Source organism: Nesoenas mayeri (genome assembly GCF_963082525.1).
Source record: "Nesoenas mayeri genome assembly, chromosome: 4".
In the NCBI taxonomy this organism is placed as follows: Eukaryota; Metazoa; Chordata; class Aves; order Columbiformes; family Columbidae; genus Nesoenas; species Nesoenas mayeri.
Genome location: NC_137540.1, coordinates 32,974,722 through 33,046,810, shown reverse-complemented (window position 1 = coordinate 33,046,810; position 72,089 = coordinate 32,974,722). Strand labels below are relative to the sequence as shown.

At 37.9% G+C, this 72,089-nt stretch overlaps 2 protein-coding genes across 3 annotated transcripts; both read right to left on the bottom strand.

Annotated features, from left to right (window-relative positions):
- Positions 1-12,845: 12,845 nt before the first annotated feature.
- On the bottom strand, positions 12,846-50,038 carry GUCY1B1 (guanylate cyclase 1 soluble subunit beta 1). 2 transcript variants are annotated; one of them, XM_080344003.1, is made up of 12 exons: positions 49,971-50,038; positions 33,511-33,611; positions 32,539-32,657; positions 27,582-27,779; positions 20,853-21,083; positions 19,319-19,435; positions 18,354-18,487; positions 17,346-17,543; positions 16,577-16,814; positions 15,608-15,748; positions 13,412-13,566; positions 12,846-13,100 (listed from the first exon to the last, which is right to left on the bottom strand). In XM_080344003.1, the coding sequence occupies exons 3-12, from the start codon at positions 32,629-32,631 to the stop codon at positions 12,968-12,970; spliced, it is 1,638 nt and encodes a 545-aa protein (XP_080200129.1). In that variant the 5' UTR covers positions 32,632-32,657; positions 33,511-33,611; positions 49,971-50,038; the 3' UTR covers positions 12,846-12,967. The 2 variants fall into 2 exon arrangements, with proteins under 2 accessions (XP_080200129.1, XP_080200130.1); XM_080344004.1 differs by having other exon boundaries at positions 16,577-16,715.
- Positions 50,039-58,097: 8,059 nt separating this feature from the next.
- GUCY1A1 (guanylate cyclase 1 soluble subunit alpha 1) lies at positions 58,098-71,583 on the bottom strand. Its single transcript, XM_080344374.1, has 8 exons — positions 71,332-71,583; positions 68,384-68,445; positions 66,715-66,773; positions 64,935-65,644; positions 62,955-63,440; positions 62,297-62,440; positions 60,128-60,282; positions 58,098-58,762 (listed from the first exon to the last, which is right to left on the bottom strand). The coding sequence occupies exons 1-8, from the start codon at positions 71,578-71,580 to the stop codon at positions 58,561-58,563; spliced, it is 2,067 nt and encodes a 688-aa protein (XP_080200500.1). The 5' UTR covers positions 71,581-71,583; the 3' UTR covers positions 58,098-58,560.
- Between the last annotated feature and the right edge of the window lie 506 nt (positions 71,584-72,089).

Here is a 72,089-nt window from a genome sequence, read left to right as displayed (position 1 = left end):
GTTCTTATCTGCATTATTGAGATGAATAGAAGGGGAATTGTTACAGAAACACATGAGGGAAAGAAGCAAAGACTCTTCAACATTAGTCCATCCAGTTTATTCACATCCTCGTAATTACAGACCGAGAAGTAGTTTGAAGATGGTGGAACTGTAGAACAGAAGCATCAGAATCAGGGGCTTTTGGCATACTCCAGGTATTAGCAACAGTCTGGAAATAACAGGACGTTAATTTTTTCTTTTTTTTGGAAGTATTTTCAGTCTTGTCACCAATTCAGAGACACCTTCAGTAATACTTGTATTAATAAAACTTTTTCTGTATATTCGCCAGAAAGTTGTGGTCAAAAAGAACATAAGGGACAGAAACATATGTGTAAAATGCACTATGTTGCATTGGGCGTGATGCTGTTGGTCAGTAGAACTGGAAACTGCTAGCAGGGAAGTGAGAGCACTCCATAACAGTAGCCACTCCTGAAATGCAGACCAGTTCTTTCAACCAACCAGTTCCATTAACAGACCAGAGAAACACATCATGGTAATGCCCTAATGTAGTATTGTATGCAGCAATGTTGTGGTTGCCACAAGTCTCCAGGTTCATGAAGGCAATAAAATCTTCTGCTTTGCAAGAGGAAATGACATAAAAATTCTTCTGTGAGAAACTATCCATGAAATATGAAATGAAATGCTGAGAAAGATGTTCTATCTTAAACAATGAAAACTAACATCCCTTAAAATAATATCTCCTTTGTAACAAGTTTTATTTGCTTCTAGGACACTTTTCTTCTAAGAGCTTCCTGTAAAGGCAGTTGTGGGAATACTGTGTGCTGCTCTGGAAAAGTTTAACTCATCTCGAATTGGGGTTGTTATGGAACACCGATGTTACATAATCCTTACCAAAAAAAGTGCCATAGATCAATGGCATTTTAACCATTTCTTATGTAGATACTGGAATATTTTATGCTCATTTAAAATGATAGGTTCTGTTACCTCCTTTCACATGACAGCTGTTACAATGCAAAATATCAACACATTCATCAGAGACAAAACATTTGGTTTGTGTATTCCTGAAGTAAAATGTAATGAACCACAAGCTGTATGGTTTTAAAGTAATATTAATACTCCCCATATTAGATGAACCAACCACAAATACCAAACTGACATCGTACCGTTCCGCTAGGATGGCAACAGCAGAGGAGGCTGACAAGACCGCGGGTGTGCACAGCCCTGCAGTCACAGTGAGCTCTTGGCCCCTTCCCTGCCTGGCAGCAGTGTCGCTGCCCCATGATCGCAGATCACACTTCTGGGTATCTAAGAGAAACATCTGAAGCCTTATGAACTACCTCCAGCTGTGATCCATCTGTGGAACTGAGTTATCCCCATGGTCTGTGTTTGTTTAATCCAGAATTTACTCGCTGCCTTCAATGAGGGTTTTCCCAGGGCATTAGTTGCAAACTCTTACATGCTGAAACACAGCTAATGGTACTGCGGGCCCCGCTCTCAGTAGAGGTGACAGCCGAAGACAACACTGATCAGCCAGAAGGATGCAGAAAGACAACCTTCACCCTGGAGGAATACTGTACAATGTGTTTGTGTTCATGTCATGGCCTAACAAACATAAAGTAACTCAGCACCAAACAAGGAGCCCCAGTCAATTAGCTTTTTTTCCAGGGAAAGCTTTCTCTTCTTATTGTGTATAAATAAACATTAAAACACATCAGGGCAAAACTATCCAGTTCACTGTACCTTCTTCTTCAGACTTCAATTTGAAAAAAACCCAAACAAAACAGAAACATTCTTCAGGCAGCTCTTGTTCCACCCTTAGATGACCTATTTGACTGTTAATGTCTTTTTTGCTGGGGTCAGGCCAAAGCAAGGCCCTACTGTTACTTTTCCCCAATGTTTTATAACACATGATACTTGCTCTTTAACCAGTTTTGAGCTGCTGCCCAAGAAAAATTACTCTTCCCGCTAAAAATTAACAAACAACTGAAAAGCAGCTCAAACTAGTTGAGCAAATGTTGTATAAAGACGTTTCTGACAATGTCGTGGTGCTTCAAGTAGATGGCGTCCAGCGGGATCCAGCAGAGCCAGCGCAGGTTCTGAGCAGCTGCAGGTCCTGGCTTTGGGGACAAAAGCCTCATACCGTTAGCAAGATTAACACGAGTTCAGCAACCTATCTCATTGCTTCCCTTAAAGTTTCAACCGAGAAAAGGCAGGATTTCCTTTTCTAAAGTGTGTTCCTCCACCCTGTTAAATTAAAATTTTACAAAGTGAATTGAAATTGTTTTTCAGATGGAGAGTATTTTACCCAGGCGGTATGAGAGTGGGACATGCAGGTACTTCTCAGGCATGATCATACACAAAGCAACCACTACAACTTTATCCTGTCAGCCTTGCAGAACTTTTAAAACCTGTCATAACAGTCTAATATGATATCCTTTTTGTTTTCTTCCAGACTGTTGTAATGTCCTTCATAGATTACCTGGTATTATTGCAGCAACAGGGGGAGAAAATACTAGCACCCTGCAGCATTCAATTAGAAAACATGGCATCATCTGACACAGAGTGAGCTCTTCCATTAGACAAGGAGGAAGATAAAACCTGGGGACTGGCAGCTGTGCCAGTGAAGAGCTCCCCCATCAGATTTATGGGCTGGTTGCTGTGATCTCCCATAGTGCAGCAGCTTGTCATTTTGCAGGTTCCTTCTTGAACAATTAATTGGACAGTTTTTAGCATGTTGAGACCAGAAATTAAGAAAATGTAATGAGAAAGGGAATCAGTGGCTTTTTTAGAAGCTCACTTTGCCTCCTTTTGACAGGCTATGGCAGCCAGAGATTAATGTTTCCTACTGCTGCAGTGCCATGGTGCCAGGAAAATCATGGTTGAAAGATAAGGAAGTATCATAGTTAAAATGTGACACACCTGGGAATGCTAAAGACAATGGAGATTGTCTCCAGCTGCAGTGCTGTGTTTTCCACCTGAAAATATAAGTCACCATTTACCCACAGATACCACAGCAGGAAAATGAATAATGCCCAATAATGAGAGTAAGCAAAAAACCTCTCCTAGCACAAGCATTTAATAAATAGATGTCGACTTTTTCTTGGCATCTGCCTGATAGAACAAGTAATTACAGCTTAAGAAAATACTGACATCTCCAGTTTAACAATGTATGTACATCAAACTTTGAATTTACACAGTATGAGCCGCAGATGAGAAAACAATGTTTTTTGCAATCTGAGACACCTATTGGTCGTTCTAGTTGGAGTTCAGGTGTTCCTCTCCTCTCCTGTCCATACCTGTACCCTTCCCCGCCAATAATTGTGCTCCTAAGATTGTTCATATGTTTTATGTTAAACTGAAAAGAAGCACAGGGAGTAGAAAGTAATTACACAGCCCCTGCATAGCGCCTTCATCAGGATTAATGCAGTACTATTGTACTTGTTTTCTAGGCCTCATGAGTATTGTCTTTATGCCTGCATACAGGCTCAAGCAGCAAGGAAAGACAAAAGGTGGCCTACACGGAAGTTAAAAGTGTGAGATATATATATATATATGTATGTATGTATTTATAAAACCTGAGGGGTAGGATGCTGAGAAAGGAAGGCTTTGTGCCAAGGCATGCATCCTCACTTTGTGGGCAAGTTTCTTATGCTCTAGATCATCACGTAACTGCCCACAAACACACCTATAATGTGACAGAAGGCAATGCTTTCGTTTCTTGAACACGCTGCTAAATCTCTGAATGATCCACTATGCTCTCTGTGGGAAAAATATACTTAACTCTTCAACGTCCTAATACGTTTTTTTTCTTTGAAAATCAGAGTGTTTCTGAATGCTTTGTGTATGAAAATTGCCATTTATTAAGTTGACTTGCATAAACGATCTCAAAATAACAGGACATAACCTGCTGTCTTTTCTTTCAAGGAATCTTACAAACAGTGATTTGATTTTTCACATTGTTTTTATAACACTATGCTCCTATTGACACAGGGACTGAATCCAGCAATACTGAACTCAAACAGAGTTTTGTTTTTCATCTGAAAACTATGGCCAAGTAGTTTTTGTGTGGGTTTTTTTGTCTATATTTTATTTTTAAACAAAGGCTCAAGGACTATTGGCTTAATCGGTCTCCAGTTCAGGATTAGGACTAGCACCAGCTAGGCACTACGAACACTTTCAGTCTTTTGTCTGTGCTCAGCTACGTTCTATCATTTTAATCACAAGTCAGTTGTTTGAGCACTAGACAGGATACCACACTTATCGAAGTGTAAAATCAATTTTGGAAGGCTAGAATGACCCTGAGATCCTGCAATATAAAATATCACACAGGCTTCATGCCAGAGGTGTCCAGCATATGAACAGATAAAAACAAATGTGTGCTAGAACTGGCTGACTGCTACAAGTTCGTAGACCCTCATCACACAAAATCGCTTCCCTTGAAAGTACAGTCGTACTGTAGCATAAAATTTCTAAGTGCTTAATATATATTGAAATCCCCATAATCATCTTTGAAAAAAAAAAAACCAACCCCAAACCAGTAACAAAGGCAATGTCAATCTGACTGCTGGATATGTGGAATAGTCTGGATCAAAACCTTTATAAAAGAGAACACACAGCTTCATCCCAGAATAATAATAATCACAATATTGTTCTTGCATTCCCTGGCAGTCATTATCTCCAAAACAGCTACATTGGCAGGAAGGGCCATGACCATTATGATGAAAATGTACGTTAGCATTTTCCTGCTAATAACAAAGAGTGAATTAGTAGAGACAGCATGTATTGTTGTAGTTTTTCCACAACTGTCACCCAAAGGCAGCCAGAAGTCTAAAGAACAATAGAAAAAAAAATGGTGCCATGTATGGGCAGCTATAAACTAGGGAATGAAACCACTTTTTTTTTTTTTCTCCTTACAGTTAGATTAGCACAGCTCTGTTTACTGGCTTACTACCCACTCCTCCTTCATTTGCAAGTAGGTGCATGAAATTACAAGCTTCAGACTCTCTCTCAGGAAAGAAAGGATCTTGTTAATTAAAAAATAATAACAGACTCTCTGTATGTCACTGGCACTCAAATAAAACAGGACTGTAAGTCCAGTAACAGCCCTTTAATTGGAGATCATAAGCCAACACAGTGACTGACGGAATCAATTCACAGTTGCCCATAAGCTCCTACTTGTAGCACTATGCTGACTGCCTGGGGACTGTCTGGAGAACATGACTACTGAAGTATCCACAAGTTCTCATGCTGCAAGAATGTGGTGACCCAACTTTTATTTTTCCCCAATATATCATGGTTCTGGAAATGCATTGAACAATAATTTTACAGTTTGTGGCAATATATGTATAGTGTTGACCTGCTTACATGGCCAATGAAAACCACATGAGGATGTGGATGCCTCAGGCCTTGCTCTGGCTCCATGGAAACAGGTGTTATTGGCAGGTGTTACTGACAAGGCTGCCAAAATTTCAGAGTACACCAGTGTATACTGCAGTGCACAGCTTGGCCGCAGCACACTCGGATGTTTATTAGCTTTACATTTTACTGGACTCTTGTTCAAAGAAAAGGCTCTGGTGCCTCAGACTCCGCCCAGCTCTTATTCATATCAGACGCTAACATGTTCCTTCCTATTTCCTTCTTATACATATGACTGTCCTTCAAATGTGAGCTTGCAACTACTCAGATATGTTTTGTACTACTAGCTGCACTAAACGCTGTCTCCAAGTCATGAAAAAGATCTCACATAACCTAATCAGTTTTTGCAGTTTTGCCTTCATGACTCCTTCCTGGAGGATGTTCTCCATATGTGTGTGTATATATATATATGTTTAAAACACATATATATCTTATATATGTATATAAGAGCTAAATTGACTTTTCTGGGTGCTAATAAACCATTGCTGCCAATGATGCCTTTGTGAGGTAAGAATAAAATCATGCAGTTCCTCTAAAATGAAATATAGCCTAATAGCAGCAGTGTGAATTAAGTGTCTTCTGGGCAACAGCTTTTACTGCTGTACCCAGGTCTAAGACCCATCCTGTTGTCTGCTGTTCCTGCAAACCTGCAGTGAAGGTGAACAAAAGGTCCCCAGATCCTGCAAAATCCAAGCGTGCATTCAGCTGGACCTAGTGGATAGTCTCAACAGAAATCACAGCAATACAGATAAAAGACACTATTTTCATGAATAATGCATCACTCTCTTATACCGTCAAAGTTTGCAAGCCCCCACTCTCCTAAAAAAAAATTGAGTTCTGCTTGTGTAGCTTGTTGTTTGGTCTGTCCTCACGTGTAACTTTTCAGAAACATATATGGAGTTAAAACCAGCAGTATCACACCCGTGCCCTTCCCATTTATTGAAGTTTCAGGACAGTTTTGAAGCTATTCTTATTTATAAAGCCTTTCTAGTTCCCTAACCACAGTAATACAACATTTTCATTTATTTTTGTAAGTAAAAAATGCAATAACAACTGTTGTGATAATACTGTGAATAGTTTATCCAAATGAGCATCTCATCCCTTCTTTATGATTCTGATTTTTTCCCCAAAAACTATCAAACATGAAATTACCTTCCCAGAGTTTGTTCACACTAAGGACTGGATTTACAGTTTTTACCTTATGGCACATAAACATAAATAAAAGTTGACTGCATAAGGCTCATAACTTGTAACATCCCAACAGAGCCTGTGAGAAGTGTATTAGTGATCAAAATGTAAACATAATATAATACAACCCTGTTACTATGGTAGAATTGATAATGCTTTTGCTAAAAAAGTTAACACATGTATTTTCTACCCATACGAATTTTACAAAATCAAGTTTTGATAGAATTCCACATGGGGAAGGTCAATGAAAAGATCAGCATTAAAAATATGTGCCGTAATATCAAATGGCCTTGTTGGTGCAAAATTCTTTAAAATTTAACTTCTAAAGATTGACAGTATGTGTTTAACAAGCTTGCCTCAAGATTTACTGAATCCAGTGAAAGTCCTTCTGCTGTCTTTCAAGACCTGCATTAGGAAAGGAAATAAAAGTATTATATCATCCAAGAAACATTAGCAGCAATCACACTGCTCAGCCTTGGCTTAGGGAAGTCAAGCACAGTGCCAAGTTCAGGACAGCAGTAGTGTAGCAGAGTCCCTGCAGGGCCACAGCCTTTGTTAATAATACCACAGAAACCCAAACTCTTTTGCATACCTGAATTCAAAGAAAAGCATATGAGCCAGAAGATTACAAGCAGCAAAGCATTTCATGATTTGCAATTTCATTGTTGCTTTCCCCTTTCTTGTTTCAAATTTTACAAAAAATGCAAAAATAAAAGACGTATTTGTAAATGCCTCTGAAACAGACTTCAGTAATTACTCCGCCTCATGTTCCAGCAAAAGAGTTTCTATTGAAAAAGTAAATCACTACAGTTAAAGAAGCAATAGAGCACGTGAAAGAACTAAATTCCCACAGAAGTTTTTAATTGTTAGATGGAAGTAACATTTAACCAAAGTATAACCTTAGTAGCTGAACACGGCATTTAAGTGAAGGCCAGTTTTAGTAATAAAAGTGGTTAAGTGCCTACATTGTATTGGTTTTCTTGAGATAAAGAGTTCTTACATGAGTACAATATATGGGCTATTATTCTAGTGCTTTAAGAACTTTGTTTTATTACAGAGTAGCTTAACAGGAGCTTTAATGCTCTGTAATGAGTAAGAAGGTAAAATATAAACTCAGATCATTATTTGAGTTTTCTGGCATGCCATATTCCCTCAGCTTGAAGTGTAATACAGAAACTTCATTTACTGCCCCTCCACTTGCATGAATTATGTCAATGCACAACCACAGCCACCACATCCCATGTCTTTGGGAGTCACCATTAAAGTTTTGGTAAACTTGACCAACTTCAAGTGCAAATTGCTGCTGTGTAGCTACTGAAACGAGGGCAACCTCTCCTGGAGCGCTGGGGTGCGTTGCTGTCCAACAAGATGATGGAAAGGAATGTCTGTGGCCTCCTCTCTTCGTTTGCCATTCCTAAAGCTTTGGTTGGCAATGTACGTCCTGCTCAAAGTGGATGGCTAATCATTGTTGATTGTTAAATATTTTCGAAGAGTTTCAAAGGAACCTATGCACTTTTGTGACCTCATCTACTATTTTTGGAGCGTTAATCTACACATATTGAACACCACTTTAACCTGACAATGTGATTCATTAACTTGAATATGGAAGACTCTTGGACATTTGCAAACATTGGAACAATGACTCCATAAATTATTTAAACTTGGACTTCAAATTATGGAATGAAGAACATACTTGCTTTGTATCAAACAATGAAATAAAGCCTTCACTGAAAAGAAAATCCCAACGTTTCTGTAAGTCAGTGGAAAAAATAATTTATTGCAATTTCTTTTGCACATTAACATGAAACATTTATACATATATATTCTGTGCTGATAAGGTATACTAGATACAGTTTTTATACACAAAGTAATTGCACTACCCTATTTTATAATGCAAATATTCAGAATTTATCAGTCAAATAAGAATGGATATTATTCACATAACATAACAATGCACTGTGTATTGAAGTTATGGCAAGTCTATGCATCTAAAACCTCGTCCACTTTTACTAACTGTATCAGCTGATAAACGACACTATGTTCCCTTACAAGCTTTACATCCTTTAATTATGCCATGATGCCTACAATATTATCAGGTCCTCCCAAGGAATAAAATATGGTTATTTCTGAAAATCAGAGAGACCAAACCAAAAGGGAACCACGAAAAACATGTCCTGGCAGCTCGCCTTTCCATTCTGGGGTCTCCATCAGGAAAGAATCAAAGCATTACAGGTGGTCTAAAATTGTTCAGCAATCTGTTATTAACATGACAACTTAATTCAGTTAATATAAATCAATGACAAATACACTGCAAGTGAACAGCATTTCAGTAGAAGTACATTGGCACATGCTTCAAAGGGCAGTATCAGACAAACAACTGCCCCTTTTCAATACAGAAAATGTTTACATAGTGTCTACAAAGGGAAAATGCAGGATGGTATCAAAAGAGAAACCTTTTTCTAACCAGGAATTTACAGTGCATCAAGTGTTATTCACAAAATGAATGGCAAGCATGGTAATAGCAGAACTAAATCTGATAAACAGCATTTATACAATGATTTTCATAATGCTGCTTTAGGTATTATTCTTTAAAATAGTTCTTCAGGTTCATTGTTCTGCCCAACAACTGAAATACCTAACTTTCCAGAAACATCACTGATTTACATAACCACTATACTTCAGAGATGAAGATGAACATGTGAAGTATCAGTTTGAAGTGGTTAATTGCGGTGTGCATACTACAAAACTATATTCAGTTTTATCTGGTGGTAGGAAGTGCCACATGAATGACATGCAAAAATGCATATCAAAAAAAAGAAAGCTTGAAATACATGCTCATAGCAGAGACATAACAATATCAAACATTAAGAAAAATAAAACAGCAAGCAAGCCTGGAGAAAAAATGGTGAGTATGATTTCAAGAGCAGGGCAAAGGACAATGGTACTGCATGTGGCAATGAGAGATATGATGTGAAGTAACATCCATAACTCAACCTTACTGCCTGCAACCTAAGTGGAGACAGTACTGCACCCTATCCAGCGTCTTCTTCCTCTTCCCTCAGCTCAGAAAGCATCTCTCTCTGTCTCCTTGAGTGCATGCAAGTAGAATTTGAGAAGTAAGGGATTTTCTTTGAAGCAACAACATGGTGAGTCAATGCAGCAATAGAATACTTTTTAGAACTTGCAACCAATATCAGTAAATAATCAAAATAAAACACAGCATAGGTAACACACATATTTCTTTTGTAGAAGTTGTATGTAGGAACGTAACAATTCCTACATGCCCTGATGAACTAACAGCTCTGACTGAGATACTTTAAACTTGATCCCGTCAGTGATGTGGGGACAGGGCAGAAGAGAAAGATAACTGAAAGGGAGGAATGATGGAAATCGCAGGTTCTCTGCAAGCTTTATTTTTTACAACAAATCCGTTTCTCAAGAGAGAAACTGCAGCTGAACCTCTGTTAAAATAATCATCACAGTAATAGTTAAACTTGTAACATGCAAACAAGCAGATGCGAAATGAGTAATTGATCACCATTGCTTTTGTTCTAGATATTTTTCTGATGCAATTCTAATTTTCTCTGTAATGGTATCATGGAAGAGACATCTTAAGTGGAAAAAAGTAAAGGAGCAGCACTCCAAAGCAACACTGATCCTTATAAATCAGGTCTTTCTCAGAAGTAACTAATGCTCATGGTGACTGGTAAACAGAGATGCCAACTAAGGAACCAAGATTGAGGTATGCTGAGCTGCTCCAATCTTGTCATTTCCTACAGGCCTCACAGAGAGACAGCATATTTTAAGCCTTGGTTTGACATCTCTATGCCAGCTCTAAGTATTTTGTCCTCTTTCCTCACCATATATTAATTATTGGGCTTCAGGATAAAATATGTTGATAGATTTGCAAATGCTGAGCTAATCACTCTATAAGAGATTTAACGAATAAAATCACTAATGTGAATGTATCCTATACGTAAAGATACTGGAGGTAGAAAACTTCACAGTAAAAGAATAATCAGCAGAAGAATCTTCAGGATGATTTAAGAAATATTTTCATGTTTACTTCTATAAGCCACCTCTTCCAGTATTCTGGAGTGACCTTTCAGGAAATTTGCCATATAGTTTCTGAATATACGTTAACATGCTATACTTATTGTTATGAACAGCCCTCCCGAAATTGATGGCACTGCACATAATACATTAACACATTTTTGTGTTTGAAAGGTCAGAGAGAATAAGATTCTGAAAAGAAAATCAAGACTACACCATTGCCTAAAGCAAAGTGATTACTCTGAGGTAATCAAACATAAAAAGTTGGTTATCTGATTTATGTTTTTGGATTACAATTATTATATACAGCCTATAAAGTGCCAGAGATAACATGAAAAGTACCTTCACAAGACAAACTGCAAACGGTTCAGAAAATATTAGAGTAAAAGTCAGTGCATCTTTTTGTGTATGGACAGATTAAATTGTGCAGAGAGTGGAAAGGAAGTAAGAGATTAGAGAATTATATTCTTTCACCTTTCAAATTCACCTCTGACAAAACGGTTATCAGTTCCACATCAATGGAACATCTAGTCTCCTCCCAAACTTACTACAATTTAGAAGAGATACCTATGACGAGAGAAGTCCTATCTATAAGAATTACATGTATATCTGAAGGTCAGAATTAACAAAAATAACAGAAGTCAGAGAGCCTTTGAGTGTGCTTAAACTGTGAGTCTTAAGTGCTGCTGAAAATCAGTCTGAGAGCATTTTTCTGTCAGGTTTATTCCTGCTCCCCTGTTCTCCTCTAAAAAGCTCTATTACTAGAAAACAGCATCAGCAAGTACCTCTCAGGACTGCTGTGAGAATTAAAAAACAACTGTTGTACAACAGATCTAAAATGAAATTGTAGTATTTAAAATTATAAACTATTTGAAATCTATATTCATGTTAAACACATATGAGGCTGAAACAAGGAAAATACCTGACTCAGTACCCCTCTGAAATTTTACATTTAAAATAAAAATGTGCCCTGCTACAAATGACAGAATATAATTTAAAATGCAGAAAAAAAGTGAAAGGTGTTTCATTTAAATATATTTTAAATACAAGTATAGATTTGAAAGAATGGTAGCCATGTGAAATTATTGTTAACCTTGACATAAAATAAAAATAGAAAAGTATTATCAAAAGTGGCACCCAAAACATTATTGTGAGTAATATATGCTAAAATACAGACTTCAGCAGAATTAAAGCACAAGTTCTCCCCTGAAGTTCAGCACTGGGGGTTAAAACTGGGAGTTTCCATTAAAAAGTCATTATTCATACACTTGAGTACCAGTGGTAATAAATCCAGATTAGATCTCCTAAAGACCCCAAACAGTTTAACAGCCTAAATTTAATTCTCAGAAGCACATGAGTATTCAGATGAGTAATTAATTTCCTGTGACTTAAAAGAATTATTTTAGCCAAGGTAACTGATGACTGTCACTATTTTAGCCAAGTGTTAGTTTAAAACTCTTTATATTATTTTAGGATAAAATTCAGGCTGTGTGAATCAATGTTTTTTTCTCCATGTGGCAATGGGTGGAATGTATGCACCTGCTCAGCTATCGCAAATCAGCTGGCATACTGTTACCTCATTGAGTGTCTAAGTTTGTAGCACACTTACGAGTCTAGATCTCATTGGCTTTTAATGAGATTTTGGTTAATACAGGCCCAGACTTCTGAAACTGAGGCATAAGCTTAAAGACCACTCAGTGCTTAAAGAGCTTTACCCTACATCATTTTTAGAAGAGGATTTAGGCTCATATGTCATTTAGAATAAATTGTTTTCACCACGGTAATTTCTAAAGCAAGACCTCTATCATGCAACAGCCTCTGAACAAGCAGATCTGGGGTTGCCAAACACCACACACATCAGGTGTGAACCTGCCTGCAAGCTGTTGCTAGACTGTTGTCTAAATATTTGAAGGCACATTTATTCACTCACTGTAAGGAAGCAAATGGTGAATTTTGAAGTGCTGATAACCAGATGTAAGCTAAACAGGAATGGACATTATATTGCAAAATCTAGTACCGTGGAGAAATCCATAAGAAGGAGATATAAATATTTAAAGACTTAGCATTCCTTCAAGGACTTTTTAAAACACAAAAGTATTCTTTTGGGGACTGCACAAACTGCAAAGACAAATAATCAAGGACTTTAATGTGCTGTCAAGACAGTAAACACATTAATGAAATAGTGTTGTACAAAACCCTTCCTTTTTTTTTTAGGGAACATTTAGTTTTGCAAATGCAAATGGATCTCAGTGGTTTAGATTAAATTTGTCATGTTTATGCCTTGCTTAAAAAAAAATTACACTCTGGTTAGTCATACCTCTGTCTCTGTACTCTTCCTGGACAAAAACCAAACCTGCATTGGTTCTTTTTTACCCTTCATAGAAACTGGACCCCTGTACTCCAGGTGGAACTGAGGATCTGAATTTTCTGGTGTCATGAGACACCTGAAATTGAAAAAGAAAACATGTAAATGTACGTACTGTGTCTCCATGCCACAAACTATATAAAATACTAAACATGCTACAGATAGGTGAGCAAATTAACAAAAGAGTCAAATATATCTCTAGATCATGATTATATTTGCATATCAATAACAGTATATCATAATGCAGTCTGCCATATGGTTTCAAGGGAACCCATGTACTTAAATAATGGGTTGGGGGAGTCCTGTCATTTTCAACTCCACAGATACTTTCATCTTATGCTCTTATTTCTTTTAAGATATCAACACTAATAAAAATACTGCACCACTCACCTGTAAGTATATTCAGAGACATTGATCTTTCCCTTTTCTCCAGTAGTTTCTGTTCTGCTTGTTAGATTGACGGTATTCCCAAAGAGACAGTAACGTGGCATCCTTTGGCCTATGACACCTGTGACTACCTCACCAGTATGGATTCCTATTGTTATCTTTAGAAAGAAAAAATAAAGTTTGAATATTCAAAATCAACGTAACTGATCTGATGCTTCTAACTAAACACAGGTATTATGCTATTTTTATCTACTAGAGTTCATTTTTTTCATTGTGCCCCTCTTACTCCTTCAAAGCCTTGCGTTTTGTGTCACTTTTTTATTGCAGTGCAGTGTCATGATCTGCCAATTGTGAAAGAACAAACTGCATATTTTTCGAACATGCACCATGCCATGCTGCTATTATGTACTGTGAAATTAAAGAAACTGGAAATAGAGGCATACTCTGCAGGTCTGTGTTTATTAGTGCTGAGAAGATGTAGAAATGGATGGTGTAGGTCAAGAGAAAAAGATGCTTCCCAGAGGAAACATCATGGTATTTTGCATTTAAAAGATCAAGAGATAGGAGGGGGGTATGGAGAAACTCACTCTTATAGAACATTACAGTTATTGTAATGCCCCACATCAAGCCTTCTCATTTCTTTACCCAATGACAAAGTGAAGTACACAGATCTAAGCTAGGTGCAGCACCAATAATATTCACATAAATAGAAATATGCATCACATTCATTTCCTGTTTTGCTCTCACAACACTCTGATGAGGACAGGTCAATGCAGTCTCCCCCAGTTATGTATTAATGCTGCAACATCTTCATAAAATTCTACAATAAGTGAACTTCCACTAATATCCATTGTTGTCAGCAACCATTGCCATAACTGCCTATGGAACTCTACTGTTCTTTTTGATGCAATATTTTCTCATGCTGACATGAGGATCTGAAGTATGATCAAAAACATCAGTAAGGGAATACTATTGTTCTGTTCATTGAGATGAAGACGACTCAATAAATTGTATTTGATGCACCATGGAAATTTGTTGAATAGATTGAAATGATTGGAAAAAAAGACATAAAGGATGCAGATCTAATTTGGTCATTTAAAAGGTTAAGCACAATAATTAGATTATAAGGTCTGGGAATTGCACATGTCACACCTATGTGTGACTCTTCATAATATTTATATAATAATATAATACAAAACAATATAATATAATGTATATCATTACATATATTATTGTATTGATATATTATATTACATTATATTATCTATATTGGGAGGAGTAACTGACATGCCAGAAGGCTGTGCTGCCATCCAGCGAGACCTGGACAGGCTGGACAGTTGGGCGGGGAAAAATGTAATGAAATATAACAAGGGCAAGTGTAGAGTCCTGCAGCTGGACAAGAACAACCACAGGTTCCAGTATAAGTTGGGGAATGACCTATTAGAGAGCAGTGTAGGGGAAAGGGACCTGGGGTCCTGGTGGACAGTAGGATGACCATGAGCCAGCACTGTGCCCTTGTGGCCAAGAAGGCCAATGGCATCCTCGGGTGGATTAGAAGGGGGGTGGTTAGTAGGTCAAGAGAGGTTCCCCTTCCCCTCTACTCTGCCCTGGTGAGACCACATCTGGAATGTTGTGTCCAGTTCTGGGCCCCTCCATTCAAGAAAGACAGGGAACTGCTGGAAAGAGTCCAGCACAGGGCAACAAAAATGATTAAGGGAGTGGAGGAAAGGCTGAGGGAGCTGGGTCTCTTGAGCTTGGAGGAGACTGAGGGGTGACCTTATTGTTTACAAATACATAAAGGGTGAGGCTCTTCTCGGTGACAACCAATGGTAAGACAAGGGGCAATGGGTGCAAACTGGAACACAAGAGGTTCCACTTATATATGAGAAGAAACTTCTTCTCAGTGAGGGTGACAGAGCACTGGAACAGGCTGCCCAGGGCAGGTTGTGGAGTCTCCTACTCTGTAGACATTGAAAACCCACCTGCACACGTTCCTGTGTAACCTCATCTAGGTGTTCCTGCTCCGGCAGGGGGATTGGACTAGATGATCTTCTGAGGTCCCTTCTAATCCCTAACATTCTGTGATCTGTAGATATCGACTCAAAATCTAACCATACCAAAGCCTGTGTGGCCTGGGACTTCATCGTTATCATCATCTCAAACAATGGGCTCTTCATTCAAGCCCACACATTTACTGACCTGTACAGGCTCACCATCCACTTGAACTTGGCCTGCGATTTCCATCATATCCAATGCCAGGTGGCAGATAGATCGCGCATGATGAATGCAAGGCTCTGGTAGACCACTCACTGTCATATACTTGTCCCCAACTGTTTCCACCTATCAATATATATATTTTTCAATTACTTTATTATCATGGGCTTTAGAGTACTAGAATGGACATAATGCTTCCTTCAAGACTGCTTGTCCTTTCAAATAGTCTCCCTTTACTTTCATTCAAATCACCCTAATTCCCATAATCTCTGCTTGTTATTGAGGAGAACTGATCATATGCCAACAATGTAACAAATTAAAATGACACTGATGGTGTGAACTGGAGGCTTTCTTTTGGGGTCTTCTGAATTTCTGTAGAAAATGAGCACTACGTTTTGACTCACATCCTTGATTCACTTGGTACTGGATGTAAAATTGATTTCCAGTAAAAGCTAAACATGAATCTTCTACATATAAACATACAAGCATTCACATGTACATATATATGGGATATCTATATATCTCTCTACCTATCTACTGCTACAGCCGCATCTGCAACTACATCTCAGTCCTAATGAATGAATGAAATTCACATTGAATAACCAAATCATTTACAACCAAAAGACCCAGGTGTACAACTGAAAATCTTAAAGCACAGGGCCAGCAGAACCACAAACTGCTTGTATAGGTGCTAAACATGGAAGTAGATTTTTATATCCACCTAATGGCTGACTGCAGACATCCTGCTGAGAAGTAAGCCATTTATGTTTCATCACACATTTAGAGATAATCAACATACTTTTCTTTAGCTATTCAATATTAGATAACAAAATTCAAAGACTGAGAACGTAACTATTTATTTTGAAAAGCCTAAAATCCAAAGGATCGAAAAGAATGACGATAATAAATTATTGACAAGTCACAGATTAAACACATTGAAAATAATCTGCTTACCTTATAGACAAATGGATTCTTTCGTGAATCAGTCAGAATATCAAATCTTGTGTAAAGATCATTTAGAAGATTAACAATCTTCATGGCTCCCTCTCCAGAGGCATGTTTACTACAGAAGGCATTGAATCCAACAATGCCACTGAAAAGAATGGTGACATTGTCATAGCGTTTGGCTGGAACGGGACGCTTGTGTCTCAGCTCATTTGCCACTGATGGTGGTAGAACAGAGTACAGTAATCTAAACATGTAAGAAAAGCAAGGCACAAGCAAAACAGAAAGAACCATTAGAACTATACAGACTACATCCAAGACACATATCTTTTTCTGTTCTATTTAACCTATGAGCATGGCAGTCCAGAAAGACAAAGCCATCTACAGCTGCGTCACCGAACTCTGTCAAACAGTACCACTTGGGCATTCATCAAATTTGTCTTGGCTACAGGGACTGCATGTAAGAACATTTGCAAAACTACCGTTTTAGGTAATCCATGAAGCAAAGAAGATTATTCTCCTAACTTTTCCTTATCAGAGACAGAGCCATCAAAACACCTGTACATTTAACATCCTAGACTGTAGATGACATTTGACAAGCTACATAAAGAAATACCCTATGAGGTGTTAAAATAAAAGTCTATTTTTTGACTCCAAAATTAACAGCCTTGAGTATCTCTTCTATTCCTTCCAAGATTCTGTTATTTTTTGAAGAAGGTAACTATAAATAATACATTGTTGTGACTGTTTCAGTTCAAAATCAGGATTTGGTTCTTACGTGTCTGTCTTTTTCTTTTCATCTTCCAGTGCACGCAGTGTGTGCTGCAGTCTGTCAGTGAGGATCTCAAGCTCTTGAGTCAGTTTATATTCCTCTCTGAATTGCTCACCCAAAAGAACCAGATCACGGGTTGCATCATGCAATGGAATATCACTCAGATATAAACCTCTTCTAGTTAAATCATCCAAGTTCATCACACTGCAATGTGGACAAAAATATAATAATATGGCTACAATAAAACTTGCCAAAGGAGCGTTTAAAAGTCAAATGAACAGCAGAGATTGCTGAATAAGAGAAGAAAGCTTATGCCTCTGAACTTGTAATGAGCTTTACCACACATCCCTTCTACAACATTTGTGTTCATTCCTGTTAACACCTGGCTCTTGATTCTTGCATTTAAACACAAAATTCTCATTGACGAGTTTCTTTAACATATCGAATGTACATACTTCAATACATAAATATGAGATTACACTAAGATAGCCTCTTCCCCTTCTGTCTTCATCTACTCTGCCCCTTTTATACAGGAGATTAACGTATCATAACTGTGTAATCTGATGTGGTAGCTCAACATGGCCTTAGCTAAAGAAGCACTCCATTCAATCCCCCATTCCAACCACTTCTTTACAATCATCACTGCTCTATTACACTAAAACTACTTCAAAAATATATGAATCCACAGAGGAAACCAAATCAATTTGACATTTCTTAGCACTCTCAGAGTAAGAAATAAAGGACAAAACTTGCCAAAAATCATGGAATCATGAGGAATTCCCACTTGTACAAACAGGGTCAGTCCATCCCAATGTTTATATTGAATTATTTAATAATTCAATAAATTAATAATGCAATAATGTAAATGCTCCTCCCTCTTTTAGTATAAACATAACAAAGTCCACAAAATCAATACATGAACCAATTAATCTCTGTAGTACTACTCTCATGTTTTTAAAATCAAAAATTGTAAAATGAAAATCAATGTTATAGAACTCTTAAGGTTTAAAGTACCTTGGTGAACAAAGGAAGAGAATGCTATCTGCTTCAGGCAAGTAGATCATTTGCCCTTTCAGGCGTAGGCAGCTGATTTCTGTGCCAGTCAGTTCATCCTCACACTCCAGCTTTTCCACATCCAGCAGCCCCTCCTGGTGATGAGAAGTCACAGTTACATAAGGGCAATGGTACGTGTGTTATGCGCCAGGCCACATATGTACGCGTTTTCACTACGAAGGCAGTCAGAATGTTTGGAATAGAGTTACAGCCTACATTAAAAACCAATCAATTTCTCATTTGAACACCATACACTACCCATATTTTGATACTGTGATTTGCTACCTTAAAGACAGAACGCGTGGTATCTGCCTTTACGTTCATGTTCATAATTTCTTGTTCTCTTCTGTGTCATTTCCTAACAGCAGTTTGATTAAAGTATTGCCTAATCTATGAAGTTGTATATGTGCATGGAAGTATCTCTAAGAAAGCTTGTTGGTTTCTCTCAGGTCCAGTTTTCTAGAAATAAACAGGCTCTTACACCTAGTGGGTGCTACTCTACATGCTGTATTCATTCATGTCACCTGTCTCCTCCCCTCCCCTCTTTATAGAAAAGGACACAGAACTGTGTATGAACGCATGGGCCCAAGCAAGAACACATTTCATGTTTGTCTCACACACTGTTATGAAGCAAAAGTAAATGTAATTGCCTTTCTAAGCTACTTTGGTACAATACCATATAATGGGTTGGCCTGCTGCAAAGAAACATCAGACATGACGCATATGTACTTCAACATCCCTATAAAGCATTCCACTTAGCAGGTACACATGAATTCACAGCTCTGACTTTTCCTTGGCTAAAGACTCAAAAGGGACTGAGAGTACTATAGTGCAAAGAATTTTCTTTGAAGACTTCTGAGCTTTCAGCATTTCTTATCTCTTCAAAGCGTACTTAAAGAAAGGCCAGGTGAATATTCTCTAGTTACCTTGGTCCTCAGTACAAAGACTGTATTGATATGTGAGAGGATTCCATGGAAACTAATATCAATATGAGGCCGGACCAAGGAGAAAACTGACAAAAGACTGCAATTTCCTGGCTGCAGCTAGAATTAAAAAAAAAGAAAAGAAAATGTTATGTTTTATAATAAAAATATGCATGGAGTAACTATATTCAGTTTGCTTAGATTACAATAATGAATGGAAGAGAATATATACTTCATGCATTTCTCCATTAAAACACAAGGTATTTAAATTAAGGACTTTACATCAGAAGTATATCACCTTTCAAGTGCAATTCTAGTCTGCAAGATGACTTTGTAAAATAGTGTTAGACTATCACATTTGTTCTCTGTCACACTGTTCCTACTCTATAGTAAAGAAAATTATTCCAGTGTCTTCCTCTTAAGTGCCCTCCTTCAAACTCCCTTTTCAATACTATGTTCTGTAAAGCATCAGCTCTGATAATAAGGATTCTGACAACCATCCTCAGTAGGCTGAATTGTTAGTTATAGCCACTCAGTGAACACCCTTGGGAAAAATCTGGCAGAGCTACTTACAAAGCTCTTCTTTCAAATCTTTCTGCAAAATTCAGAGAGAAATCACCAAAAACAAATTGCAGAAAAAGCAAATAACATAAAATTGCATTTGAAAATTATGTCAATGATTCAGAATCAACATGGTATGTGCTATTAGCTGCCCTAATTGTAAAGATCATTCAATGTTTTTATCATCTTCCTTTTTGCTTCTCTCATTTTCTGCTTTTACCTGTTGTCTATTTTTAGAAAAAATAAGCAGCTTGTTCAGACAAGAACTGAGGTATCCTATTCATCTACAGAATACAGAATATTAAATGGACCTCTGGGTATTCTTTTTCTGTTAATAATCAGAGGAAATTGCAGCAGCTGCATTCAGTTGAGAACACAGGTTTATATATACACCACAAACAGTTTAGCTCATCTTAGTTAATACTGATACTTTTGATGCACAAGCCAAGAAAGTATGTTACAATTTTGGTTATTCTGCTCTTCAGTTATTGTGCATCTGACAGCTTAAGTATTTGAAGGCATTACTGTCAAGTAATATACTTAGGCTATGTACCTGCTGCTATGCTACACAGTAGTATGGGCAAGACTATTTCCTGAACCCCAGGCCAAGTTGTACTGACTGTCTCACATTCACTTTACAGAGTTATGTGCCACTTTCATAGCAAATGTATCTTGAAGTGAGCTATAAGAAAGAATTGGGTATCAAGCTAACACTTGAATTGTGGGGGTGGTCAGCTGAAGCTTATTTTCTTAATTCACATGGACATGATCATAACAGAGATGTTGTAGAATTAGGGCTATTTTCACAGTCCTTTTACAAACAAGAGGAGCATAACATAGTAAATTTTACACACTTACCTGGGAATGCTGTTTAGATAGAGAATCCTAAATCTACTTTATTCATCTTTACAATAAACCTGTGAAGCATGTAGCATTAGGAATCTCTATGACTATACATGCATGAGAATCATCTAACCTGTGGAAGGACTCTGTATATAGCATTGCCACACTGCGTGACCACCAGATCTCTGTCAAATATTATGTGGAAAGGAAAGGCCTTGCAGAAAGTATAGGGACTGATGCGAGACTCTTGGGTACCATTTTCTTCAAATCTGTCAAGGTCTTCATAGTAGTCCTCTTCCTTAGACTCTTTCTCTTCAATTAAAAATTGAATGTGGTCACATTCCTCATTTCTCTGTTGAATAACCTAGAAAAATGAAGCAAAAATGAAAAACTGAAAGCTGTGCTACTCACTAACTACTGGAATGCTACTATGAAGACAGGAATATATTTAGAGCAGAAAGATGAATTAAAGAATGATATTTGTATATTGAAAAACACTGTATTCTAGTAAGTATTTCTGATTTTAGAGAGTCTTTATAATTCAAGGTGAATAATTATGTCTTTGCTCAGTCACAGTTCTTTCTGTGAACAAAACACTGAAGATCACCCAAATACAATTTAGAAAGCTTGAATGAAATGCACATCCTGAAATCAGGGGTCAATGCTCAGGTTACACTTGCTTTTACCAGCACCTGCCAGGAAACAGGACCCTCCCCTTCCCTTGAACGAACCTGTGGTAAGTAATGAATTACACAGACCACTTAAATCCTTATTTTGATGAACGCTGTTTGCAATGTCATTAACACCACAGCAAACACAGCTGCCAGAGGATGGGCATGTCACAGTCAGCCAGAAGAAAGATGGATGAAGCAGATGTTTTAATACAGGGTCCTTACACATTCCGGCAGATGGCAATATCAGAACCAACAGATAAAACTGAAAGCAATGAAAACCTTCTCCGAGCTGCATTCCATATTAAATGGGTCATCTATGTGAAAAGAACCTCAAATAAGTGTCTTCAATATAGAATTTCACACTTTAGTCATTTTACGCAAAGTTAGTAAAAAAAGAAATTAATAGGGATTATTTTGCTTGCAGTGAGAGTCATGTATTGCAGTATAAATAAAGCTAATAACTAATGGAATCACATAATTTACCTTGAGAGGCCAAACTCACCTCTTCTCAAGCTTAATTGGATTTAATGACTGAAACAGAACAATTCTATTTACACAGTATTGTTCAGCAGCAACTTTTTGGAACATGTTGTAACTGATTCTACTTTCATGTAGAGTCTGATCCTAAAGTCACTGAAGCAAAAAAAAAAAGACTTCTTAAAATCTCTAATGCATCCTGATTCTGCCTTTTATAAATAGTCTAACCACAGAGATGAACATTTACAATAAGAAAACAGAACAGATATGCACAAACCCTTGCGCTTGATTCCCAAGATGTTTAATTTATTAAATATATCTCCTCCACAACTGTCAGCCATGCTAGCTGATGTTGGGGAATGCTGATACCTTTACTTGTTCCTACAAAAATGAAGGAGTGTAAAACAACAAAACAATGTTTTATTGCTAAATGATGCTTAATTGAAGAAGGTATTGTTCCTCAATCTCCTATCTGACTATTCAGTTAAAGGAAAGATTTTTCTGAAGGACAGTTCAGAGCAGAAGACCCATTTAGGTGCTCTGTACCATGTGCTCCATTAGTCTTCTCTTTCTATTGTACACATCAGTAACTTAGAGAAAGATCAACCTAACAGATTTACCAGCTAATGTAGGTCCCTAAAGCTGGATGTATGAACAAGTTCAAATGTTAACGATGATAAAACATAATTTCCCCAAGAAACTGCATTGGTAATCCATATGGCAGTGTGTGGCAAAGAAAAGTGGGAAATTATGAGTTAAGAAGAGGTAAACCTCAGAAAGAATACGTGGTGGTAATTTGAGGAAAACAAGTTATGTGAGTTTGTCTAGTAGATGGAAACCTAGTTTATGTGAATTCAGGGTTTCAAGGTTCTCCTTGTCTTCCTCTTCTTTTAAAGCATTATCCCTGAAATGGTGAGAGATTGTGGCCATACTGGAAATTGACATAACACAGAGTCTTAGTTCTTACTTGCATGCTCACTCATGCATAGTCCCAGAGGTTTTATTTTATTTCTATTATTATTGTTGCAAGGGATAGCTGAGATTATACACTGTAACTGTTTTCAAATTGTGTAGAATTATCACTAGAATTGATCTATGCTTCCAGGTAATTTTCAGTCTTGCATCTTACTCCAAAGAGTTGCTCTTGCCACAACTGGAAAAAAAATGCATACTTTGGATGAAAAGTTTCTTAATTCAGCAAAGCACTCCTAAAATTCGTTTTTAAAGATCTAATAATTTTTAAGGAAATGTTCATAATAACAGCACATCTCCTTCCAGAGACATTATCACCTAATGACCATCTTAATCACTACAAGCCGCACCTGAACATACAGGTTTATTCTTGCTACCATGCAGCACCTAACGGGTTCTTCGTAACTTCTTATTTCTTCCCATTTACTAGAAAGTAGTGGTGCATCAATAAAAAAAAAACTCAAGTGTTGATTAAAAAAAAAAAGGACCTACAAAAATAGAACTGCTATGTGCTTCAAGACATCTAGCTAAATTTGAGACATGACCCTCTGGAAATTCTACAAGTTTACACAGTGACGAAGTCAGTCATTGCATACAATGTGCTATTTTTCTACCCTTTACAGATTAGAACAACAGGCCAAACACATGAAAACTTGTCAGATCTATAGGATAGCCACAGTGTCAGCTGCACACATCTGGTAAACCTGATATGCTGTGGCCATGGCTGGTTTACTGAATTTGACTCTGGTCATCCATGCACAGACCCTTATTAACAGATGCCACAACCACATCCGTCTCCAGGCTAAAAAAGCTACTGATTCATCCTTAAAAAACTTCCCACTGGATGTGTAATTTCATTATGTCTTTTCTGCTCACATCATTTATGCACTATCTAATCTTCCTATCTCATGATTTTATCTACCTTGTCAGCAAATTTAAAATTAGTAATTCTGGCCATTATTTTGCATAATTTGTTCCATTCTGTCTTTTCACCCTTGTATCTACAGATCAAATCAAATTGGCCAGAAACTTATCCAGCATAAAGACCTGGCTAGGTACTCTGCAGTAAGCTTAATTAGATTAGAATTTATCTGTTGTTTCATTCTGCAAGTAAAGTTTGCAAGCCACAGACTTTCAGTATCATTTAAATATTGTTGAAGAAGCCTCTGTTAAATGTTTGACAAATGAAAGTCCAGTGACGGAAGCAACAAAGACAGGAATTGAGTCTAATTCTTCCTCCCTTGCAGTCTCAGCTGGTGAAGTGACATTGGTTCATCACATCTAAGAGATCAATCACCATAGTAACTGCAGTTAAAAAAACTGAAGGGAAAAATCACTCTCCTGGTTTCAAAGAGAATATATAACATCTAACTGCTAACCTGCCCGTGCTTTCCAGAAGACGTGTCTTTAGAGTTTGTCCTTGCTTAGACAAGTGAAATATCACAGCAATATTTCAGGGAAGGCCAATTCAGAGAAAAGCTATTTAAAATGACTTTGTGGTTTATATATTTGGTGAACTTCGTACAAGGTATCGAATCAAGCAGCATCACTGTGATACAGCATGCATAATGAACACATGCTATCTGTTAACCTTGCACTGATGTATCTATAAGACAAGATTCAATTCTATAGATAAAAAAGCGTGTCTCCAAGATGTACTCCTATCTCAGCATGTGGGAGGGACAGAATGTCCTCGGACACAGAGCTTTTTCCATTTGATTGTGAAAATTAATACAAAGTGAAGTTTTTTTCCATTTAAAGGTCAATACAGTATGAAATTCTCGACCTCTTCTGATCAAGACTGACTGTGCAAGGCTACTTGTCAAATTTCACTGGAGCTGTTTCAGGGTGGTCCTGAGGCAGGGCAGTTCACTGTGGAAATGGTGCCACTCTTCACTTTGCACACCCAAAGTTAAAACCATGGAGATGTCTCCCCTGGCAGCTGGTTTCAAGGCAGGCTGTTGCACTGCACCAAACAGCCAGGCCTGGAGCTGGAGAAGTTTCCAGCTGCCCTTGTGGTAGAATTAAAGGCTGATCATGCTCCATGATGGACCTATCTTCATATATAGCCAGCATTTCAATGAACGGATCAGTACTTCTTGTCCTCTGTGACTATGTAAGTAGTTTTTAGGTAAACTCTGCAGCTGGCTGTATACTGGCTTTGTTTTTTATATTGCCATTAGTAATATGACAGTCAGAAAAGCTGGCACTGTTGAGCCTGCAAAAGGGTCAGGAGGATCTTATCCATATGTACCTGACTGGTCCACAAAAACCAAGCAGGTGAAAAGCAACTCCATTGTTTTTCTGTGCTGTGCTATTTCAAACAATGTCTGAAACATGAAAGCATTCATTGACTAAATCACAAGGCAAGAGATGGAGATGAAAGAAGTCAGTCAATTTTTTTCTCCTGTTCTCATTTTTTTAAACAGCACAAAACTAGCCAGGTACCACACTGGCAGACTTACTCTGCTTTAAAACCCTCACTCTATAGCATTAATGATTAATAGTGGACCTGTGAACTAATGGAGAGGCTTTCATTGTTTGTGTGGATAAGCTGCAAATTTTGGCACTCTCACCTTACAGAAACAAGCAGCTGATTATTCTTTGCTTATCTACCACTGAAGTTTATGAGTACCCATGGAGTAAAGCACTATTTAATGTCACTGAAGGTGTCAAAGGCTAGGCCTTATTAAGTAGCAGACACAAGAAAAAGTTCTGGGTCAAGGGCACATGACTTTTGACGGGGACAAAGGAAAAAACAGGGTAACAGACAGAACAAAATACAGACAATATATACACTTTCTTCTGTTTAGAGGTAATACTAATTTTTAGGCACCTATGTGCTTTTATCTGAGATGGTCTGGAAGAATAGTTTGAATTTAAGTTAAACTTTGTGCTCACTTAAAATAGGTTTGACTTAAATGTCTTAATTGCAGTACAACAATAGAATATTCAGAAAAGCCTAACAAAGTCAATTTGAAATGATAAGTAAGTTTAGAACCAATATTTAAACCGCTTTGGTACATATATTATTTGTGAGAAGTCCTCGATGGATATTAGTACCCTCCAATACCATCTTCTCAACAAAGTAACATTCAGAGTGAGGATGCAGTTTGTCCCAAGTTTGTCCTGGTAGCTGCTTTGCACAACCCATATTTCTACACTGCCCCTTCTTGTCTCTGCACAACCCCTCAACTGTGCTGGCAGAACTCTGATAGACAGAACACCAAACCACACACAGGAACAGATGTGGATAAAAATAACCCAGACAAAAAAAAACCCCGTTATTTAGAACCCAGTTTATTTCCCCAGACTAGTTTATTTTACAGCTTCACAACAGCTGGAGAGACACAGCTGAAGAAGCTGTTGTAGGACAAGCTTGAGCAGCAGAAGGGAGACTGCATGAGCTGCCTGTGCTACAAAGACAAATGCCTGTCAAGCAACAGCTTCAGCAGCCTTGCAGCCAACTTTCCAACACAGTCGTTCTTGCCTGTGTCAACACCTTGAACAAACACGGACATGAGAAGAAGATTGTTTTGATTCTGTTGCATCCTTCTGTATCTAACACCTGCTGTAAAAGTTTGAGCTATAGATTTCTACAAAGTAGAATCCAAATTAGGACACTCAGTATATAACCATCACTATGCAGAAGTAGCCACTCACTTTAAAACTGAGCTAGCTTATAATAAGAAACATAAAAGGCAAATCCTTCAAAATAGCAATACAAATTCCTTTGTCATTGGGTTCCTTGTAAATCTCTTACCATGTTTTTGTGATACACTCATGAAACTGGAATGGATTTTCTGAGCAAGTATACAATGAAACTGTGCTAAAAATGTAATGTGACTAGGAGTAGTGTCCCTTAAACCATGACAGGCAGTCAAAAAAAAAAAAAAGAATGCTTGCTGTACCTGCTTAGATTCTTTTCTACTTGGTGAAAAATATTTTGTATCAGTTGTAATATTTCTAAGAGCAAAAAGATTTTATTTGCTGTTTTTTCACAGATATATCAGCAACTTGGATCAAGATCTGATTTTATATTACTACATATGAAAGGCCTGATCAATTAAATCTTCCTGTTGCTCTGCATGGACACAAAACAGACTCTTTCCCATCTCCCAAGGGACTTAGCACACATGACATTATGTAAACTGTGACTGAGTAACATTTTTCCACTTCTGGGGCAGCAGGTGCATATCCAGCCACACGCCCACGCAGTGGTAGCGTGAGATCCACAAGCACATCTTGGTTCTGGGGCAGACCTGGCATGCAGGCTAGAGGAAAACCCTCTGCTCAGCAGCCAGGTCTCATCAACACACATCAGTCTCACAGTTTGCACATATTAATAGGTGAAGAATCTAGGACACAGGGACAAAATGTCCATGTTCTCACAGAACACAATAGACAGTAAGAAATATATGCCAAACATGAAGTGGAAAAAAACACCCCAAACAACCCAGTACGTAATTTCTGTACATGCTGTCGAATAAGGGGATATTGTCCTGAACTGTTCCTGATTGGGTCTGTTTGCAAATTAGTGCTGACCTGCACAGCGCACGGCCAACACGTCCTTAAAGCAACACAAATCATGACAGCTCTTCCTGAGTCAGTACCGATGCCACTGCTTGACAGAGGACAGCAACAATGAAAATTACTGTTTGCCATCACTTCACTTTTCATTTTCTTGATTTTGTTCTCCTGACATAAACTTCCAATGTGTACATCCCTTCAGACATTACCTTCATATCTATTTCTGTACCGTGGATCTGTTGAGCTACAGTTTTGATGATTCCAATAACAATATCCTGGAGGCCTTCTCTTTCCGAATAGTAATGCAGAATGAGTCCTTTCCCCTTCTCCGCATCAGTGCATCTAAAGGAAGGGGCTCGCATACCTGGGTAAATGGTAGCAAGGTGGTCATGCAAGGCATCCAGGTTCTGGAAGAATAAATTAGAAACATGATTATAAGGCATTCACTTACTAGTTCTGAAGAAAGTAAGTACATACCTATGCTATCTAATCTGAACATCTCCTTTCTCCTACTGCTCACACTCCCAGTGTATTTGCCTTATTACTTGTAGAACTGCCATCATAGCAGGCTTTTCAGGTAGCTTGTGATAATCTTTCCATCTGCTGTGGCAATATTGAGACAATGAAAGTCATCAAAATTAGCACTATTAAAAATTACTCCAGATATTAAGAATTCATGCTTGACTATGCTGTATTTTGAAATACTCAGCTACAAATACGCATGTCTGAATGAACATGAATCTAATTCTGACATCATAACAGTCAACCCAAGTTTACAGGGCCTGACAAAGTCTCAAATTTTAAAGAAAAGACTTAAGCAATCAAAAGACTAACCTCAAATATACACTTCCTTTGAGAATAATTGAAAAAAATCCATAGAATACACGAAACACATCACAGCTGCTGTAATAATGTTTCAGAACAGGTTATCAAAGAAAGGGAAGAGGTCTTCTATTTTCCCAGCTGATGTCCTGGACATCTTATGTATTTAACTTTAAATTTTGACCAGAAAAATTGCTGTCTGGAGAGGAAAGTTAAATGATACATTGATAGGCATATCCAATAAGGTCAATTAAGAGAACAACGAGATCAAAATCGCACTTAGAACACAACGTTAGCTCCAACTTTGATTATTAAGCAATTATCAAGGCTCTAGTTTACTATTTACTGTACATTTAACACAGAAAGAGCAACCTAGAGGAACCTTCCTGGATAGTGCCGCAACCCACATAATTTTTACCTACATTATAAAATTCATGCAACTCCTTTACATCTTAAGTCCAGATCCGATGTTTTTCTCCCACCCTCTCAGGTAACTGCTAGCACCAGGCTTTGCATATTGCTTTCTGCCAGCACAAGGAGAAGTGAGGTGAAAATATTTTCATTTTGCTGTCTGGGCCATTCTCCACCTTTCATGAGCATCTGTCGGCCATCAAATTTGTGGAAGCATACTGAACTTGATTTCATGTGAGCTGTGAAGTGCTCGAACAGCTGCTTCTTCTCCTGGGAAGCCTCCAGAGGAAATGGGACTCTTAGAAATTAATTCCGTAGAATGCACTCAACCTGGAACTTCCTCCTTCAGATTTTTAGTTTGTTTCAAATTCATGTTTTTGTTGCTATATCAACACCTCTAAATCAAAACTTGAAGAGGCAACAATCTGGGAGTCAATTCATTCCAGCTGTTAGTTGTCATTCAATTAATTCATTGCAAAAAGTGTAACACCTGAAGGCAACCTCTGAAGATCTTTGCAGGGTTTAAGACAGTGAAACTGGAAGAGACTGCTTTCAAATACTGTGGATGAGAAAAGAGCGAGAGATCTCACTGGCTCCAAGGGGGAGCTTCACAGTCTCCTTAATGGGGTGCAGGACTGCTCTTTCAGTACATATGCCTCAGAAACAGCTGAGATCTATTGACCTTTTGGAAAAAGAGTCTTAAGGAGATACATGGGTAAGTAGGATAACCTTTGAGTTACACCATCATCAACACCTGAAGAATTAATTTCAAAAGGAGTTTGTTATGGGAAATAGCCAATGTCAAGGACAGAACTTTTCCAAGACTGCTGTCTAATTATTAACATGTATTTCTGGCACGTCTTGCTAACAAATAGCAGTACCCTCATTCTTTGAGACATTCTTCTACTACCCCCTTACTGCTGACTTTGTCCAAGCTGTGTTACAGGCAAGCCCATGTGATATACCCTTCAGTCTCTACTCTCTAGTCATCCAGAGTGGGGACTTGCCCAGGATGTATTGCAGCTGCTTTCCAGTCCCCAGGTGTCTTTTCTCTCTATGCACACAGATTATGGGGCGAGCAAAGAGCTTATTATATTCAAAATCTTGCTCCAACACATACTTGAGATGAGATAGAGATGTGTTTCCAGATCAAGAAGCTGAAATCACTTCCAGATCCTGTTTAGACATTGTCATTGTCACTCCCACTCCTATTTTTTATTGTGTTTGATCCATTCTAAATTGATATTGCAGTTTCTGGAAGAACAAATGTGTCTTTTTTTCTGGTTTGTTCACCTACTCTGGACCAGAGGTATGGTCAGGTACAGATGATAATAGATTGAGCTCTCTCTTTGAATCCTTGGCTCCTCAGATGTATGTCAGAGCTCGTGCTGTGTCCTGAGACACTAATTCTAGAGCTCTGGAGAGCACTGATCAACTCCGTGGTGAAACACAAAGGAATCTCCAAGCAAGAATAAGCAGTGACACTAAATCAGGCTGATCCTGGCCTGTCTAAAAGCAAAAGAGTTGTGATTGGCACCTGAAATACAAAGATATGCTGTTGAGCTCTGTGTGGTACAGAGCATCTGGAAACTTTTCTAAAAGAGGAATTAGTCCCCTGAAGTTTATTGCACTGCAATTATGAACAATGCAAAAGCACCTCAATGAGACTACTAATCACTACTCCAGTGTTTGATTTTCATTCAGTAGAAAGCTACTGAACATAACATAAAAGCACACTTGGAGCTTCTTGGGAAACTCTTTTCACATTGCTTCTCTTTGGCATGGTGTCTTTCAATATGCTTTGCAATATTTCCAGGCCTGTGTGTTTCATAGAAAATATAAATACTAGATTTAGTCATGCTATCTTTTTCCTTTTTCATGAAGCTTGAAGTACCTGTTTTTCACCTATGAAAAAAACTAAATTTTCTCCAAGATGTCAGGGGAAATGGGACATAAACATGAGAATTATTTTCATATGCTTCAAAAAACTGCAGCCTTCAATTTTTTCATACATCCTGGACTCAGTACAGATTTCAAGAAGCACCTTTTGGAACTCTATTATAGATTTTAAGAATCAGACAAAAGTTCAGCACATTAGACCAAATCTGCACCTATTTTTGTAATAAGTATATAAATCAGTTTCCTGATCTAATTAACTGCTGAAAGATGCAAAAGTAATAAATCACAGATTACATTGATTTTCCTTAACAACAGAAAGCTAGAAAGTACACTTTTGGCACAGCTACTAATACACTAGTCCTGTTAAAACTTACAGAAGTATGTAATAGCCAAAGTAATCTGTTAACACTGAAATTCAAAGAAAGCAGCTTAAAATACTGTCATTAGAAGCATACAAATGTAAGCTGTTCACATTTTTATAGAGGTTTGGTGTGTACTACAAACATGTCCAGTCTTTACATAATCACACAGGGTAAGGAATGGAAAGAGAAGTATACTGTATGGAAAAGGGGATGAGGGAAAGGAACAGGGAAGGACTGGCCCACCTATGTGTACCCAAAGTGATGGAGCACCGGGCCAGCTACACCTTTTTTTAATTCCTCCCCTACTGTTGCTCAATCCTATCTACAACTTCAGTATGTGACTCATCTTTAAAACTTACATTCACCTGAAGGCTTGCTTTGAGGGCAGCCTGTGAATGAAGCTATGAAATATAAAGGATGTCACATCTCACAGACAGACAACAGTATACAGACCACACGTGGTATGCACATGTTGAGCACAGACATACCCTGTCCATCTGCCCAGCAATTACAGTCCATGGGATTTTTAAAAGAAGTCTCCGTTGACTTCATTTAGGGTACTCTGGAATAATCCAAGATTTTGGGGCAGGTAATGAGACACAGAAGTAAATATTCTAGTACTCCAGTAAACTATGCACTCTGCTCTTTTTACTGATTGCTCTTGGAGAGATTTTAAGGGAACAGATGACAAGAGGCTGCTAAATTTCTGGTGAAAATCAATAGAGATTTGACACTTAGCTTCTGGGCAATCTCCCATGAAATCTTAATCAGTTCAGTGTTTGTAAATTCATTACTGCACACAGTTGTCTCCAAGAGTGATATATACCATAAGTCTTAAATAAAAGTGTTTTTTTAAGTGAACAATTTTCAGGTGACAAAAAAGATAAGCCAATTTTTTCTACATGTAGAAATCACACTTTAGAGAAGTCACTACGTTCCATGGTATTGAAAAATCATTCTTGTTTTGTTTTCCAGTGCAGTATCACACTGTTTGCAGTTAGGAAAGCACAAAAACTCACTTCACTGCTGCTCTAGCCCACTTTCAGCTTATGGATAAAGGATAATGGCATAGAGATGAGCTGTGTATGAGCACTAGATCTGTATATAATGTACAATTAGAAATAACTAGTATTTATAGTAAAAGATAACTAAGGAAAAGAAATATCCTACAAATCTGAAGACCACATCTTCTGTTAGTGTAAAAAAGGTAAGTCTTTTTACTTAACACACACACAGAAAATTTGAATTGGTGGTTTTTTTCATGTCTCTTGTACTCCATACTTTTGTTACACACAAAAACTCCTGTTTAAAACTTTTCTTTGGAATTTCAAATGAAATTTCAGTTTTATGAATGTCTCTGCAACCCCAGCTTACCTGCCTTCTCAGTCCTTTTTTATAAAATTGAACATTCAAAGATGCTACAGGGAAATTATTATTCTAACAAGTAAGTGAATAATATACTAACTGAGAGGGAAAGAGAACAATGCCAAAACTGCTTAGCAGTGGAAAGCTCTACAGAATATAAATACCACAGAAGAAAGTTTTCAGACACCTCTCCACAAATAACTGGAAGATTATACAGTACAACTGTTATCTCCAAATCTCAACCTAACCTGTTGACTAGACCATATTTCTGTCTGGTACCCAGTATAATTTGGCACAAAATTCTTACCTGCAAAAACTCTCTGACATTTGAGCCCAAGACACGTAGAATTGTATCATAACCAGATTCTTGACAAAACACAAAAAACATCTTCCCAAACATCTGAAGAATTTCCCCGGCATTTAGATCTAGTTAAAACAGGAAAATATGATTCAGTCCAAACACTGCATTTCATGCACTTTGTTTACTACTTCAGTCTCATATTAATAAACAAGACAGTACCTAAACTCTACCCAGATCCAGTAGGTCAAGAATATGAGAAAAACAAGATTCAGAATCCACATGGCAAATAATGAGTATTCAATACAGGAATTTCATTAGGTGGTAATTTACCAATTACCACTATGACCTTGCTACATTGTGCACTTCATGAATGTATAGCATGTTATTGGCTAATTACTGATTCAGAACAAATTCATACCATACTTGGGTCTTCAGATAAAATAATTCTAATGGGCATAATCCTACCTTTTCAATTCCAGACGAGAGTTGCAATGACTGAAAATGAATGTGACCCGGATATGAAATGAGATGTGCCCATGCCACAAATGTTTCTGTAACTCTGCATACTTGCTCAGCAAAGAGATCAGGGATTCATTCACAGGCTACTCTTGCAGCAGTGTTTGAAACGTGGATGTACTGGCAAGGTAGTTACAGCAGTATATTGTAACTTCATGATGGCTCGTAATACCAAGCTCTAAGGACAACGTACATTACTACAGTTTAAGGAGTATCTATGATTGGGAATACTTTGGAAGTAATAATCACTTCAAGGAATAAAAGGAATAAAAATATCTTAGATAAATTTAAAAAAAATCCTATCTTCTGAGATTTTTAAAATACTCTCTTTGACCAATACCCTGCTTTCACTTACTCTGTGATAAATCCTGTTTCGCTCTGGTACATGGATTTTTTTGGGGAGGGGTGGGGGCTGTACCTTTTATGTGCTGAATGGGCAAAGAAGATAGCCGTATTACTTACTAAGGACCTTGCTTGCAGCTGCAACCAGATCATAGGTTTTCGAATCATCGTAAATTATTCTGACAAGAAACTGTCCTTCTTCATCCAGCTGTGCCTCCTTCCTAAAAAGAAAATAGAAAAACATCTTTTTATTTGAGGGAGAAGCACTATATCGATAAATCAATTATATATTGTTTCATGTAAGTCTTTTAAATAAAGTGAGTTTGTGGGTTCTGCCTTTCAGAAGTTACTTAAGACATAAAATTAAAAATAAATCTGTTGCATATCTCAGAGTCATTAAGGTACAATACAAATATTTCAGACCACTTGTGTTCTGAAAATAATAAATAGCTGTGAGAAAATAAGCGTGATTTTTCTGTACAGAGCCTCACAAAGAAGTTGTTGAACCAGTAAAGACAGAATTTGCAATTTAAAATAGGGGAATATCTAATGGCTCTTTAAGCACTTTTTAAGCAAGTGTTTCCATTCCTTCCAGTTTTGACTACATTTTGTTTACAAAAGGCATGGGATGTTTTTACCAAACATTTGCACCTAATCCAGATCCACCTAATCAAATACTTCTCTTTTTTTTCTTTTTTTTTTTTTTTTCCCCCAGAATTCTGCACATGCCCAGCAGATAGAAGGGGGAAAAAAAAAAAAAAGTATGGTAGGATTTTGTAAGGTATTTTTCTTGCACAGCACATCAGTCCTTCATGACTGAAGTGTCAGCACTTAGGTAAAGCATAATAAAAACATACATTTCTTCACTAAAGGAAACAATTCTCAATCCCAAGTTTAAGACAAGACTTTTATAGCTGTTCACCTTCTGTGATCTCGCCTACGATGACTTTCTACAAAGATAATGTGCTTTGCAGAAATAGTGACAAAAGAGCAGACATGTAAGTATTCATGCTCTAATTTATGTGCTCAGAATGTATTTTGGCTCAGTAAAACTAATATGATCATGGCATTGATAGTATCTTTGCAGGTGGAGGGTCACAGCTACTGTATTAAAAGAAAAAACACCCCAATCTCCAGAGGTCCCTTCCAACCCCAACCATACTGTGATTCATCTAGTCACAGCTCTCTGCTGCAGAACACTTCAAAAAGACAAAAGGCAAAGAGGTACGAAAACCTAGAAGAGAATGACTGAATCACACCTTCTTATATTACAGACACACAAAAAAATAGTATAGGGAGATGTTCTTCAGTTTTTTCTTAGAATTAGAATTAGAAATTTTCTTAGAACTAGAAAAAATATTAAAAAGACAGATGATGAAGTATTTTTTTATAAAAAGCTAAGCATATGCCTTGCCAATCAAAATATTCAACTCAGGACTGAAATAAATTTTTTTTAATATACAACTGAAAGAGAACCATGAGTACAAAATATTTACTAGTACCACGGTAATGAAGGGCTTTCACCAGAGTAGGACAGAAATGCTTCTTGAGATAAGACTTGAAACATACAGTTTAGGAGCGAATATCCCTAACTGCTCTAAATTTTTAATGGTCACCAGAGGAATTATGTACCTATAAAAAGTGGATTCTAAATCTGCTATGTAAAATCCAACATCCTCTCTTACATCTCCATCATCATAACATGATCAACCATCGGTCAAAATTAGAGTCTTTGACTGAAACTTAGATTCTAATTTTCTAGAGCTGGCATAATTTATTTTCAAAATAAAATCATACCAAATAATAATGCCTGCACAACGATTCAAGCATTTACAGTTGTAGTGGAATTAGCCAGCCATACAAACAGAAACATTTTCTGCATTAGTCAAAGGGGAGAGAGGTCAGAGAATTAAGAGCACTTGTTCATCTTACAACTGCTACATGGCATGTAGTATTGCTGATAAGACCTGATTCCAATCTCACATGGTAGTATCCTATTGACCTAAATGAAATTACTTGTCATTTAGCCCTCCAATTAGTAATCATCAGCCTTTGATAAAATGTTCACTTATCAATGGAAGCCTGGAACCCATTATTTTCTTTTTCCTTTTCATCTTTCTTTAATCTCGCTCATCAAATTCTTATTGCTGACCAAAAATTATACTATACTGTTTTCATATTTCAAAAATATATCTACTTTTTAAAAATTAATTAATTAATTAAGTCTTGTAACTGCCACTCATCACATACATTTTTATACTTACTCTATGAATGAGCATCATGAGCTAAAAACAAGCAAAGCAATTTTCCCACAGTAATACAACAAGGCTATAGGGGACGTGAAAGTAACCAGCCTATATATTTCTACATAAAAGGAACATCATTCTCTATTCAATGGCATGAAAAACATTAATAAACTTAATGGGCTGGGTTTTTTTCTTCAGGTCTTTGGGAACTTCCCAAAAGGAATGAAAGAATGGACACTAGCAATCAGGGCAAAACTGGCTGCAGGAGTGTCTCAGAGATACAATAAGGTCAAGTACAGTATTATCTTTTTAAAATAATCAATTACATTAATTTGTTCATTACTTGAAGAAAGAGTATGTTTATAAAGAATAAGCAGAAATAGTATACATATACACAGTCTCCTAAACAACCATCATTTTCATACTCCAAAATAGTACTTCTCGTCCTCTTCCCTGATCATTTACTGAAAGTTTCAGATCAGCCTTTAGGATACCAAGTCTCATAGACTCCTGAAAACAGCTCCCATGCCACATATTCCTACTTTTCCTAAATAGGAGAGCTGGAATTATTAGTGGGAAATGTTGTCTTAAAGCATATGAGGTCAGTGAGGGACAAGAAGGTAGAATTTACATTTCCTAAGAACTGAACAGAAATCACAGTATCACAGTATGTTTGGGATTGGAAGGGACCTCAAAAGATCATCCAGTCCAATCCCCCTGATGGAGCAGGAACGCCGAGGTGAGGTCGCACAGGAACATGTCCAGGCGGGTTTTGAATGTCTCCAGAGAAGGAGACTCCACAACCCCCCTGGGCAGCCTGTTCCAGTGCTCTGTCACCCTTACTGAGAAGTAGTTTTTCCTCAAATTTAAGTGAACCTCTTGTGTTCCAGCTTGATCCCATTACCCCTTGTCCTGTCATTGTTTGCCACCGAGAAGAGCCTGGCTCCGTCCTCGTCGCACTCACCCTTTATATATTTATAAGCATTAATAAGGTCACCCCTCAGTCTCCTCCAAACTAAAGAGACCCAGCTCCCTCAGCCTTTCCTCATAAGGGAGGTGCTCCACTCCCTTAATCATCTTTGTTGCCCTACGCTGGACCCTCTCCAGCAGTTCCCTGTCCTTCTTGAACTGAGAAAAGAAAACTATCTTGATTCTTTGATTCTCATAACATGCCATGTAACTGGAAGTCAGATACAGTTTGAAGGGAAGTCTGCAAAGCATGAGCAAACTTTCCCACATCTCTGATACACACTGTGCTTTCTCTTCATCTCTCTGATCCCAGCCAAACCACAACGGATAACACGAACATCTGTAAAAGCAATTAAAATCCTCAAAACTACCACATAATTGCACAGTTCAGTAGACACAGATTTTATGTGTGAGAATTTTCTGTATTAAAAATTTGACCCGATTTGATGATGCTGGTGTCTCTTTCCAAACTTCTTGCATCTCTTTCCAGTTACATTGACTGGAACTTTTCCTATTTCCTTCTCTGTGCCAAGCCATGCTTCCTTTCTTCTTATTTTAATTGTCTCTAGTTTACTTTGTCAAAGTTTTAATCATTGCCTACATATTTGTTCTTCTGGGTTATTTTTTGTCCTGGATGGATTTCCCTGTCTGCTTTCATTGCCTGGTCACAGAAGTTGCTGTGCATTCAGAACAAGAGGTAGCCAGAGGGTGGCTGAGGACAGGACAGGCAGTTCAGAGAAGCCAGCTGAAGCCTCTCCCTGCCTCCAATGAGCTGGCTCTGCAGCTTCTGAAGCCTTTCTGCCTCCGTCTGTAACATGACAGTGCTGAGAACTCAAGTCTTTCTCTCTGAAATATTTCAGCAACCTTAAGACAACATGTGATGGAGAAATGCTGCTGTAAGCTTACCCAAAATGGCCAATGCAATGTGAAAACACTCCTATTTTTACAGAGGCACTCGTCCTTCAGCAAGTCTACAAAACTGCAGGTCTTCTAATAAACTTGTTTGAGAGAACACAGCATCACAGCTGTCAGCACCAGAGAGGTTGACCAGGATGTGACCACCAGCAGTCCAGGAAACAGAACAAAGTCATTGAAATAATAATGGGCAAACCCTAAACTGTTTCCTCATGGCTGCAGTCTTCTCACCTAATTACCTGACCCTTACTTAATCTATCAAACCTGTCTGCATTTACACTGAGGAACTGCTTCTAAAACAAGGGGGATATGAAAACATATATGAGAGTGTTATGAAAACTGTTATAAGTAAAGCTAAAAGTGAGGCTACTCTGTCAGTTTTGCGAAGCCACTATGGCTGGGTGTCCATCACTGGTAATTCCTCCAGTGTGACATTGCTGTTTTTAAATCCGTAACCTATAAGTACCATGCATGAAAATAAACTTGCCTCTGTGAAACAACAAGGTACAGTTACAAACCTGGGTATGTGAATTTTAAAAGACCAGAAAGCTGCAACTGTTCTTATCTGAACAGCTTCCCTCTCCTGGCTGGTTCACAAGCTGGGATAGAACTGCAATATAACATGGCATCCTTAGATGCAAAGAATTTACATTTGGCTGATCATATTTCATGGAAAATTTCATAATCCATAACTTCATGAAAAACTGTGGCATTTCCCTTGAAATGTTTTGCTGCAGTCTCTATTCCCAGTTTTTGACCAGATAAAATTATGGGACTAAACTAGCATAGCTCTAATGTTTTCTGCCAACCGTGGTGTTTGATCACAAAGTCATTAACAGTAATAACATGTTGGTGGCCTTCTTAAGGGCTTGACTGGAAATGAGTCAAAAGCAACAAGCTCTGGCAAATTCCCAAGCCCTGTTTAATTCTTTAGAGAAGTAGTAGTACTACAGTAGCAAACTTTTAACTTGTATATGGCCTTTCTTTCATAATAACTTCTATGTCAAATAGAACAGAATTTACAATTAATGTCTCATTTACATTTCTACAGACAAAAAAAAAAAAAGGCTGTGCTTTGCTCCCCAGTAAGTTTACATTCAAAACATAAAAAAAAAAAAAAAGGATTTTAATGCTCTTGCCCAAACGAACTCCTATTGTCAGCCCATGGGATGTAATATTTCATGGTTCAAAAATTACATCCTATGTTATGCCTGTCCTAACTGCTACAGTCTGGCAGCCCTTTTTTATTTACTCTAGACTAATTTTGAATGCTTACACAGAGCTATTAGAATTGTGGGAAACAAATATTTCAGCCCAGACTTTTCCAAAATGCCTTTGTTTTCCTCCAGAATGTTTATATTATCCAGGTTAACGTGAGGAAGTTTACTTGGGAAAAAAGAACCTTAACCTTTGCACCATGGAAAATAGCACAGCTATAGAGAGGCCATTTTTCATGTACAGGTTTGACATTGAAACCAATGGAAAAATTCCTATGAAGTACATCAAAGCAAGACCAAGACTTAAAGCAGCCTTTCCTCCATCAGTCATGCTGACAGACCCCAAACTGTTGTTGGTCTATCAGCACAGAATAGTGTTACAGGTGATACCATGTGCATACAATAGGACCTTTGAAAATCTTTCCCATTGTGAAACTAGTTTAGTATTTGAAAACACACTACTAATGTTCACAGGTAATGTTAATAATTCACAGAGATGGATGAAATGTTAAGTGTGGACAAACATTCCAACAAAAAACATTCTTAAAATCCGAACAGATGCTGCACTGCAGAATTTTAAACTGCAGATTGCACACATTTTTATTTCAGAGGACATACTTACTCTGTTTTGATGTAACAAAGATTTCTTTTGCCATCTTTAGAGATTTTAGAGACAACATAGTTGGACCATGTCAGGTTGGTCTTACTTACATAGCCTGCTCTGCACAAAACAGATTTCATTGTAGTTTTGCAGACGGTAGCATTTAAAATGAAATTGAATAAATCACAATCAAGAAGAGGGTTGCTGCTGTCAGAATTTTATTATTCGTGTGAAGTAGTACTCGCTGCCCTGTCTCTGTAGTCAGCCATAAAGCTGGAATTAAAAAAAAAAAAAAAAAAACCAGAAAAAGAGCCATTCCCATTAGAGACCTCTGCATGTAGTAAATATTGAGAAAATGTCATGGATACAAACAGTCAAAAGGGATGAAAACAAGACTGCAAGGAACAATGACTTTGTATCCTGAAGATACACAGGCTTCTCTGTGATACAGCAACATTATTTTTCAGAAGCTTCTAGTTATCACTTTAACAGATGATCTAGGGTCCCAAAAGCACAACTGGATCTCTTCCTCTCCAAACTCCAGACCCAAGCGCATGCCCTGGGTGTGTCACCTTGGACACACCACAACAGCAGCTACTTCCAAGACCACCTCCTAGGACTTCTTCCATGATTGGTATTGTTTCTGCTGGGACTTGTGCCACCATTGTGCTTAACTACTCCTGGTGTACCAAGGATGGAAAAAGTGCTCATTAAATTGAAGAGACCAGTCAAAACAATCTTAATGACAAAATAACACTACTGCACTTAGGAACCCAGCATGGTTCTGATCTCACTGATAGGAGCACATCAAGTTTAATTCCATTCCAAGAGCAACACCATTAAGCAGAATTACATGTGTCAGAGCTAAAGATGGTATCAGTGAAACCAGAATCATCATCTTTGCAACTCTTTTACATTAAAATGGCAAACTCACTGCTCATTATATTACTTCACAGATGGTTTGTGTTTTCAAAATGTTTCTCATATTTTTTTCATGTATTTCACAAAGACACTTTGCTAAAAATTATTAAAAATATTGAAATAACTCTTCTCACTCCTCCAAAAAGGAAAACAAACCAAAACAGAATAGATTTGTACATGTTGTGGATGGTCAGAGATATTTTAAAACACCCAGCTTGGAAAAACATAAATTATATTAAGTTACAAGATTAAAGAAAATTGGGAATCTGTCCAGGAAAATGACGTTCGGGGTAAAGTAAATAGGTGTATTTATAGACTTCAGAGCTCTGAGCTATTTCCCAGTTTTACAGGCTGGATATGATAGTGTTTAATGTAGGTTTTCAAAATAAGACAATCCTAGAAAATACAGTTAACAAATGTACAAATTCTTTGCTAGTACTCCAAACACTAAAAGTATTTTTTAAAATAGTATTATTTTGCTTCATTTTACACAAGTGGACTAAAAGGAATGGTATTTACAAAATACTCTTCTAAGTATTTCATTTATAAGAGTGAGCGATGTTTCTAACACCTGGTATCCTGACAGGTCTAAAAGCACTTCCCAATCTTGGGAAGACTGCAAAGTACCTGAGAGATGCTGCAGGAACACTCACAACATTTTGCACAAAATGCCAATATTTCCTTTCAGCTAATCCTTTCCCAGAAAACTAGAGAATTTGGCATCCACACAATTTAAACTCCTGACCTCCAAGCAGATCCTTCCGCTGTGAGGAACTGAAGGAGCAGGAAGTGTAGTGGCCTGACCCTATAAATCTTGTGAACATTAACCTCCAGACCCACAAAGAGCCATCTATTCAGCAACAGTTTTAAAGAAAACTTAAAAAAAAAATGCTTAGAACTTTGGAATAGTATGGAATAAGGACTTAGAAATAAAACCAACAATAAGTGTTCCTACTTAATGCCACTTTCTGGATAAATACTCGTTAATGTTAAAGAGGTTGATGGATTAAAAAAAAAATTCATCTATTGTCCTTTCACCACTAATGGCTTTCCAAAGTCTCTTTCTGACATCTATTTATAAGTAATCTGTATTTTTTTCAAGGTTGTTACAATATTGATTGAACAGAACACTCCGTCTTCAGCACTGGGGAAACCCACATGGTGCTATGGAGGCTGCAATAAATCAGTTTTAATGTTTTTCCGCCAACCGCTGCAATTAGTTATAACTGAGTCCTACATGATCCAAAATAAGTATGGACTTCCAATCTAAAACTCTAGTGAATAGTCTGTTTTTCATTAGTGTTAATGGTGAGAAGACAATTAAGATAATTAACACAGTATGTCTGCAACATTTTTGAGCATGAAAAAACCCAGTAATTTCAAGTAAACTGTAAAGTAAGCATTCTTTATAATAAATAAGTGGTGGGCTGGGAAAGGGAAATACTGAGCAAGCTCATAGCAGTTTAACAAAGCAGGAGAGATGATTCACACAGGACTGATTACCACCACTGCAATATAGAGCTACACATGTCTATGTGGTAAAATCTTGTCCTGATTTTGTTAAAAAACAAGTTTATCTTTTAGTGAATTTGCCTGTCAGCTAAAGCTTTCATATTAGCTGCATTTTCCTGGAGAACCAGATACATGTTTTGGTAAACATAGCAATGGAATGCTAACTTATTGATAAGGACAGATTCACATCTTGAAAGAGGGGCAAGGAGAAACAGGTGACCAAGAAACTGACCAACGGTTTATAACATTCCATTCATGTGAATACTTCATATAAAAGGAGGAGATCACGAGGATCTCATCCTCTTTGCCCTTTTTTGCCTTCTTTTCCCTCCCGCTTATGGCCAACATTAGGAAAGGACCTTGCTAGTCGTCCCTGCGAACTGAGGCCTAGTGAGAGACTGAATCCAGCTCCGGTTGGCTGCAGAGTCCAGTCCAGGACTTCGGGTGCCAGCTCTGCAGTTGATGAGATTTTCAAGATTGGTTTTGTATATTTTGTATTATTTTCTCCTTATTAGTAGCATTAGTAAAACATTTTTAATTTTTTCAACTCTTCTCCCTCTGTCCTTCTTTCCCTCCCGATCACCTGTCCTCAGTGGGAAGGGGAGAGGGAAGGGAAGAAGGGGGAAAGCGGTGGAAGAGGAGGTTAACAATACATCTGCCGGGGTTTTATTGTCACCCCGCAATCTAAACCCTCGAAAATCCATAAGCCACTCCTTAGCCACCTGGAGATTTTTATTGTTCCTGGGAAGAGACGTACATAAGAAAGGAACAGGAAAGCCAGAAATCTGATGGGAGAAATACCAAAGACATTAATAGGATCCAAAAAAATTGAAGTCCTAGGTAGGCACAGCCAAACCTACGCTTAGATGTTTAAAAGGAGTTTGGCGCCAAGTTTGTCTTGCAATCAGCCCTTGTTGAGAAATACAAGAAACTGGAAGAGCCTTTCATTTGCTTCAGCTACACGATACCTAACCAAAATGCCACACCTCACATTTTGTACAGATCTTTGATTCTTATCTCCTGTTTAGTTAGCATTTTTATTGCCCAGGCCACACTGTAGTTACGTAGACATAACATGCACATGCCTATACATACACATATAAATACATAAATATAGTTTCTCCAAAAACTTTACATTCTAAGCTGATGATTATCCACCTTCTCTCCTAACAGAAGTGACACAGTTACCACTGTAGACAGATTGGTATAAACTATGGTGCTGGTTTACATGCTTTTTAAAGGGTTGCTATGTATATAGAAACTACAGCCAGCTGAAAACTTTGAAAACATGGTGTTTTCCAGAATTATTATGAAGAAGTCAAGCAAGTGTCTCATAAAGGGACATAAGCATTTTATAAGCTTTTTGTTGTTGTTTTGTGAAAGTAGGAGAGATGGACTGAGGTACCACTCATAGTGACACGAGTGAGGTTTGCTCCAAGCCGCATGTCCCTGGCTCTCCCGAAGCCCACACGACACAACCCACCAGTTGCCCCATGAGCCCACAGAACCTGCTCCTCTCCCTCCAGGCTACCAGTTCTTTCCGTACTGACGGTAGATTCTGCTCAGCCCTTGCACAACTATTCCGTATTTTATTTTATCCCATTCATCAATATGTAACCTGAGGCTTGAGGTTACAGCATAGTTTTCTAATCTAATATCTAACTTTACAGCAGTGTTCAAATCCAGCTCTGAGACAGAATTATTCCTTTGTAACAAGCATTCCCGTGGAATTGATCCCTATACTTACTTGCATGCACAAGCATTAATTAGCTCTCCAACAAGAGGCTGATTATACCATTTCCATTTTAAGCGGGCAAGACTACCACAGATCAGAAAGGTTTCATTAACTTTGTGTGCCCAGTTTGAGACAGGTGGACCCGTTTTTTCAAGGTACTCAGCACTTTTAATGCTCAAAACACAGCTTTCCTGGACCTTACATGCCACCAGTATCAGACCTATAACTTATCTGAATTCCAAGACCTCTTAAGAGCTTACTGTTGCCACTTGTAACAACAGTCTGTCATTACAGCTTTTGTGTGATTTCTGAAAAGGCCAACAATAACATAGTATGAATTATTATTACATCTCAACATTGTGCTAAGCAACAGTAACAGGCCAAAACCTTGATTTTTACACGATTTTTCAAAAAATGTAAATTGTATTTTGCCATCTTAGTAAGCAGAAAAAATATCTTTGACAAGGTGACATTCTTAACTCAGTATACAGACACAATAAGTCAAGCTAGTGCCTTTATTCTGCAGCTACAAAAGATCTTCTATTATCTGCTTTGCTCAAGAAGCATAAAAAGGTACAGTTTTTGCTATGCAAGAAATTCCCAGGAACCAATGTGAGTTTTAAAAAAGTCCAATTCTGTCCCTTGTAAAAAAAATGTAGAACATACTCTTAAAGGCAGAGTTGAGTAGATTTGCTATTCTGTTATTTGATTTTTTATTTTTTACTATTTTGGAATATAGCTGCAAATAAAATTAGTCAGAATATCACATCCCGTCAATGAGTTCATAAATATCTAAATTCTAGTGAAAGTCAGTGGCAGACATTTTTAAATGCATAAATGAATAAAAGCATTTGCTTCTCCTGACTTAACTGGGCAACCTGCAACAACAGTGATGTCCCTAACTGCTAGGAATGCCTTTGAAAAGTCCCCCAATGAGCATGTATTCTTAAATCACCTACATTTTACTGCAAAAGCCACACGGAGTTACTAAAGTCTGACCTATGTTAACTATTACCAACATGATGCACAAGTTTCTGTGTCTGTTTTGTTTTCTCAAGGCAAGCGATAGCCCTACAGCTTATTTCCCTCCCCAAAACTGTACAGGGTTTTCTACCACTTCAGTTGAACCCAACTTGAAACTGAGAAGAGATGCTTTCCACTTAGGTTGCACCAGGATAATTTCTCAACCCTCCACATTTCATAGTTACAGAAAACAAATTCTGATGAGTCAACTAGCCTGCAGCTTTGGTAGGTGATAATGTGTGAAGTTTGGAGCAGAACAACAAAACTTTCCTTCCTCATTGGACAAGTGATATATTTTTGCTTTTCTTTCATGTGCGCTTCCAGACCACTGGATCCATGTAAAGTTTGTGCTACCCAGTGGGCTCCCCAGAGCTGGAGTCTTGGCAGGTAATAGCATGTGTGGACAGCACACACCAGCCTAACCCACCCAAAAAGGAGGACAAAAAAGGACAAAGGCAGGATAATTCCTTAATTCTACGCTATGCATAGAGCACCACGAAAATAAGACTATTGCCTTCTGCATTCCACACTGAGGTACAGCCAGCAAAGGATATGTGGCTCTTGGGGCACAAAATACCTATTTTGCTACTATGCAAGATTCAACACAGATGTTATTTTCTAGAATCAATTGGTTTGAACTGTAGGTAGTTAGTTTTGCAAGCACAGAGTTTTCAGCTTCTCTTCAAGTTTTTCCATGCTCCTCAGGCTACACATGGTTTTGTGCAAACTTCTACCATACAAACAGAAGGAAGATGAGGACTGTAGCTGACTAATCTTCCCATTTCATTTTGCAAAACCAGTTCTTTCATATACCTTTATGTGGAAAAACTAATTTATCCTGAAGTCTTGTGATGAAGCATTTTAATGCATTTTTAATATGATATTTGCGCTCTCATTCTGTTTCTTGGCAATATATTTGAAAGTGTCACAGTTTGAGCATCTAACCTCGCCTAAATTCAGACTTAGGAGCCCATGGGAAAAGCCTGTATTCATTTAATCAAACATGAAGGGATACTGTTGGGAAACACAGGATAAATGACTATGTACATATTCCCTGCTGACAACATGGCCCTAGTTCCTACATATTGTCCTGAAGCTGTTTCAAGAGGACATCCCTGTTAATTCTTTTTTGTTACACAATTAAGCCTTTAGAGCTGCTGAATGGAGTGCTCAGAATTTCACATGCATTGGCTTTTCAGCTCAGCCACATGCGACACACGTTGCAGAAGAGCTCACATTTCATCATTATTGAAGCCCCCTTTAAAAATGTGTAACCACACCTGTAAATATGTCCATCATAGAAAACATACTAGAGAAGACAGATCTTCAGAAGCCTTGGATTTTTTTTTTTGTATTAATGGGAGTAATCTCTCTGTTTTGACATAGATAGTAATTCCATACACATTACTTACTATCACGTTCACACATAACTGTATCACCCAGCAGTACAAATTTGGCCTTGATCAGACATGAGAATACAATGGCATGTATGTGAGAATGGTCAGGCCTGAAAGCTTTTAGTTTATGTCAGCTAACATTTGCACTGGCTGCAGAGGACCTGAAGATATCTAATGTGAAAGGAATCCTGAGAACCATCTTTTCAAGCCATTTCAATTGTGGCCACATAATCTGAAACAGCCTTGACAAAATAAGGGATGTGAGAGAGGTTTTCTCTTAAGCAGGAAAGGGACAACTCAAAAGTGTCTTCTGACCAAAGATGTAGTTAACAGTTCTAAGTAACAGTTTACTTACTAAGAAAATAACTGTTTGCAGAACTAGCGGAGTGTTGATCAAAGAAGCATGTCTCTGTGTATTCCAGGTTCTAAGTCTCTCCTTCCAAGAACTGAAGGAGTGAACTACAATGCAAAGCCCACATTCAGCTTGCAACTGACAGTAAGCAAATTAAATTATTATGCTGAACCATCTTCACTTTCCACTAGGAAAAATCTGCTAATGCAGAGTTCAGCAACTGCAGGACTCTCCCCAGTGGCGCTCACTCCTCCTCTCTCATCCAGCTTCATTAAATCCCTCTAATGCTGCTAGGGTTCATCACAAAAAAACTGTCTGCAAGACCAAATTCTCAATTCTGAGTGGCAGCCAGAGGAAAACTAAGGAGAAACGAGGTTTTGAGATTTTGCAGTTAAGAAAATTAATAAATGCTCCACTAATGAAGGTGATCTTTCATTGATCATATGCCAGCTTGCTTCACCTTATTTTGAACTCAACTTATTTGGGATCAGCAATCTTCATTCAGAAATACACAGGTCTGAATTGTTTCAGGTTTTAAGCATTTTAACTCTAGTTCTTTAGCAAAACCAAGCCATATTTCCATTGAGCTGACAAAACTGATATTCAGTAAAATTTCAGAATATATACTATAATTTTTCCATGAGCTTGATGCCTCATATTAAAAAAAAAAAAAAAACAACAACAAAAAAAATAACATTGTTTAGTTATTTTAGTTATGTTCTGTTTTAAAAGTGGGAGAAAAAAAAAACACAATTTGGAGTCTGACTTTCCCAAGAATTCTACTCTGGGACATTTAAAAACAAAACCAGTGTATATCTTTTTCAGAAAGATCGCGGTGTCACAAGAATGTTGAAAAATGAGTGAAATGAGTGAAACAGCAGACACAGACACTTGAAACCATCATTCTGACTCAGTTAACATTAAGTGATGGCCATGAAAACACCACTCTCATAAAAGCATTAAACTCAACTATTTGGTCTCCCATAATCTATACTTAAGAACTTCACTCAATGTCACTTTTGAGTGAAGAAGCTACAGAAGACAATAGTTTTCGTGCTTCAGCTGGAGCATACCCTTTCAATTCACTATTTAACTTTTCTGAATGTACTTCTCTGTTTTGAAGAATGACCTGTTTTCATTACTCCACTTTATTGAGTTCTATGTTTTCTTTTCACTTCTATCAATATTAAGTACTAATTCACCCACTGGCATTTGAGAATCACTCAGCAATCACAACCCACCACTCTGCAATGCTGATTCACAGCTACTGCGGTGACTTAAGGGAGAATAAAATAGCAGTATGTGTTCAGATCAATGCAAAAAAAAAAAAAGCAAAAAAAAAAAAAAAAAAAAAGCTTAGATGTCAAATTTTGTACTGAACTACCCAGAACCCTTTCTGCTTCACAGAAATGCTTACATTGTTGCAAATTCAACCATACTAACAGTGGAAAGTTCCTCTCATGTTTTTTAAAACAATCAAAGACCCTTGACTTGGACAATTACTACTACAGTTTAAGCATTGGTGATTCAATTGATTCAACCCACCATGCCACAACACTGATGTATTTCTTCCTACTGTTTCCTAAACGATTAACACTTCTAACAAAGCATTCACCAGGAGTCTGTATTTGCTTACGTAAGGTAAAACACCTAACCTATTCCACAACACTACTGCAAATGCACCACAGGAACCTAAAGCACCAAAACCAACAAGCATTTAGTGGCTACCAGTTGACCCTGTACTATCCCCTAAACCAGCACAACCACAATAATATGTTCCAATGTGATATATAGGGGTTTGTTTGGTGGTTTCTAAACTCCAGGATACAGAAGTTTTTAAGATAAATCCTGCTAAATAAATAGCCTGTTGCAAACACTTTTGCATAAGGAACTATGGCAGTTGTTGCATATGTTGGCTCTTTCTTGCAGATGATGTTGCATTCTTCTGTTTGGGTTCTGTTGTGGCACAGTTTCCTTCCAGAAATTCATCTTCTCTGTGAATTAATAGGAGAGCCTACCTGTTGGGCTGCTACAAGACAGAAATGTTTCTCAGCTGAAAGACAGAAACAGGATGTAGCAGCTTCCTGAATTTTCACAGCTGACCTTTAGCAAAATATTTCATATCTTTCTATTAAATTTCTCATTGACTTAGATGTGTCACATAAAACCAGCATCAAACCATAAGAATTTAAAATAGGTCAGTGTGTTTAAATAAGATATGTAAGCAAAAGAAATGTATATAGCTCAAGTACTTACAGCCCAAAACTGTGTGGCATTCACTGAAGACTTATCTACACAATCCATAGAACCGCATTTGCAAAATGTAATTTATAGACTGTCAGGGATCGCAGGAACAGTGAATGTCTGCCAAACCAGAACTTTGGACTCTCCATCTCTGGTGATTTTAAAGACTCAGCCAGATGGAAGTCATACCTGAGCTCTCATCTAGTGCCAGTGACTGTCCTGGCTGGAACAGAGACTGGACTAGCTCACTTCCAGAGGTCCTCAAACCAACATTTATGTGATGCTCTGCTTTCATAGTACTGTGTAAGATTACCACAATTTTAATGACTGCATTAATAAAATAAAGTGCCATGGTCACAGAAATCTCAGAGTTAAGAGCAGTCCTTTCATTCAGAAAATTTTATTAGGACAATGACAACACAGCTACATATTAAAGCTGGCCCAAATTAAATGGAGAGAGGAGTACAGAAGAAGGTGTCCAGCTGAAAGAAGACTCTTTTCTCCAAGTTGGATTATCTACTTGTCCCTTAAAACAGATGATATCAACAGATTACATTAACCATTTCTTCTAATCATGTAGCTACATAAAGCCTTACAATGCAGGCTTAGAACTCTAAGCATTTATGTATTTTTTTAAATATTTCTAGTAGTTTTTCCTAAGTATCAATACTACCATATGTATGGTAAATTTTCTTTGCACTACCCATGTCAAACTTCTTATGCAATCCCACGATTCATCAAAAGTTTAAGTGAAGACAGTTTTCTCCTTGGAAAAATGCCAGACAAACAAGGGCTGGACACAAGAAACCACGTTCAATAGGAGAAAGCAGAAAGTCATTCTTACAAATACATGAAGTTATACTTCTACATAGCAGAAGCTTTTAAAATATCAAGCTGCACACATTACCAAAATCTCACACTCATTTTAGATGGAGTTTACCAGCTAAAAACTGTATGTCAGTTCATTCAGGAATGCAAAGAGATGTAGCTGTTGCACGGTTCACCTGGTGACCTGACTCAAGGAAGGGCCTTTGTGGTTTCCGGCACATTTTGGACGCTCGGTACTTCTGTCACATACTTTGCACAACCGAGGGAACCACGGGGATCAATGTCATCTCCGCTGCGGCTCCTGGACACCGGTAAAGACGGCACAAGGTGGGACTGTGTGGCGTAAAGAAAGGCCTCGACGGGGACGAAATGCGGCAACAACAACCGGTGTTGTGGCGGCAGACAGCCACCTCCGGGGGACCGCTGCCAGGCGTTTAGATAGACCTGCCGGTACCGGAGAGCAGCGCGGGGCGTCACACGGGGCGCCCACGGGCCCCGGCCGGCCTGACAGGTACCCCCGCCGGCCCAGCCCGGCCCCGCCACGGGGCGGAGGGACACGCACACGGACCCGCGCACGGGAACACGCACACGGGAACGCGCACGGACACGCGCACACTCACTTGATGTCCTCCCAAACGGCGGGGCCGTAGTTTCGGATGACGAGCAGCTCCAGGGCGTGATTGACGAAGCCGTACTGCGGGGCAAGGCGAGGCGGCGCCGCAGTCACGCACCCGGCCGGGGAGCCGCTTCCGCCGCCCCGCAGCATCACATCCCACCCGTCCCACCCCGGTGCCGGTCACCTGGCAGGACGCGACCCCTCTGAAACCCACCCCGCTCCCCCCAAAAGAAAGGGCTGGGGCTCGGCTCCCCTCATGGCTCCCTCTTCCTCAAGCGGATTCAGCCTCTTCCCTCCCACCATGGGCCCGGGCAGACCAGGCCAGGCCAAACGTCTCCGTCAGCCCCGCTCTCCCGGGTAGGGAAGGTGGCCCGGCGGAGCTCACCATGGTGCCGCCGCCGCCCCACCGCCAAAGCCGCGGAGCAGATCAGTCCCGATCTCCTCACCGCCTCCCCCGGCCGCCACCGCCCCGAATGGCATCCGCCGCCATCCAATGGCGAGCGCGGCCGCTGCTAAAGTACCCAATGGCGCGAGAGGCCGCCATGCTCTCCTCTAATCAGAGGCGGAGGCGGGACTGCGGGTGGCTGAGGGATGCGGCGGGGTGAAGGGGCTGGTCGCGCGGGCCGCGGGTGGCCGCCGCCCCGGAGCTGGTCGCTGTCCCGCAGCGGCCGCGGGCGCCATCGCCCGTGGCCGGCGGAGTGCTGGAGGTAGGGGGCTGGGCCGACCGCCCCGGTAGCTTGGTGGGTTCTCTGTGCGCACTGCCAGGTCTGCGGCTCCCCCTGCACCTCCTCAGGTGCTGAGGCGGCGGCGGTCGGCGGGATAACAGCGTTTGCTGTCGCCCCAGGCTGGCATGTGCGGGGGAGAGAAGGAGGGACAGGCCGAGGAAATACGAACATTCCGCACGGTTTCTTACCCCCATGCTCACCTCAGCGAGGAACCCCTCGAACCTCTGTCGTACAGTTTCCTGCATATCAAAAAGGACTTTCCAAATGCTTTTCTCCGGCTGGAGTTGCTGGGACTTGCCAGATGCTGAGAAGATTAATCAAAGTGCCCGGCGGGTTCCTGGTGGTCAGGGAGGCAGGGCTGCAGGGCTGTGTGCTCTGCTGCCAGTGCCCTTTGCAGTGGTTGCCTTTGCAGGAATAGAGCTATGTCCTCAGTTGCAACCCCTTAGCTTTTAGTGTCCCCTAAAAAGTGAAGAATTTGAGGGGCAAAGCCATCACAGACATTTCTGTTTCTGTGCATTCATTTTGCAAAGCCTAGTGAAGTTAAAGGCATAATAATGAGTGCTTTCAGTAACTTTTTTTTGCTAGTGTTAAGTCCTTGTCAGTAGCCGACATGAATAACCACTGCATTGTATCAGTAACCTGCTGCATATGGGTTCTGGAAGGGTTCTCCAAGTAACGTATGACCCTTAAAACAGGACTTCTTGAGCACAGGATTACTGGCAACATACCAAGGACTTTCCAGAAATAACACGCTCCATCATATGTTATCATATTACGTGTAACAAAAAAGATGTTGCAATACTTGAAAAATGCATTCAGTTTAAAGTCCTTTGTGCCACCTAAAGACCTGGCCTCAGTGTATGCAATAAAAATCCCAGGGACAGTACTGATTTTTTTTTTTGTTTGTTTGCTTAAAAAGAATCAAAATGCATCCAAGAGATAAAGAGATTACCTAAAAGGATTATAGGACAAATGCTTGATGTCTACTATTGTAGTAGCTCTTGGGCAGAGACCTTGCTACATGAAATCAATAGAGCCATAGATGCTAATCAGTTCAGAGGTCAGTAAAATAGTGCAATATAAGTTTAAAATTTGAACTGTTCAGACACTTTATGAAAAAAAAAATGCAGTTTATGGGTTGGGACCTCAGTAAGTTAAATGACAACATTTAGAATCTTTTGAAATCTCATCTATTGCTCGGTGAACTTTTGAATCTGTGTAAAGATTTCTGTTAAAATTGCTAGTAAGTAGGTAAACAAATTATGGGAGGATAGCCATCAGAAATTTGGCAAACCTCATATCATAGGCATTCCAAGAACAGTAGAAGGAAACCCTGTTTTTGGGTCATGTAGGCATAACATTACATTCAGATGTTGCATAGTCTTCGTCTTCACACACCTATAAAATATTTTTGAGGATATAAAATGTGAAAGACGTCCTGATAGCACATCCCACAGGGTATGCTGCCAGAAGGCTAGGAAATAACAAGACTGGGTTGAGAATCAGTGTTAACAACATCCCCATTCTTCACAAGTTTGAAGGGAATCCACTTGCTCAGCCTGTATATAGGGTAAACCCTCATGCTCCAAAAATGATACTGGAGGGATTACATAAAATTCTTTTTTGATATGGTTTTCAGAAAGTAGATTATGCTGGCAATTTTGTGTACCTGAGTGACACTTCTTCAAAAGTGCTGATATCTGCAAAGGTCAACATTGCTTTAGACAACTGTGAAATTGACTTTCTTCTGGAGCTGCTTTTAAAAGTTTGGAAGATGCTGAATTAAGGAATTCAAGCAAGTGACTTGCGGAGAGGGACCAGCCTCCATTCCAGATGCCTGCTGAATCAAGACTGTCTGGTAGGCCTTAGGCAAGATTTGGTTTCAGCTGAAGGAAAGGCTCTAAGTCACAAAGATAAAGCACATATCAGACTAAGCTGTTAGTACTGGGTTGTTTTCAAGGCCCAGCCCTATCAGTATCAGGACCGTTAGGTCACATGTATTATGCACATCATGCAACCATTTGGACTGTATCTGATGTACTTCAAAGCCTAAAGCTTGTTCACTACAGCATGGCATCTCATTCATATTTGGGCACCCTCATGCACTAGGTACAACTCATGAGCTGCTGCCCAGCTGCTTTTCGGTATTCTGCAGTGGGAGAGAAACTGAGGCACTAGCCACAACTGGGATGTGCATGGGATGGAATGCTGATGTGAAAGTAGCCTTTTAGAAAGTGTTTTCTGTAGCTGAAATCCCACAAGGCAGTTTCTTCACTTTGTGTCTCCCTGAACATGTTTCTCAGGAGGAGTTTCCTGCATGGGCTGTCAGAAAGCCAAAAGAGTTGCAGACAGTGATTACAGGAGAAAAACAACTGTTGTACTTGTTAAGTGATGGTATACATGTTTTTTCCTGATGTGAGATGCTAACTTCATCTGGAAATTCTTGTTGAGATCCATGAAAGTAAAAAGTAGCTTTAGGATCCTTTTATGCTGGATGAAAGGGCACTTAATGAGACAGTAACTTTGGGAAAACCACTAGCTGGCCAAGAACATCTACATTCAGTTCAATATGGTTTGTGTTAATACACAAACATAAAACAAATAAAGTTTTTTAATAAGTTGCATTTTTTAGTTTGGACTTGGACCCTTACAGTTTATATTGTTACTTTAATCCTGAATAAAACCGCTGCCTTATATGGTATTGCTGGATTTCACTTACAGAAGATGGAGTTACTTTACTGACATCAAACTGAATTATGGGTATTGTTTAGTTGTCTGTTTCAAATCATAATGGTCTGAGACTTGACATTTGGGATTGTCATAATAATACTTCCCAGGTGCAGAAATCTATTCTTAAGATCACTTCAGCAAGATTCATTATTTCGACTATACCACTATACACTATTTCACTATACAGTTACATTCATTTTCCAATACTGGTATTGACAAGCTGTGACTGAAACAGCCCTCAATATACCAGTGCTGTTCTGTAATGCAGTAACCTGTGTAGATTTGAGAAACTCTGCGGGCTCTGTTGCATCCTCCTGTAAGAGGAGTTTAATCTTTGCAATGCAGAGCAAACTAATCATGTGTCTAGATCTTCTCTGACACCTTCTGCAACCAGTGGAAAGACTCCTGTTGATTTTCATAGGCTTGTAGTCCAAAGCTCCCAGCAACATTATTGTCCTCAATATTTCTTTGATAGGTTTTGTTTGGGCTGAAAAAATCAGAAGAGTGAGAGTGTATCTATGACTTAATCTGTCCCTTTTCACATCCTTGGGATGTTACTACACGTATTCCTCTAGGTTATTTCCCATTACATGCTGCGTGTGCAGGACACTCATCTGAACATGGCATTTGTTGGTGTAGTGGCACAATATTTTGTAACTTTTTACTCCTCAGACGATGAGAAAAAATTTCAGCACAGATCTTAAAAGGAGGCCTTATAATGGGGCCGCAAACCAACGTGTTCATCTCCATTTATACTGGGAAACCACTGGCTCAATTTTACTGTTAGCATCAAAGATCTGCTGAAGTAGATGACACACAACTTTATAAGGTTGTTTACTTTGTTTTAGATTCTTTCACAGTTTATTATTTCTTTGACTGGCTTTCCAGCTTCATGTTCCAGCCTAACTGCATATTTAACATTCAGATCCTACTGTTTGTGCTCAGGAGAGTACATATCTTTAAACCATTGCATCTGGATGTAGCAGAGTTTCCAGAACCATCGATTATTTTCCATCTTTTATTTGTGCTTCAGTATCAGAGCAACACTGGGTAACATAAGACAGTGAGTTTTACTCTCTTCATTTGTTCTGCAGAAAAGGACTGACAGTGAACTCATGCAAATGGGATTGGGAAATTAAAAACCAAAAAATCTATCTTGTATTTGATTATTTCCTTCCTATGCATTTGTGAGCAGCCATACAATCAGAGATGGTTTCAGGGATCTCTAAAGCTTGTTGTAGCACACATCTAGCACACTTCAGAGTCAGGAAAGTCCTAGCTTTCATTTCAGAAACAGCCTCAATGTTAAATTTGGTTTCTGCCACGCTGACTTCTTGAAAGGTTTGAAAGCAACAGTCCCTTGCACACTATATGGCAAATAGCCACAAAAAATATTGGTGTTGCAGGAAACAAAAACTCCCCTTCCACTGCTTTTGCAGAACAATGAGCAGGCATGAAAAATGGCAGCAGCTAGAGTGGCCTGCTAGGTTATAGGATGGGTGGGGTTTGAAAAAGGGTCCCCTTGCCAAGATTCGAGAGAAAGTCCCCTTAACTCTGATGGCTTTCAGCTGGAAATACTGATTTTGCCTCCTGTATTATCTGTTGCAGCTGTTTTTGCAGAGAATGCAAAAGAAAGTGATGGGAGAAATAAACTGTGTTTGGAGGAGGTCTGAATTCTTCCTTTTTAAGATTTCCCAGGAAAAAGTAACTCTGGCCTGGGGCTGGATGATCTGTATGCTTGACTGCTTAGGCAGTTTCTGCGAGTTCATTTGCTTTGGGTTTGGGCAGCAGTTCGGAGAGAAAGAAAACACTGGCTCCATACTAATTGCACTTCCTCTGACACCAGCAACAAGGACATTTTTCCAACACCTCCCTGAAATCTTACTGGGTTTTGCCTGAATGAAATAAAATTAGTTGAATTCTTTTGCTATAGCTTTTACTTGTGCTATGTCACTGTTAAGATTGAAAGGACCCAATTTTTATTTATTTCAAGAGACATTCATAGCTTTTTGGTAAAGAAATTGCAGTGTAATAAAAATGTATCTTCCATCATCACATGGTGTAAATGTGAACAGGAATCAGCCCCAGAGAAGTCTTCATAAACCAATAAAATTTAAAAATCACATAATAACAAAATTGTTTCTGGACATAATACTATGGTATTTGTGCATTTATATAAATAGTACTACATAGTTTCTTAAGACTTTCATGATATCATAAACATAATACTATACAAGACATCAGCTTAAAACCAACTTTTATTTCCTTGCAAAATCTTTCGGTATTCTATCAGTTAAATTGCCTTGCTTTTGTTTATCTCAACAATTTGTTTATCAGCTTTCCAATTATTTTTTTTTCCCATTGGCTTTAATTTAAGTGAAAAGTTATTTAAAAAGTGAAAGGACTATTTAACATCTAAGTGAAAAGATTAGTTAAAAATAATTGTCTCCTATTCAATACATATTCATTCAGAAAAAAAAAAACAACACAACAACTTGAACAGAGGAACAACTTCAGTGAGACCTAAATTCTTATGTTATGCTTAAAGCTAAACATACACTTGTGGGGTTTTTTTGCAGAACAAGTCTGAACACAAGTACATTTTAAAGCACTTTATTGAATCACTGGCTTAAATACGTGCCTAAATCCTATTTACTTTACTGAGATTCAAACATATTGCTTCCTATGTACACTCAAATGCCTTATCAGGATACTTCCATGAACTAAGGCTGAAGAAGACATGGGAATGTTTTGAACTTTTCAGAAAAAAAGTTAGTGAAATAAAATTAATTCTACAGCAATTCTATCCTAGGTAATGTAGCCTGGGGTGTATTAAAAAAAGAGAGTTATAAAAAGTAATGTTGGAAGATTAATTTGATCTGTAATAAGAACTTTGGCCTACAGCACATTTTATTTTACAGAGATACACTCAGGAAGGTGTCAGGAACTGCCATGAGGAACATCCTACTGAATTACAGACTTACATGAAATCTGGCTTTGAGAATCAACCAGTTCGGCAATAGTTCTTTTCTAGGGACAAAAGGACATTCACTCCCAAGAGGCCCTCCCATTCGGTAGATACGGAGAAAGAAATCCTTTTTATTCAAAAGTCCTTTTGTTTTTCAACATTCAACAGATGAAAGGGATGTACAGATTCCTACTGACTTTAGTCATTACTGGCTCAATATCATGAGCCTACTGAAAAGTCAGTAGTCAAATACTCATTTTTAAATTCAGGAGCATGCACGTGGGACTGCTTCTAGCCCCTGGGTATTTATGCCAATAGAACAGAATTTTCTGATCAAAATCATAAAGAGCAGTAGCCAAGACTTGCAGAGTTCTTGTTTCCTTGAAACACTGCTGTAAAAAATGTTACAAGTTCATATGCTTATATATGTGCATACATATATATGGCATGTGCAAGAGATAGGTGTATATATAATATATAGGGAGACTTTCAGATTCCATCTTTGTGTCACAGAATTATTTCTAAGCATCTTGGATGGATACAGGAGACCTCAAGGAACAGCAGGGTTCAATGTTTCAAGTTTTGTTCAAATGCTGCTTGCAGCATTAATTAAAATACGCATTCAAAATGTTCTAAGTGCTAGTCTCTTACAGGATTTTTCTCAAGGTTCTGATGGTACCTGCTCTGTATGAGTAGGATAAAACAGCGTAGCGGCTTCAGAATGAACCAGTTAGGTTCAGAAAATGAACAGAACGGCATCTTAATGTAATGTAATTGCTCTCTGTAAATATTCAGGGAGTAATACATGATTCAGTGGCAAGTGGCTTGAAGAAAGACTTATGGGTTGACAGGCCAAAAGTCAAGAGGTCAATAAGTTTGAATAATAACTAATAGGATTTGATACTACTGGAAATATTTGTATGTGAAAGCAGTGCAGCTCCACAGCCTGCAGCCAGGATCAAACTGCAGCACAGAGGCATTTCTGTGCAGATGGATCTGCTACTTGGAGAGGCAGAATCCTAAACTTGGGACTTGTAACTAACCCTGTTCTGCCAGTTCCAGAGGCAGACACTTGAGAGGTCTCCACTCTCCACAATAGAAAAGCTTGTACTGTAGTAATATTAATGCTTTGTATAAGTGTTCATATGTTTTATAGCATTTGTGTTCACCTGTATATTCCCCTGGCAACTTTAAAGTGAATATACCATAGGTATTTCAATAACATGCCATACCCACATTGCCGTCCTTGAATAAGGTTCAGAGCTTTAAACTGGTGTGCTTCTGTTCCATTTTATACACTCTGACTGGAATTTCCTTTCTAAGCAAACACTCCAAAGCATGTTTTATTACACTTCTTTTAAAACATTTCAAATGTAATTGACGACAAAAAGAAAACATTTATTGCCTTAATACATAATAGCAAGTGGGCATTATTATTTCTTGTATTTTAAAAAAACCAAGAACTAAAGTATTATTTGATCATTACAGAGACTTCAGATTGTGATTATACAGTGTTTTAATCTATATTCATTTTATACACGCAAAGTTCATGAAACAGTAAGCAGCAAACTCTGCTATGTGTATTAGCTACAATCAGCAGCCTGATCCAGAAGATGCTGAGCACCTTCAACACATGGACTCCAGTCAGTGTTAGAAGATGGTCAGCAGCTTCTAGGATGTGGCCCAAATGATGCACTTGGAAGGAGTATGTGATAGCAATGACAATATTTTAATGGATATTTTCTTATGGAATCACTAAGAAAAAAGATTTTTAATAGTCATGGGTAAGCACCAGCTCACAACACTGCATGTGGCTGCATCACTGGCACATCGCATTTCCTGACACATTGCATGTACAACATCTAGAATTCTCAGCACAGAGAGAACTGAGAAGGTTGTTACATAGCACTTACAAATTACCACAGGGAAAATGTAGTCTTTAGTAGCATTTTCAACAGTGAAGTTGCAATATTATTTTAGTGACTATGTTTCTTACGCAAAAGAAAAATAAAAAGTAGTCAGTGACATACTTCCTGAAATTTTAATACTGGCTTTCAGGTGATCACAATCTAAAGTGCTTTCATGTTTCGTACATGTTTAAAAATTTTCAATTTATACAAAAAAAATCAAAATATTTATAAATTTATTTTATACACTTGTGAATGTACAATTTAGTCTATTCCTGTTTCCTCACCGAAAAAATTGGCATTGCCATCTCCCAAATCTCTCTTTTGAAACCAAGTCTGTGAGTTTGTTCCTTGAATATAAGCATCCAGAAAATAGCAAATTCCAGGGATATCACTTGGAAAATTTGGTGGAAGTTCTTCTCTTGAGCGAGGTGTGAAAACAAAACCTGGATACTCCTTTAACAACCTAGAACAAAAACGAATCATCTTGATTAAAAATGAATCAGTCACTGGTTGTCACTACAAGTGCAGACATTTGATAATTCTTCATGTACAGCAGAGCAGAATGTAGCCAGGCAGAATCTAATTTAGTATTTATATGTTATTTACTGAAAATATAAGATAATACTGTTTATTTGGTAACCCTGATAACCTATTAACTTGTGCACCAGCATGAACAGGAGTAATGCTTCTCTTTTTTTATTTTGTCAGTGGTCTGCATGTAGGTGCTATGTTTGTTGTAAATATTTTCAAAAATTATTTAGTACTGAAAGCTGTCTCAGATGTGCACATGAAACTGGCACTACAATTAATGTTTCAACTAAGTAAATACTGAAAAGCTTGTTAACTAAACTATTCAGATCCTTTTACCAATTCTAATATTCTAATAATTCTGGTTTTTTTCACACATGGGTCCAATAAACCCAGTGGTCTTCTATATCTGAAACACAGGTTGCTAATCTATAGGGAGAATTTCTAGAAGAAACAATTGTCTCTATGAGGTCAGTGGTATAAAATCCAGACTTGGACCTGGAGTTCAGCTGTAGACTGCTGTTACCTTCAAATTCAAAACAGTTTCCTATTATTTTGCCTGGCACCTATAAGACGCTATTACTTGGCCATGAACATGTTGCAAGGTTATTTTTAAGCAATATTAAAGAGATAACAATAAGAGAGTATGAGATTGGGAGGACAAAGACACTGTATTTCACATGGGAGAGCACACATAATCACACAGTACACATTACTAAAAATGCCCGATTTGAATGGATAAACAGTATAGCCTAAGTTCCATACTAAAAGGTTTAAACTGAGTTGGGATCAAGACCTGTACAACTTAACACTGGTGTGGTTGATTCATTGCAACCTATTCATCTTCCCGAAGCCAACGAGAGTAAGGGTGTGTAGGGTGATGCTTCACAATTATTCAGTTAGGTTATTACTTTGAAGGGCACCTACAGCCAGCCTGGCATCCAGTTCATACTGAAAGCCACATAGCTCAAAGAGGAGCCAACTATATTAGAGAAGAAGTTAAAAAAAAAATAAAATAAAAAAAAGCAGGAGGTGTATAGCCGCAAGGTAAGAAGCCAAATTGTCCCAAATGTGACATCTGAAAATGAATATCAGCTCTTCTGTTTCTACCCTTTTCTTGCTGCTGCTCGTTGCATTCTGACTAAAAATAACCATGATGCATTCGTGAGCAATCAGATAAAAAGAGAAAAAGGAAAACAAACAGCAGAATTTCAGAGGAAAAAAAAAAACAAACTGGAGGATAATGAACTACTACAGTAACTACTTCAGGTGGACATTTTACAGATATGAGGCACTGTACCTGTAAGTTGTTGGGCTGACATTTATTTTCCTAGGTACACTGCAAGATTCAAATTTATTGGCAAGGGTTACGTTATTTCCAAAAAGGCAATAACGAGGCATTTTAACCCCAACAACTCCAGCAAAGACAGATCCAGAATGAAGGCCAATACGCATCTTTAAATAAAAGACAGAAAACAGCATTATTAGGTATAAATTAATGGTTAAAGTCAGTTTTATAAATTATTCCTCTATTAAAAAAAAAAAAAAAAGAAAGAAATAATGACCTACTAATATAAACTGAGTTAGTACAGTTTCCTTAAAATATCTGTATTGTCATCACCGCTCGTGGAGAGCAAACCAGCTGAAGTTTACCTTGCCTTGCATTTATAGTAAGTAGATCTTCATCTGATATGACTATGGTAACACTGGACTCTGCAGCAGTAAATTAATCTGAAACATCAGCAGAAGTTACTATGACACTTGGATACTTTCCTGGGAGGAATTACGTGACACAGTTCCAACTAAACTCTATTGACAAGGTTGCACATAGAGTAAAATCCCAAGCCCAGAGTACAGATAATTAATACAGCAACCGACACATTTTGATACCTCTTCTTTATAACTCATACTGAGATTTCTGAGTTTTGCTTAGCTGGTGCTCCATTCTGTGTTCCTTTTTCTTTGGCATGTGTGCTTTCTCTTATGTGCATTATACATACATAGACATTTTCTTCTGAGTAGCACTCTGGCATGATATCGGAAAGCTTGCTTATCTACTATGTGTGCTACTCTATACGTATCTAGAGAACATAATCTCATTATGAAGAAGCCACAATTTCTAACGTTGGGTGGAAAAGCAGAAAACCCTGCAACAAAAGCAAAATCCACCCACGCAGCAAAGATGGCTGAATTATGTACATCGAAATAAAAGTCTGATTTAAAATATGCAGTTTGCAGTCATGCTTTTTTCTTTGACAATTCATATAGAAAATGACAGTAGGGTGTGTGACATGTTTGCTGCTTTGCAAAACAGCCAGTGCTTTCATGAACATTTCATTAAAATAGATGAATGCTTTCATTAAAAGTAGGAAAATTCAGTTTTCTTCTAAGAAGTTTCTGCAATTTTTTATCCCTATTTTAATATTACTTTAAAAAATGTAGTGGCATTCCTCATTCAAAATCATAGAGGTAGCATTTGTGTGGAAATTATAAACATGTTATAATATTGTCAAGGTGTTTCCAGATTTTTGAAGTGTAATTTAATTTGATATTGTGAATACAAAGAGAACAGCATTTATTTACAATATAATACTGCTGTTCTCTGTGATAAATGTGAAATGTAGTCCTCTTAATAACCATTTTCTCTGTCTTGGAACACAAATACTCCTTAATCTAAAATCAAAGAAGCCTGAAGTTTTCTAAAGGAACAAAGGAATAGATAAATGTTAAAAACAAACAAATGAAAGACATCATGAACAGAGACACCTGTTTTAAAAATAATAGAACCCCATTCCAGGGCATTTGAACTTAGCAGAGGGCCCACATCATTTGTCATGCACGCATGCCTTTTCTTTTCCCTCAGTGAGAGGTAAACCTACATGAAAAATTCAGTACATGTGTCAGTCCTCATCAAAAGGAACCCATAAATATAACTACCACTGAATCTAACAATTGCATTGACAGCATTAACACCATTGTCTTATGGTAGTGGTTCAGAATCTGACTATAAAACAAGAACAGCAACAGAATCCTTTAAGGATGTGAGGATTACTGCAATCAGAACATATCTTTGATAAATCATATTTATACCTGTTACCTAAAAAGATTTAGATGTTCTCACTGGGTCTAATTTTGAGACAGGATTAGTCTCCTCATTAAAAAACAGTAACAATATTCCATGCCACTGACAAATTTAGTGCTACTGAGACAAAAACTGCAGCTCGTCAGTGCGTACCTATTGATTTCACTGCATTCAAGTATTTTGGATTGATTTTCAGATCTCTGTTTCATTGTTACCTCTTCACAAAACTCTCATTCACAGAACTGTTCTCCAGCTGCACATATTTGAATCTCCAGCTTCTCTGAGTTAATACAATTATGTGAAATTTCCTTGAGACAAAAACCCCAAAAGCAACTAAACAAACAAAAATGCCACTTTAGCCATGTAAAATGCAATAAAATATATGACCTTGATAGGCTCTCCATGGGGAGACACCACCTCATCTGACAGCTCCATCATCTTCAGGGCCATCAATGCTATTTGAACAGCATGTGTTTCACTTTCTTTGTGTAAACCTCCAGCGACACAGTAGGCATCTCCAATAGTCTCAACCTAAAACAGGCATATTTGTTACAGGCCTTATTGTTAGGCAATTTGACATGAAAAAGAATAGTTTGTGATTTCACCAAGAATTGCACCTATATATTGACTAAGTCTTATTTGTCCTGCTCAATTATTGAAGTCCTGGGCTAAATTCTGCAGTATCATTCAAAAGGAAAAACTGTACAACTTGTATTTACTGCTTGGCATGATGCTAAAATACTTTTCCTTGCTCACTTGCACCCATAGCTACATTAAACACCTATTTATTCCAGATTCATAGCATTGTCATTGAAATTAATTTTTTAAATTAGCTGTTAAGTTTTGATGCATTTCTCTCATGGCTGCATGAACAGCTGATTATGTTGATTTTTGTTTGTTTGTTTTGTGATTTATCTTAATATGTTGTTCTTATAATGAAAGTTTGGGGCAAAATAATTTTTTGACTTCTATTATCCTCTGTCCCGTTTAGTCTTCATTTATTTTCCTGACCCAGAACCCCACAGAAATGCAATAAATTGTGTACCTTGTAGACATCTAGCTCTCCACATTGGTAATCAAAGCGAGTATAAAGCTCATTAAGCATGGTGATAACCTGCATAGGTGAGCATTGGGAACAGATGGCAGTGAATCCAACAATGTCAGAGAAAAGCATTGTGACATTATTAAATTTCTTGGCTTGCACAACTTGTCCCTGCCACAGCTGCTGAGCAACCTCTCCAGGAAAAATGGAAAACAAAAGATCTACGGTCTTCTTCTTTTCTTCTTCAAGTGCTTGATGGGCTTGCTCAAGGGTTGCTTTTAGCTTTCCTAACCTCTTCTTCAGTCCATCCTGAGCTCGGGCCTGCTCTCCTATCAGAACAACATCTCTCAATGCATTGTGAATGGGAATATCTGAGAGGTACAGTCCACGTCCTGTGAAATCTTCCAGTCTATCCACACAAGGAGATCCCAAGAACAGGATGGCACTGGACTCAAAGATATAAATCATTTGGCCTTTAAGATCCATTACCTGCAACAGTTAAAGAAACAAGAATTGATGCAAAACATGCATGGTTTAGAAGCAAGAAGTTTTAGAGGAAATACATTTTGCTGAAAGGTAGGAAAATCAGACATGTCCTTACATTTTCATTTAGTTGCTTAAGAGAAAACATGGGGTGCTAAATCATAAAGCCATCAAATAAGTTTACTCTGCTTGAGCCTTCTGGTACAAAAGTTAGACAACAGCTTAAGGATAAACACTTAATTATTTTTGATTATTAGCACCAGTTTTCGCTTAGGAAGAAAATAAAAACAAAAAGAAGAATTCTGTGCATTTTCATCTGTTAATAAAATGTCACTGACTACAGTGGCCTATGAATTTCTGCTAATAACGCTAGTGTTTAGGTCATGCACCACTTTGTAAGATAAAGTGAGAATATCTGCTTCAATTTTATCACAGGATGTTCAGTACTCCCTGCAACTTAAAATTAAAGACATAAATGGCAGAAATATCCCATTTTAATGATCTAAAAAGGTGAAATATCTTGTGTAAAGTGTTTTTATGTCCCTTCTATATCCAGCAGTGTAATGTGCAAGGTGCTGCAGAGTTCCTCTTAACATTGCTTTGAAAGACCATTTTTTGAAGAAAACCTGTTACTTGCTAATAGACATTTGCATATGTAAGTACATGCAAAAGCAAAGCAGAGTCTACCATCCCCTGTAATCACTGAACTCTTGCCTAGTGCAGAAACAGATCCGAGATGAAGCAGCTAATCAGTGCTACATATTTTCCCTCTTCAAAGGGTGTAACCCTTATCGCTGTTCTTGGAGTGTTGAGTCTGAACTGCTAATTCATCCTGGAGGGCTCAGGCATATATATGCTGGAATTCAGGTAGGGCCCGTGATGAATAAAAGCAGTCATTGAATATTTGATGTTTTTTACTGACCTAGGTCACCTGCCACAGACCCAGCTTCAGCAAAGATAGTAAGAAATCCCGTCAGCTGAAACTGACACGTTTGGCAACTGCATCCGATGAAAACATCAGAATATCAAAGATACCAAAATACCAAAGATACCAAAGGCTGAATGAGCACAGGAAATGTCTGCTTCATTCCCCAAATCCTAGAGCTGCTGTTTCCAGATGACTGAGGGACATTTTAGTAAAGCTTTCCCTGCCCTTATCTCTGTGTTGGAGATGCCCTTATTCTGAGCAGCACGGCATGTCATTGGCTTTGTCTTAATTTATTGAGTTTATCTCAATATTTCGTTGTTGCTTTTTTTTTTTTTTAAATATCGAATTAACAGTAGGATTTTACTTGTGCTAAAGTCCTAAAGCAGAGTTTTGAATGAATATTGGCTTCAGAATCTGAATTACATTAGAGTGCCCTCAATAAATCATTACTGTTCAGTTCTATTAGATGTTGAGAGGTAGACAATGCAAAATGCACCATGTTTTGTGGCTATTTTAACTGTCTTAGGAAAACAATTTTCTCACAGAAATAATAGCTATAAAAAGTCTCTTACCATGGATGATTTCATATCAGTATTATCCCATCTTCTGACTCGTACCGTAAACTGCATATTTAGCATGGTCATTATTCCACTAAAAGTGCAGCTTACTTTGGGGGTAAGAATTTCAAAATACTCTTCAAAATTTGGCTTAGCTTGAAATTCTCTCCTGGTCAAAAGTCTTCTTATCCCATTTCCAATTTGAAGAACTGACATATCCTTGTCAAACATAAAATGAAATGGGAAAGTCTTACAGAACATAGAGGCAGGAATCACAAGTGAAGACTGTGGTTTACATGGCGATAAGGAAGGTTTTGCACTTTTGACTTGTATAGAATACAGCAAATAAGGCTGATTAGCAAACTCAGTGCAGTCATTATGGAAACAAGGAGGCATGAGCATCACTTCCACCTCAGTTTCATACAAAATATGAGCTGCTGCTTTAATAATACCGGACAGAATAAGACTCGTGATTTTCTTAGGAAAGAAATAATACACATTTAAGAAGTCCTGATCTTTCTCCAGGCATAATATGGAGGCATCTTCAAGTCTGTCCTTTTTTCCTGCTTCCTGGCTGTGGCCACTCTGCTTCAGCAGAGTAGTGAAACTGTTCAAGAAGTCCTTAAGGGTTCCTCCAATAACCCCTAATATGTGTTCATCCTCTTCATAGCATATTTTGAATAGCTCTTCACCAAGGGATTCCCGTAAAGACTCCACAGGAACACCTGCATGGAATCACATTTTAGTCAGAGCTGCATGCATCATGCTTAATCATAGGCTAACCTCCATCTTTTTCACGCTAGACCAAATCAAATAATTAGCAATATCCTTCCTTGATCCAGCACTGACACCTGAGGGTCCTCCATTTAGGAGTCCTGCTGTTACAAAAGACAAACTTGTGGTTCCTGGAAAACAGGGAGACAATAAGTTGCGGTTTGGAAAGATCCAACATCCAGTGTTCTTTTTAGAGATGTAGACAAAATGCATGTAGGTTTTGGCACAGAGTTTAAGCTGATTCCCTTAGCTTGATATAAAGAAATAAAATAAGAATTTAAAAAATTAAAATAAGAATGAAAAAGGATCTGTGCACATGTGCAGATATACGTACTATGCCTGATACAATAATTTAAATGACCCTAGGAGTATTCCACGGTACTGAGGCCAAGTGGCACAGAAAAGCTCAGATCTTTGCTAGTGAATTCATTTTAACAGGATAACTGCATGCAGACCGACTATTGGGGATGTTCCAACTCCCCAACTGTTACTGGGAATCATTTGGAAAAATGTTATCTGTCACAGGCCAACTGTGTGCCAGGACCAGCGTAACAGTTTAAGGGCACAGAAGACCACATTTCAGTTCCTGGAAATGTTAATTTAGTATTACGGATGTAGCCACAAAGTTCTGTATTGCAAATTACAGCAGTTCTCTTCCGATGGACTATAGTCCTTCAGAAGATGAAAAGGATCAAACGGTTTTTCATTAGTATAAAACTGTAATTTATTATTGAATGTGTGTTACAAGTCTCTCTAGATGTTTGACCTGAGGGGTGCATGATTCTATGACAGCTCGGACTTGATAAACTCAGCCCTTTAGCTCAAATTTTGACACTCTGCACTGTCAGTTGCAGAGATCACCTTTAGGCTCTGTGTTGTCAGCATCACTGCATCCCTTACATAGAGAAAATTATTTCTTTATAACTAGCCTAACTTATATATACATATATTACTTTATATATGAAACTTACATTTAATCTATATATTTATATATACGTATTATTAAACAAGCTTACATTACCTGCTGCATTAGCATGATCACTGATTATTTTTTCAAAATCTTCTCTATCCTCAGTTTTTCTGTAAAGATGATAAAAATATAAATAAAATCCCTGAAAAATCAAGATAAACATGCTAAAAATAGTAAGAAGCAGAAGTCACCTACACTGCCTTCAATGTGTACAGACCAATTTCTGCTGATCAAATAGGCAGTTTTTCATTAATTGAAAAAAGAGTCTTGGTAGGATCTTAGATTATCCTGCATATTAGTGATAAATTACAGTTTTAGTGGTCTCAGTTCTGATTATGATTGAGGACAAATGCTATAGACTATCACTAATTAAAAACTCCTAGGTTGCAGCAGTCCTGGTTTTTGTTTGGTTCAGTTTTTTTGCTTGAAGCCATAGCTATATTTTGTAACATATTGTAAAATATAACTGGAATTTATATTCTAGCATTTATTGGAATTACATTAGATTCAACTCAAAAGAGGTGAGAAAGTATGTCTGTTTTGAGAGGAAATACCAATAACAACTATTAACTTCAAAATTACTTGTTTGTTGGTAGTAATCCAGATTTTGTGACACAAAACTGCAGACCTCTGACTTCTCTGAGGTCAATAAACGTCAACCTGAATGTCAGCCCCAAAAATGATGAGGACATGCAGCTTAGACTAACCTCCCTATAACCAATAATGGTGCAGACTTTCTGAATTTCTTCACTTGAAATACCTTAGATATGTTTATATGCAACAGCAATACGGACATTTAGATTTGGTTTATATTTGCATTAAGAATAGCATAATAATTTTTTGTTTCAAACTAATACTGCAGGAAGCAACACAAAATTAAAGAGTGGGAAAATATTCACATCAATAAGGCAGTCGGCAATTGCAATGCACATCTGACCAGCTGTCTTTGGTTCAGGCAATGCATATGAAGTGTTTTAAGAATATCAAGTATAATTTAAAACATACATTGTAATTAACCTTCTCAAGGTGAGCGATAATGTAGTTTCCAACTTCATTATTCTTCTCCACTTTTGAAAGGAGATCTAAACTGAGGGCTTGCTTTTTCAGATGCATTCCATACATTGAATCTTCAATGTATAATGAGACACTAAGAAATTCTCAATCCCTACAAGGCTCAAATGATTAATATTGGATTAGTACTATGATGAGTTCCTCAGAAACAGCAACCAGAAACCAAGGGAGCCCAATAAACACAGGCGTGTCAGGATCTGTAGTGTACGATTCCTTGTTGTATCAGAAGCCTTTTTTTCTTTTAATAATACTAATTGTTTGCATTTCAAATTCTTTTCCTGGAATCTTAGAAACACTGGGCTTGATCCATATACAACCATATCTACATTTCCATCTATGCCTGCGTAGTCTCTGACTTCCTCTGAAACACTTGCTTATTTTAAACAAAGTCCTTGCCTGTTTCCCTGCACAAATGGCTAAATTTGACCATGAAGTTAACTTTGTGAATGATTTAAATATTTGTGAATATTTTAAAATAAACAAAATCATTATTAACTTACATTACATGAAATGTTACACACCAATTTGACAAGATAATTGAAAACAGGTTCCGGAAGTCCTGATTCCCAGCCAACACCCCAATCCCTATGAGCTGCCTGCAAAACACTTTTGCCATGAAGTTAGCTGCAAACCCATGATGCATGCGTACCTTGTTTCTTTTATTCTGTGTTTTGCAAGTGTCCTCTGAAGTGCAAGATTTAGTCTTTCAAACTGGGGAGGAAAAAACGGTATGTTGATTAAAATGTCATTGCTGAACATATAATTATCAGTAATATTTTTACACAGAAAATAACTACTTCGCTGTCATTGGAACTAACGTCTTTTTTCAAGATGGTATAGTTGTTAGAAACAGCATGTCATTTCTGTGTTTGGAGTCTACTTTATGTTGATGTCTTCAGCTCCAGTACCACTGTAATTACGCCCCTTAGCTGATGTGCGCCAGTGGTTGTGCACGTTAAACATAGTGATATGCTTTACCTCTAAGCTGTCATATAGCAATAAAGACAGTGCTGCTAAGACATAAGTGTAACTATTCCAACTTTCTGTTATTAGACATTCTCCCCCCAAAAAACACCCTACCATACATGCAAAATGTAGAAAAAAATCTTTTCACCTTAAAATATGTCACAAAAAAGCCAGTTATATTCTGCAATGTGCCCACAGCAAGACAGTTAAAACTGGCTCTTCTAGCTAGTAACTTTTATTGGAATATTAAGAGTAAATTTTTTTTTTTCAGGGCAATTTTCAGAAGTGTCCAGGTTGAAATGGCAAAAGGTGACAGAGTTTCAAATGCAGCTATAAAAGATCAAGATAACATTCTGTGCTCCAGATCACCTTCTTCTCTGTTTTCAAGATTATAGCATTTCCAGACAATGTTAAAACCATTTATTTTATATTTCTATAAAAAAGAATTTCAGCTCTGTATGCTTCAAACTCAAATATCTGCCAGATGAAAATCTAGTCACTGTAAATAACCTTTGTAAAAAGATTCTGTCATAAAAGACCCTTTTAGAGTATCATGAAGATTTACCTTAATTTATCTCAATTGCATGGTTCCATATCCTTTCTGTAGTTCCTAATTGGAATAGATACAACACTTTCCAAACATGCATATTTCAAGCTGTTTGGGCCAGCAAAGCTGTTTTATGTACATAGTATCTGATCATTCAAAACCCAAACTCCCCATAGAGACAGGGTCATAGAAAAGTGCTATAATACCATGAGAGAATTTGGCTGTGAGGTTTGTTGTGATCTGTTTTTTCTTTGCTTTTCAGAAACTAGCTATTTCTACTGCATTGTTTACTTTTTGTATTTTCAAAAGGAAAGTTTGGACATGCAAAGAAAATACCATGTGGAAGAAAGGGAATATATTCTGGAAACAGTTTCCAAGCAAAACTCTAAATTGAAAAACTCTTCTACCACATATATGAACACGATGTAAATTACATCTGTGTGTAAACTGGTACAGTAAGTGGAATGCCATGCAATTCATTACTTATCTCCAAGTAATATTCTCTATATTTCTGTAAACACCCAAAGAGGCAAATAAAACAATCACATGCACTGCATTATATCTCAAATTTAATGAGCAGTTATTCTGGATTCACTGTGTCCTGGAGTTCCATGCACAACTGACTGTGTTCATGAATCAATCGAGGTCATGATGTGATCTCCTGTTTTGGAGTTTCCAATTGGAAAGAAGATGATGTTAGTTGATGATGGTTAAGTAAGGCACTATAAAGTATCTAAGCAATTAAAAATACGTTTTTAAAGAAGCAAAATCCTTCTATGGAAAATAAGTGGGATTGGGAAGATGCTTAGGTCTTGACCCCAAATCAGCATGAGAACAGACTACTGTGCAGGGACAAAGTTCCAAAGCATATGACTTGAGTAACTGTAAGTAGCAATGACAATAACCTTGAACTTCAGCAGCTCCTCAGGTATGTGGTCATAATATCCTTGACCTTACCAAGCTTTTGACCTAGCTGATGAAATAGCCTATTGTGATTATATAATAGGCAACTGCATACATTTATATTATTCTTTAAACTAAAAAATACCAATTACTTCATTAAAAGTCTCACCCACAACTATATACTAGAAGAGAAATACAGCAATCATGACACCATAGAAAGGCTGCTTTGCCAGTTCATTCTTGAGTTAAAAGTTCTTTCCTTTATACATTTAAAGATCAGTTTAAAGGGATGACTTCTCTAAGTGCAGCAGAGGTAAAAAGGGGTCTACCAAAAATTGGTAATGTAGGTTTAATGAAAGGGTAATAGATGAAGATTTGCAAAAACAGATTGGCAAATAGTTTTAAAAAAACTTCAGCACATTTAGTAGGGTACACTGAATGTCAAGTAATAGAATTGTAATTGAGTATACAGAGTTGGCCAGTTGCCATTTGTAGTCCAAATATATACCAGTCAGTTACTTCACACTTTCCACAGACTTTGAGGCAAGCCCAAGTGTTGAATTTTATGGAGCTGCATTTTTCATATTCCTTTTACAGAGACAAACCATGGTATTCATCTCCACTCAAGCAAATCCCTGTGGATGCACTGTACCTGTTTTCAGTTGAGTTGAGCAGACATGAGAATACCTTTGTGGCAAACACAGACAGTAATGTTTTTAAAAATAGTATGGCAAAGAGATTAGCATCACAACAGGTGAAAACAGCCATTTTGATTTCTCTGTGATAATGACTAATGCACATAGCAGTACAGATTCAGTTAGGTGAAGTGATGAGGTGAGCACATAATTTACATCATTAAGTAATGAGACAGTTTCTCTCATTGCTACAGAAATACATGGATTTAAAAGGAACAATTAAAATTATCAATGGAATGTTACAAATACAAGGCAAAAATATAGTGAAATAAGGGATGGTGTTAAAATATGCAAAACTGATTGTGACAAAATTGTATGAGGATGAAATGAGGATATAAACTATGCAGAACTACATAAGAACACAACCTTTAATGTGAAAGCAACTTTTGAAAGGCTTACACCTAAAGGAGTGTATAAAATACTTTTTTAAATATTTATCATTAAATGCTATTAAATTATTATTATTATTATGCAGTATCTATTTACCTCAGGAAAGAGTAGTTTGCAGATGCTTTCAGTTAATGTGTGCAGGTACACTCTACTTCTGCTTGTTTTCCTTTGTGGAATATTTCCGTGAGCATCTTTTTCATGGACTTCTTTGCAGATGGGCAAAGCAGCTCTAGAGTTGTTCTCTGTGCAGTCCTTGTCATGGTCCTCGGTAATGGGACTTTGAGGCAGTAAGGAAAAAGGACACTCCCCTGTGATCTTCAAGTCTTTCAGTTTTGTACAGAACATACTGTACGAAGTGTCTCTCTTCAGATTAACAGTACTTGGCTTTGTGTTTAATAGTTCTGTTTACTAACAAGAGCAGAAGATGCCAGAATAGTAGATAAGGCAACCACTGTGGAAGATTATTGGTAGCTATAAATCACCACAGGAAGAAATATGTGCCCCTACAAAACAAGAAGAAATGAAAAAAAAATTAAAAGCATTTATGTACTCTTTCAAATTCCTGTGACATGACAGTCTGATCATATGTGCATTAAAATAATGGCTTCTCTAGGATCTGTCTCAGGAGATCACTTAGCCTCATGTGCCATTTTAAGCATGCAATCCCTCCTGACTTCAGTGCTTCAGGTAATTAAAGCTGCGTGCATGGTTAAGTTCTTGGCTGAACTGGGGCTCTAGAGATTAAGGCAGAGAAGTTGTTTTATCTGATATATCTTTGGTCACATTGATGGATGAGGTTTCTGAAAGAATAGAGAGCAAAATTATAATAAGGTTTATTATAAACTTCATAATAA

What these genes read in the sequence shown, in the direction of transcription:
- GUCY1B1 (XM_080344003.1), bottom strand. Translation starts at nt 32,631, where the DNA reads ATGTTTGGGAAGATGTTTTTTGTGTTTTGTCAAGAATCTGGTTATGAT. An exon ending in AGAATCCATTTGTCTATAAG is followed by an intron (nt 15,749 to 16,576) that starts GTAAGCAGATTA and finishes ATATATTGATAG; the next exon opens with GTGGAAACAGTTGGGGACAA. An exon ending in TGGATGGTGAGCCTGTACAG is followed by an intron (nt 13,567 to 15,607) that starts GTCAGTAAATGT and finishes TTCTTTCTAAAG; the next exon opens with ATAACAATAGGAATCCATAC.
- GUCY1A1 (XM_080344374.1), bottom strand. Translation starts at nt 71,580, where the DNA reads ATGTTCTGTACAAAACTGAAAGACTTGAAGATCACAGGGGAGTGTCCT. An exon ending in CACAGAATAAAAGAAACAAG is followed by an intron (nt 66,774 to 68,383) that starts GTACGCATGCAT and finishes TCATCTTTACAG; the next exon opens with AAAAACTGAGGATAGAGAAG. An exon ending in TGATCATGCTAATGCAGCAG is followed by an intron (nt 65,645 to 66,714) that starts GTAATGTAAGCT and finishes GATTCCATGCAG; the next exon opens with GTGTTCCTGTGGAGTCTTTA.